The following is a 72089-nucleotide window of genomic DNA, read 5'->3' on the forward strand; positions in this document are numbered from 1 at the left end:
CAGGACCTTGAATGTTCTAGGTGAGTGCTCTATCACTGAGTCACAACCTCAGCCCTCAAATTTTTTTTAAACCTAATTATTTTCCTCAATATAAATACTCTCAGGTCCATAGCATATTTGAGAAATATTGCTATCCCTGAATATATGAATTTAATTCATTTCAGCAAAATTCTACCATATACATTTCCTCTATTTTAGAAGAGTAGATGGTGGCCAAGTGCTAGGAAATACTTCTTCAGGCCTTTGGTAAAACCACTATAGAATCAAGGAATCCCTGTAATGAATAGAGTATTTGAAAATAATTCAGGCCTAATTGTTATTGGTTATCTATTTTGGGCTTGTATTTATTTTATAATGTAGATATCCTCATTATATTTTTAGATTATTATTAGTGGTTATTAGAACATAATCATGGGCTGGGGTTGTGGCTCAGTGGCAGAGCTCCTGCCTTGCATGTGTGAGGCACTGGGTTTGATTCTGTATCCTACATATAAATAAACGAGTAAAGCAAAGGTCAATCAACAACTTTAAAAAGTCATAAATAAAACGCTTAGTCATATACCTATTAGTTTCATTCACTTGTACTATATTTATCCACATTAGTCATGTAAAAAAAGACTATTTCTTTAATTATGACAGCGTGAATATCAGGAGGAGTATTCCTCTTTAGTTGTGGAAATTTTGATTTTTACAATAACAGCCCAATTATTTAGGTAAAGTACATGTAAACATGTACTGTATATATTACTTTTTTTTTTGATTTAATGCTTCCTTATTTTTTCCATAAATTGCCGAATTTTAATATTGTTTTATTTTATTTTACTGTCATTTTTTAGAGCTGTAAACAATGTTGGAACCTGATTCACTAAATGCTGTCATATTTAAAAGGGCCCTTCCGGTTTTTATTCTGAAGCTATAATTTTTTATAGGACTGTATCATGGTATTTAGGCATTTCAGTACTGTTTTCAACATGAAATTATATTATTTTCGGTTTCTTGATGTAAAACATGAACTATACTAGCAACTATTCTCCTACAGTAGTTAGGGCAGAAGTAGTTCTTGATTAATATCAGTGGGGAATAGTCAGCCCATTTTATAGAAACTTTGGATGTAGACTGCCATCCACTTATTTAGAGCGAGTAATGTTTTATGCTGGAAAGTAAAAATTATTTATAGGATTGATTTAACAACCAATGTTACTTTTGAGAGAAAACAGATTAGATTTATTGAACTTGTAGAGTTTCTTTTTCAAGGCCCAACTTTTTCCTCATTTAAATTAATTGTGGGCTCAAGTATCATTGAAAGTCTTCACTGGCCATCAATTGTGATAAAGCTACTGTTTATATTTAAGAAGAAAGTTATATTACTGTATTTATTTTAGACTTAAATATATAATCTTCACAAAAAACTGAAGAACATATTTATACTTGAAAAAAAGCTTTAACCACTAATTCTTAATTAGGGTATTTTTAATAAATGTTCTTTCTTGTTCTCTATCAGGGAAGCATTGTTCAAAGTGTCACCTCTGGACTGGTGCAGTTTTGGAAATTATTACTTATTTGAAATGATATAGAAATTGAACATAAGAACTTCAAACATGTTATAGTAGTTTAGCTGAGTCATTTTATGCTTATTGAATCTAACAATAACAAAATTTTGAGTTATGTCTTTGTTTCTTTATTTCAGTGTCCTAATAATTTATTTGCATTTTACAAAACTCTCCCTGGGAACAAAACAAAGACTAGAACACTCCCCATATCAGCATCATGTGTATGAAATAAAGAAGATGTAAGAAAAAACAGGGACAGAGTGAACTTAAATTATGGTTTTCAACTCCTATAAGTTTTCTGAGAATTGTAATTTTTTTCTGTATTCAAAATCTCCTATTTCCATGACATGTTTAATTGTGTTTCCTGGCTTACTCTTAATATGCTCTAGTTATAACTTTTTTTAATGGAAAAAGTAGCAGATTTTTATTATCATTATCAATGCCAAACAAGACTTTAAATCAATTAAAATCTTTCATTAAGCATAAAATTACTTTCACATTTGCTACAATCACAGTAAATAGGTTCTTTGTATAAAGGGACAGTCTTTGGAATTTAAAATCTCCCCAACTGAAAGATTACATATTTAAAACTCTGTCTGTTGCTCATATAATAGTGGATTACTCAAATTAAATGTTATACTCTCTTAAATAAGATAAAATGGAAATAATTCACTCATAAGATTTATAAACCATCTTTATTTATAAAATACTATCCTCAGAATTATAATCTCATCAAGCTTCAATTGAAGCAAAATTATAATCACTTAAATAAAAGCACTTACATAAACTAAAAATGAGAACTATATTACTTTTGAAGGCAGATAAAAAATTATTGTCAAGTTTCCTGTTGTACTTCTGAATGTTCAGTAGCAGAATCTTTTGAAGGTGGAATCCACCCTGAAGGGAACTCACTTCTACTTTCAGAATGCAGGGGAGAGAGGAAATCCAGCTCTGGCTGTAGATAATGAAGAAAACATCATGGTCCCATTGAGAATGGACGGGGTGGTGGCCTTGGTTGGAAAATATTCTTGAGATGCTCCATACATGTTTTCTGAAGGAGGTGGAAGAAAAAAGGTCCTCTTCTCATGAACTTACTCCTTGGATCCATTGGAAACAATGGATGTTTGATATGAGGGAAAGGTAAGAAAGCAAAGCCAGAGTCAGTTGCTTGGATTCCAGCAGGGAGAGATGAATCAGTTTCATTGGAATCACCAAGATCAACTTGGTATCCTTTCTACTGGCTTTCATTTCTGAAGATGAGGCCCATTCAATTAATCCAAGGGCAGCATATTGGAACTTCTGACTTCTGCTTATCAAGATGGTCTACTACCATAATTAGAATAACATCCATCTTGCCTTTGTAGAGGAAGATGTGGCTGGTGGCAGGATCATTATCCTATGGGCCTGTTCCCATGGAGGTGCCAGGGGCCCAGCACCAGAAGGTGCTCTCTGAAGATCACTTCACAAATCACAGCTTGATTCTCTTTTTAAACTGCTGATAAGATGGTCCAGAGGATTCTCTGGGCCCTTTGGCCTCTTTCTCCTCCCAATGGCACCAAAGGTGAGAGTATGAGTGGACCCTTCTTTTCCGAATGAGAAGGTCTTATTTCACATGAAGTTTGACTCAATGGTGAGGAACTATTTGGGGAATTCTGCTGGCAAAGACTGAATATGAAACATCAAGCACAGAAGGATATTTTTCCACAAGTTTAAATTTGAAATCCATTTCAGTTTATTTTTGTCTATTGAGAGCATTTTGTTTCCTTAAATCATTGAGGTATCTTTCAGCATTCTGAGCTGCCAACACATTATCATGTGCTTTTTTTCTCATAGTAAATAAAGTGTGCCTGATAAGAACAAATGGTTCTCGCCCCGCTCGGTGCCGAGCGCCTGAAGGCGGTGTCCGACCGGGGACGCGGAGGGCGGCCGGGCAGGTGGGGCGCCGCCCGAAGGGCCGGGCGGAGAGCTGGGCTGCAGGCGCCGCCGCCGCGCTGCCCGCGCCGCCCCGCAGCCCGCCGCGGGAGGAGCGGGTGACCGCCGGCCCGCGGCGTGCGTCTGGCTGAGCGGGGCGGGCGCGCCGGGACCACCCAGCGATGCTGCCGCCGCCGGTGTAGCGAGCGCCCGAGCGCGCTGCGGAGAAAGAAATGAACACGCCCACGAATGCTAGATGCCTGTGAGCTCCCTCGGCGGCACTGGAAAGGCAGAGTGGAGGCCTCCGAGTACCGGCTCCTTGCCCTTGGTCTTGGCGCTGCCCCTGCTGCTCACGGTCCACCATGGAGACGCTGTCCCAGGATTCGCTGCTGGAATATCAGATCTGCTTCAACTACTACAGCCCCCGGCGGAGGCCCAAGCTGCTGGATTGCAAACACACCTGCTGTTCGGTGTGCCTCCAGCAGATGAGGACGAGCCAGAAGGACGTGAGGTGCCCCTGGTGCCGCAGCATCACCAAGCTGCCCCCTGGCTTCTCCGTGTCGCAGCTGCCCGATGACCCCGAGGTCCTGGCCGTCATCGCCATTCCGCACACCTCCGAGCACACCCCGGTCTTCATCAAACTTCCTAGCAATGGGTGCTACATGCTGCCCTTGCCCATCTCCAAGGAGCGCACACTGCTGCCCGGAGACATGGGCTGCCGCCTGCTCCCCGGGAGCCAGCAGAAGTCCGTCACGGTGGTGACCATCCCTGCGGAACAGCAGCCGCTGCAAGGCGGGGCTCCGCAGGAGGCAGTGGCCGAGGAGCCGGACAGGCGGGGCGTGGTGAAAAGCTCCACCTGGTCGGGCGTGTGCACTGTCATCCTGGTGGCCTGTGTCTTGGTCTTCCTCCTGGGCATCGTGCTCCACAACATGTCTTGTGTTTCTAAGCGCTTCACTGTGATATCCTGTGGCTGAGGCGGGGTGCAGGGAAGGCTCTTGTGGGTGTCAACTTAGGGGTTGAGTAGGTGTTGGTGACGGGATCCCAGCGAGAAGATGGGGGGCGACACTGACCATTTGGTGCTGAGCGCTGGCCTCTGGGTTGCCACTTGATTCACCTGAAGACAGATGCCAAGGGAGGAAGGTGAGGTCTCTACAAGATGCCAGGTGAATTGTTCTGAGTGTGGATGGCAACGGCTTTGAAGATGATTGCATGCATCCTCATAATCATGAACTAAATGGGCTGTGATTTATGAGTTTTCAAGATCATGTTATGAGATAGACATACTCTACTTAGACCTTAAACCGTACATGTGCATACCATGTGATCTCTAAATGCGGTAGATGAAAATAAAGATGCTGTGTATACAAGTAGAATTAAATCTTGAATCCATGTAAAAAATTCAGTGAAGACATACACTGCAGGCTTCTTTGCTCTTTTTTTTTTTTTTAATGGAACCCAGTCTTCATCTAGTTGCTAAGATTTATATATATATATATATATATATATATATATATATATATATATATATATATATATATATATACATTTTGAATGGAACCCCAAATCAAAATAAGTGAAATGGATAGTCGTTTTTGTTTTTGGAGAAAATATTTGAACAAGTGTCTCCAGTGTGTTGTGTTTTGTCATGTACCTTCATTTTTCTTCACTTGTGATTAGAGCTTGCTACATGTTTATTAAGCTGAAAGCCCGACAGGGAAGCAATAAACCAAGAAATAATGAGAAATGCCTAATCCCGCAGGAAACCTGTATGCCAGTTTTTCTCAAGCCATCTCACAAAATAAGAATTTAAAATGTAAATATTGTGTATTTGTGTGTATATGTGTGTGTGTGATTTGATTTACCTCAGGTTTTTGAGTCTTTTCAGAAGAACCCCAGGATTAAGACCTCGTGGGCATGAAGAAGTCAAGTATCTGAAACGGTGGGCACCTCGATCCTCCCAATGAGACGTCCCCTACGCGACACCCCAATACTCACCCCTCTGCTCTGTGTTTAAGTCCTGTATTTTTTAAGGCACAAATGGAGAGTAACAAAAGTTTGACTTTTCTCCTAGTTCTGGAGTATTATAAAAGCCACACTTGTTGTTAGCAATGGCAAAACTGATGGGCATTTCAAAAGGCAGTCCACAATTATTTTTTTGAAAGATGCTGTTCCTTGAGCATTAGACCTTTTTGAATTCCAGTTTCCTCTTGTTGGTGTAAGCAAGAAAATCTTCTGTGTTTCAAAATATGTTTTTTATTGAGAGAAATGGCAAGGTAGACTTACAATTCACATTCCTAATGTAAGTGTTCTTAAATGTGTAATGGTTTATAGATGTTCATAAAGAAAGAACTGCTGGATTAAATAATAAATTCTCATCTCTGGGTTTAAAAAAAAATTAAAATAAATAAAAAAAAAAGAACAAATGGGTCTCTTGAATTCTTCAAGATCTTTGGCTTGCTTTCTATAGATCTGCAGTGGTTTAGTCATATGGCTGATCTTTTCCTCCACTTTGGAATGTTTCTCCTCTTGCTCTACCTGGTAATTTTCTTCTCTTATTAATTTCCTTTGGAGTTTCATTACATTTTCTTGATATAGTTCCATCATGACTTTAAGTTTATGCTAAAGATTCTGATTTTTGACTTTCAAATTCTGTATTTTCTGCTTGCAAAGTGTGCTGTATGTATACACATGGATGTATAACCAATGTGATCCTGCAATCTGTACACGTGGAAAAATGACAATTTATACCCTATCTGAATCAAATGTATGATATGTCAAGATCATTGTAATGTCTTGAACAACTAATAAAAAATAAATAAAAATTTTAAAAAAGAGAATATAAAAAAGATGCTTGTTCTGTCTTAAGATTATTAATGTTCTATAAGGTCTTCCTTTGTTTTACCTACTTCAGATAATAAAGTAAAAATTTTATTTCTTTCTCTAAGCTTTTAAAAGAGGCATTTAACTTAGCAACATAAACCAGTTTTTAAAGCTCCTTTTGGCTGATCTTCTAAGTGAGCACCAATTTCTGATTCACTTTCCATTTCCAATTCCAAGTTACCACCATCTGTTAGCACTTCTCCAAGCAGAGGAACCCAATCTTTCATCTGCAGCAAGTGTTCATTCAGAGACTTAATGTGATTTTCTTTATTTTTTAAAACTTGTTCTGCATGTACTTTAGAGTGTTCATGTGCCATTTATTAAGGCAATTCAGGTTTTCTTTTCATACTTCAACTTCTTATAAAAGCTATTTTTGACTTTCCTGAAGTTGGGGATTTTTATTCAAAGAATTTTTTATTGCTACCGTAACTCCTTTATTTATTTGACATATTCTCAATGTTGTTTTACTTTCAGGTATTTGTGATTTGAGGAATTTTGATTTATCTACTAGAAACTTAATTTTTTATATATCCCACTATCAATTCATCCTGTTGAGAATGTTTAGTTTTCTCTTCTTGTAGCTCTTTTTCTAGAAAGAATATTTCATCCTCAGGTTTAGATACAGATCTATCCAGGTTTTTATATATTGCCACCAATTTTTCTGCTTTTATTGACTCTTTCTCCAAAATGGCATCCTTTAAAGATGACTTTAAGCCATATCCACAATATATAAAGAGCTCTTACAATTCAATAATAAAAGATAACATAATAAAAAAAGGCCAAGGATACAAACAGATATTTCTACAAAGATATACAAATAGCCAATAAAACACAAAAAATGCAGTCTCACTGGCCCTTGGCAAATGCAAATCAAGTGAGAGGCCACCACACACCCACCGGGACATCTACAGTGGACAGTAACAGATGTCAAGTGGCATATGGAAACACCAAGACCCTCAGACATTCCTGGTAGGAGTATGGCAATAAAGCCATCTTACTGGCAGTTCCTTGGAAGGTCAGAGGTGCTGTGTGACACAGCAGCTCTACCTCTCCACACAGATCCAAAAGAAAGAAACTGCAGTCCCTGCACATCTGTGGCAGCATCACTCCTACAGCCAAACCTCCCAACGGGCTGGGGCTGATGAGTGCACAGATCCATGAGCTGGTGAAGGCCCCATGCAGTGGGCGCTCCTCAGCCACGGGGGATTCAAGGGCCTGGAGGACAAGGGTGAATCCTGTCAGTCACACCCCACACAGCCACAGATGGCTAAGGGACAGAAAGCAGCCTCCCACTGCCTGAGGTCAGGGTGATGGATGGGACGCAGCAGCAGAGGGGCTGTGGATGGCTGACAGGGATGGGGGTTGCAGTGTTCTAAAACCGACTATGGTGGCAGCCTTGCGATTTTGTGGACACACTAAGCACTGCTTGAGTTTTCCAGGGTGTAGGAGCTGCATCTCATAGAGGGCTGTTCAAAGCCCCACCTGGGACTAGGCCACAGGCTCCCACTGGGACCAGGCCACACCACTGCCTATGTATGGCCTGGCGCCTATGGCCTGGAGCTAGCCTGGCACGGGAGGCACTGGGCTCCCTCCTTAGCCCCACACAGAAGAAAACGAGGAGGCCAAGTCCGCCATCCAGACTCACCACCTAAGACTTTTAAAAAAGACTGGATGCTGCAGAGGCCCACGCCTGTCATCTCAGCAGCTTGGGAGGCTGAGGCAGGAGGATCGTACCTGGAGGCCAGCCTCAGCAAAAGAAAGATGCTAAGTAAGCAGCTCAGTGAGTCTCTGTCTCTAAATGCATTGGGTGGGGGGTGGGCCTTGAAACCAGGTGCTGCTGGGGTGGACACTTGCTGGCTCTGGCCTGGGCAGGTCCCTGAGTCAGGACAGCCCCACGGGCTCTCAGCAAGTCAAGACGTCCCACTGCCCCTGAGGTCCCACGTGCAAAGCCAGGAGAAAAATCCCTCAGCCAACACTATACCTTCTTCCCCTGTCCCTCATGAGTTCTGGGGTCAGACATGGGTCTGCCGGGCAGGGAGCGGGAAGGTCCCCTTGGGAGCAGCCTGTTGGCAGCAGGTCAGAAGTCGCCGACAATGTGCTCATGTCCCAGATACTCTTCAGCCCCCGCCCCAACCCCATCTTGCCCAGAGCCCTGGGTCCTGGCCCAGTCCAGCATTGGTCACAGCCCAGCCTGCCTCTGGGCTGCACGCTCCCTGGACACCAGGTCACAGCCCCTGCTCCTGGGCTTGGGGGGCAGGGCCATGTCCCTCAGTGCTACTCAACCATGTCCCCGGGACTAGGCACCAGAGTCCTGTTCTGGAGACCACGGGGCTCCATCCCCACAGGCAGGTTCTCGGGCCAGAGCCACCTTCCCATGGAGCTTTCTCTGGGGCTCAGGGTGGACAGAGCAGCACCCTCTGAAGACACCTGCTGGCCAGGCCAGGGACCCTGGGAGGGGGCTGTGAGCAGGGCTCCCCAGCAGAGGGTGCCATGTATCCACGTGGAGCCCTTGGCCAGCCAGGCAGGACCCAGATAGGGGACCCAGTGAGGGGACCCATTGATAGGGACCCAGTGAGGAGATCCAGTATGGGGAACCAGCGAGGGGACTCCTACAGTATCAGGTGGTGGCTGAAGGGCCCCCGGCCCCCAATGCTACTCAGGGTGCCCTGAGCTCCCCCAGCAGCTGGCCAGACTGACACCAGCTGCCCCCAAGCTGCAGGAGGTAGTTTGACCCTGATCTTGTTCAGTCACGTCAGGGGACTTGGGGGGACCACACAACGCTGCCCATGAACCTGGGTCATTCACTCAGATCCCAAGGGCAAGGGAGCACCCAGTGGCAGGGACTCGTGGGTGGCCTAGTGGTGTGGTCCCCTAGCTCCTGAGATGGGGCTTCTCCATTGAGAGCAACTGAATTTCCCACTGTCTGTCACTCAGCAGCCAGTCTGGGCAAATGGGGGGGTCACTTCTGGCTCTAGCCGTCCTGAGACACTTGGACCACAGGGTTCTTTTCTAATTCCTGCCCCAGCATGCATTCTCGGGGACTCGTCCCCATAGCCCTCGGCTGCTGGGGTGGAAGAGGCCCTCCTGCCACCTTTGCTGAGAAGACCCAGGCCCAGCTCCTGTTGAACCAGGAAGACAGAAAACCCTGAGGGCGCCACCTGACCACTGAAGCTGCTGGCACGAGGGGAGGCGGGAGGCCTCCAGCGCAGGGGCCCAGGGAGGAATATCCCCCAGCTGTGGCACAGATAGCAGAGCCACTGTGCTAAAGATGTGTCCACGCCATTCTGCACAAGACCCCCTGTCCCCACAGCCTGGAGTAGCTATACTCAAAGGCAGGCTGAGGCCAGGCAGGGGCCAGAGGCCCCACTGTGTCTCCAGGAAGGTCTTACTGTCCTTACTGGTTTTGTTCCTGGAGAGACCTGCGTTCTCCTCAGTGTTTAGAGCAGCTCAACTCACAGTAGACAAGCTACAGAACCAGCCTAGGTTCCCCACAGCAGATGGACGGATAAAGAAACTGTGGTCCCTATACACAGTGGAATATTACTCAGCCATAAAGAAGAATGAAATGATGTCATTTGAAGGTCAATGGATGGAGCTGGAGAGGACTGTGCTGCTTAAGTAAGCCAATTCCAAAAAACAAAGGCTGAGTGTCCTCTCTGACATGCAGATGCTGACTCACAATAGGGGAGAAGAGAATAGAATTTAATTGGATGAGACAAAGGGAAGGGAGGGGAGGGACTGGGGGATGCAGGAAAATAAATGGATGTCACTTTCCCATGTTCACATAAGAACACAACCAGGGACACCCCACAGTAGGGCCAGTCACAGGAATGAAAATCATACCCTGTGTAGGTGACATGGCAGGATGCATGCTGCTGTCATGGGGAGCTAAGAAGAACCAATTCAGAGACAAATCTGTGTTCCCACCTATGCCAAGGGACAAGGTGCAATGTCATTCAGTGTCCTCATTGAAGATGAAACGGGCTCTGCTGGCCTCTGGATGCCAGTGTGAGGAACCTGACACTCAGGTCACCAGAGGGGCCCCACCTCCTCAGGCCTTTGCTCCCCACGGGAATGTCGAGCCTCAGAGGCCCATGGAGACCCTGCCCATCAGGGACATGGCAGCTGCGGCCTTCAGTCCCCCTGCTGTCTCCTCCCAGGGGCAACATGCACTCCCTTCATCCCATCCTGACTTGTGACATCATGGGAGGGGACAGACCCGGGCAGCAGGGACAGCTGGCAGCACCTACCTGATAACACAGTGGCCTCGATTGGAGGCAAAAATCACGATGGGGGCAATGGAAGATTCCAGAGCTCAGTGCAGGGAGTTGAAGCCCTCGATGTCCAGCATGTGCACCTCGTCCACAAACAGCATGCTGGGGACCCTCTCAGCCACGCCCTGGTCGATGCACTTGTTCACCACCTTGTTGACCTCGCCTTGGGCAGGGTCCCAGTCAGTGGGGGAAATGTCACCTGCTCTCTTCTCCACACCTAAATTCAATCAAGACCCAACCCTGCAGCCTGGTTCTCCTACTGGCTCTCTGACCCAAGGCTGGGTACTGGACCCATTCCAGGTTTGGTGTCATCATTTGTAAACAAGAATCATGCCAGTTGTGGTGGCACACGCCTATAACCCCAGCAGCCTGGGAGGTTGAGGCAGGAGAATCACAAATTGGAGGCCAGCCTCCACAACGTGGTAAGGCCCTGAGCAACTCAGTTGAGACCCTGTCTCTGAATAAAATACAGAATAGGGCTGGGGATGGGACTCAGGGTCAAGAGCCCATGAGTTGAATCCCTGAACCCTCATCTAAAAAAAAATAAAACAGGCATCATCGCCCCCAAATGCCACAAAACGCCTTTTGTGGAGCTGTGTGGGGCACAATGACCAGGAGCTGCCCCATCAAGCCCTGACCCTGATGCCAAGACACCTCATTTGGGAGCTCCAGGGAGATGTGTTTTCAAATGTGAATTCCCCTCTGCTGCACTCAGTCAAGGAGCTCTTTTGGGGGCCGTGCATGACAATGCTTAGGTTAATGAGCTTTCCATCAAGTGCAGTTAGAATCCTCTCCCCAGGAAACCTGAGCAAGGAGGGTCAGAGCAGGCCCAGCCTTGGCCCCAGAAACATCAGCCCTTACAGAACAGCAGGCCCACCTCAGGTCTCAGCCCTCACCTTCCAAACCAGCGTCCCCTGTCATCAGGATGGAGCTGTTCCCAAAGAACCGGTATCTGAGGCCTGTCCTCGCCCAGAGCCATGATGCATGGCTCTCAAAACCGAATTCAGAGACAGATCTGCTCTTGGCCACTCATGGAGGAGCTTAGGCTGCTGCAATGCCTCAAGGCAACAGTGGATTCATGTTGAACTTACATTTTCAGGGAGTAAAGTGGTAATGGTCCGGAGAAGGACACAAAATTAGGGAAGAGCCAGGCGCGATGGCACATGCCTGTCATTCCAGCAGCCAGAGAGGCTGAGGCAGGAGGATCACAAGTTGGAGGCCAGCCTCAGCAACCTAGCAAGGGCCTAAGCAACTCAGCCAGGCCCTGTCTCTAAATAAAAAATAAAAGTGCTGGGACGGGGCTCAGTGGTCGAGGGCCCCCGAGTTCAATCACCGGCATCAAAAAATAAATAAATAAATAAGTCCATAAAGGAGCAAGGGAGACCCACTCCCTGGTGTCAAATTCGGCACCTTTCTGGGACCTCAAGAGAAGCAGATGCTGACCTCTGTGGGGCCAGAGCACACAGTGTGGCCATGGCTTCTAAAGGGAATGAAGACCCAGAGCCACGCAGTGGGAGGCGCTCAGAGCCAGGAGCTTGTCAGAGAAGGGCTTCAACTTGGCTCCAGGCTTTGGCTTTGCCATGTGTCCTACCTGTGATCTCTGTCTTCTTTGGCTTCATCAACTGGCCCATCATGGACAGGACATCTTGTCCCCCTGTACCTGAGAGGACTTTCTAAGGCAGCTACCAAAGCTCATCCTCCTTCCTCCTGTGGGTCCCTGATGTCATTCAACTTGGAGGCCTGAGGTGGACAGGCCCAGCACACTCCCCTGGAAGGGATGAGGGGCTTCTGAACTCAGAGGGATCCCCTTGAGGTTTCCCCTGACCTGCAAGAATCAAGCAGAGTCGTGTGTGGTGGAACATGTCTTTAAAAATCCTGGCAATTTGGGAGGCTGAGATAGGAGTACCGCAATTTGGAGGCCAGCCTGAGAAACTTAGTGAGGTCCTGAGCAACTCAGCAAGACCCTGTCTCTAAATAAAATATAAAAAGGGCTGCGGATGGGGCTCCATGTGTAAACACCCTGGGGTTTAAGCTTCAGTACAAAACAAAACAAAAAAAACCTCCGGCCAAGAAGGAAGAAACTCCAATCTCAAGAGTCTCTGGCCTCTCCTGGGAAAAGCTCCAAGGGACTAAAAGAAAAACCAGATTCCCAGCAGAAAGCCCGTTCCTGGTGGGGAGGAGGAGGCCCCTTCAGGATGAAGAGCAAACCTGACTCTCTGTCCAGTGGGGCCCAGAGCAGCGCCAGCTGGGAGCTGGAGGATTTGGAGCTCTTGCTCTATAGAGGCCAGAGCCTCCGTGAGGCTGTCTGAAGCCCTGTGAAGGCTCCCGCCAGGAACCCCCAGCCCGGGGTGGAGAGCAGCCCCCAACAGGCTGGCAGGCGGCCAGGGGCAGACAACGCCCAGAGATCAGCGGTGACAGCATCTGGACATTGGGACAAAGGGGCCGAAGCTCATGTCGTGCTCATTGCTGAGCCTCTCAGAGGGCTTTCAGGAGGACAGCACGGCCCTGACAACTGGTTCCCAGGGCCTTGGGCATGTGCTGGCCCAGCAGAGCCTGTCCCTGGGGCCTGGTGTTGGCCACATCCAGGTCATGCAATATCCCATTCTGGATGACCTCCTTCTTCTTGTGCATGTCGCCCTTGGGCAGGGCATGTCCTCATCGGCCTCCAGGGCGAACTCCGTGGCCTCTGCCTTTGCCAGCAGAGCCATGGGGCACCGGGACCACACAGAGCTCAGTGACAGCCAGGTCTCCGCTGCCCACCGAGGGCCCCCAACAGCAACCTCTGCCTATTCCCCACAGCCGGGGGCCCCGCTTTGGCTCCCAGACCCGCCCGGGCCACACCTGAGACTTTCTGGAAGATTCTCTCCCTTTTCATTTCACTCCTGATAAAGGAGCATCCAGGGGACTCACTGGAGCCGGGGTCCCGGGCTTTTCTAGGTGGTGATTTATGGGTGACACGAGGCCTTAGGCTCATCCATGCACCAGAGAGGTGCAGCCACCATGGGACGCAGCAGCAGATAGAGGACGAGCCACCTGGTGCAGTCCCCAGGTTTAGGACTCAGGGAGGGACACCAGGGAGATAAAGGAAAATGGAAGATGCTGCCTGGTGCAGTGGGAAGGGACAAAGGCTATCTGGTCCCTGTCCCCGACAGGGTTTGCGTCTTGCACACTCTGCCTGCTTAAGTCATGAGGAGAGGAAGACAGAGAAATCCAAGGTGACTTAGGTAAAGGGACAGCTGCTGACCTTCCCCCACCCACCACCAATGAGCAAAGTGACACCCTAGTTACCCAGTTGTCCCCCTGGCAGACCCTCATGTGTAACACTGTCCCCGGGGAGCATACCTTCACAGCCCCGATGTTGGCCTCCATGTAGATGACGTCATTGGCCTCCACTCGCTCCTTCTGCAGACTTTAAAAAATGCTGGAGTTCAGCTAAAACCAAACCAAACCAGACAAAGGGGGACTCAGACCACCATGATGCATGTTCCAGTTCCTCCTGACCCCGAGGGAAGGCACCTTTCCGGAAGAGACCTGAGAGGCCAGGCACAGCAGTGCACACCTGTCATCCCAGGGGCTCGGAGGCTGAGGCAGGAGGATCGCCAAGTTGTAGGCCAGCCTCAGCAACTTAGCAATGGGAGACTCTCTCTCAAAACAATACAAATCAAAATAAAAAGGGCAGGCTTCTGGCTCCCTGCTTAAGCGCTACGGGTTCAGTTCACAGGACTAAACATTCATGGGAACGAGGTCCCTTGGAAGGTCATGACAATATTCTAGAATTAAGATGGAGAGTGTAAACAATGTCATGCATCAAAATCCTGTGTGCTACACAAACTTAAAATGGGTGGATCATGTTCACAACTGCACCCCAAGAGAGCTGCCAGAAGCTCAACAGGACCTGGCCTCTTTGGCCTCGTTGGGGCACTGGCAAACAGGAGCAGGATTGGGGAGTCCCTAGGCAAAAAATTCATAAGCCTCCTTCAAACTCAGACACTTCACAACTCCACACAACACACCTGAGGTCCTTCTGTCCCAGTATCTCATCCATGTGGAAAAACTGCCCAGAAGGACATGAGTTTTGGGGGGGCTGGGGGTACCAGGGATTGGGCTCAGGGGCCCTCAACCACCAAGCCCCATCCCCAGCCCTGTTTGGCATTTTATTTAGAGTCAGGGTCTCCCTGAGTTGCTTAGGGCCTTGCTTTGGCTGAGGCTGGCTTTGAACTTGCGATCCTCCTGCCTCAGCCTCCCAAGCTGCTGGGATCAGAGGTGGGTAGCACCTTTGTTTTGGAAGACAATTTTCCTCTTCTCTGTTAGGCTCATTTCTTTGAGAAGCTGGTCGAAGCAGAGTGATGGATGGCTCAAATTTCCACTGTGTTTCTGTGTCCTCTCTCCTACAGGGAAGAGGACAATTTTTCTCTTTTCACCTCAGGCACTTTTATTCGGTTGATTTTCCAGAAGAACTTTCTCAAGGTGTTATTCTTGAGAAGGGGCCACCTTCTCAGAACCTCATTAATCCAGGATGGACAGGATGTGATGAGGGATTAAAGAGATAAAGACAGGTTGTGGAGCCAAGCTCCTGAGATGAAGGCCCCATTAGGAAACAGAAAAATAGCCCTTGGAAGAAGTGACATTTTCATGATCTCCATAAAGCTGTGACCAAGAAACTACCTCAGAGGATCAAAGAATCATCAAGTTATAAAAGGGGGAAAGATGGAGAGATTCTATGGTGGATGGAGAGTGGTCTAGAGATGAGAAACTGAGCCCCAGAGAGCTCAGAGGACTCTCAGGGGTCACCCAGCACCAGAGGACTCACAATCACCCTGCCCCTCAGCCAGCACTGGACACAGGATGACTGTGGAGCCTCTTTCTGAGCCTGAAGACTTGATCTGGAAAACAGGGGAAATGAGATTCTTGGCACCTGCACACACGGGCACACAGCTGTGATGAGCCACAGGTAAAACACCTCCCCAAGCTCACAGCAGGGGACCTGGCCATGCAGCAGGGGAGGTACAGAGCTAGTGTGAGTCAGTCATAACACAGTGGATGAGTAAAAATATTATGAAAAAGAAAGAAAAAAGAAAACAAAATTATGTCCACTTAGACTTTTTGGGGAGGTGAGGGGGCAGTTTGGGGATTTGAACCCAGGGGTGACTTATACCTGAGCCACACCCCCAGCCCATTTTGTATTTTATTTAGAGACAGGCTCTCACTGAGTTGCTCAGGGCCTTGACTAAGTTGATGAGGCTGATCTCCACCTTGTGATCCTCCTGCCTCAGCCTCCTGAGGGGCTGGGATGACAGGCATGCTCCACTGTACCTGGCTGGCCAATGGTTGTCATTTGGGGGATGAGATGGCATTAACAATTTCTTGACTTAACCACACAACTCACAGAAGCAATGAAAAAAGAAAGACCTACCTTATGAAGGGACCTATGTCCTAGTCCTTACGAGGTGTCCCTTTATACTACACGGTGTTATCCTGAGTGTCCCATATGGCATCAACAGTGCAGAGGCCAAGGAAAGGGGGACACAGAGGTCACACCACCTGCCTGTGCCACAGTGCTGAGGACAGGGCTCAGGACAGACTCCCCTTGAGCTGTGTGGTGCCCTTGGCTGTCTTGAGCCCTATGATCACGTGGCTGATGGTCTTGCCATGGGGTTCTCGGTCTCACATGACGTCAGCTCCATCACCTTCCCCTCATAGACCTCCTTGGCCTCCTTTATCCACAGCCCTGGAAGGGATGGCCGATGGGTACATGGTGAGAAGTGGGACCATCCTTCTCTTCACATACATCTCCTCCTCACCAACAACCTTCTTACCTCAAACTGCCACAGCACAAGAACTGACAAGTCACCTTACAGTACAACCCAGTGACAACATCATGGGTGGAGAGCAACTCTTCTGGGAGCGGTGACACAGGCCTGTCATTCCAGCTCAGGAGGCCGAGGCAGGAGGATTGTAAGCTGGAGGCCAGCCTCAGCAACTCAGTGAGGCCCTGATCAACTCAGGGAAACCCTGTCTCCAAATAAATTCAAAACAGGGCTGGGAGGTGGCTCCGTGGTTAGGATCCCCGGGTTCAATCCCTGGTGCCCCTCCTCAAAAAAAAAAAAAAAAAAAAAAAAAAAAGGGTCGCTGCTCTCCCAACAAATGGGGAGGCCACAAAAGACTTCTGCTGGCAGGTGGCCATCAGGATCCCTGTGAGCTGATATGGAAATATCCCAAAGGCAGAGACACACAGCCACATGATCAGACACTCAGGCCACTTCCCTCGGTTCAAGGGGTGCTGGGAGCAACCACTAAATATGAAATCAAGTACTCTTTACTTATTAAGTTCCATAAGGTAATATATTTAAACATTATGTGTGTTTTCATAAATTGGTAAATGGAAAAATGTTTAATATTGCTTTGTGTCTGTGTCTTTGCTGAAATAAGGTTACTAAGTGTTAAGATTCTATCGTGTAGTTTATATACAAAAAGTAGAAAAATTTTCAGTTGGGTTTCAATTATAGTATTATAGTATCATAAAAACATGAAAGTCTTTCATCTTATTAAAGTGGAGTAATTTGTCTAAATCAGAAATTTTATAAGAGTTGTTTCAAAATGTGAATTTATAAAAAGGGTTAACGGTTAAAAAAGAGATAGAAAAAGATTCAAGTTGTGGAAATATATTTTAATATAAAAGGTTAAAGGAAAAAGAAATGTTTCTAGATGAGATAATCTCTGTGTGGTAATGTAAAAAGTTGTAAAATGCCGTTTAAAAAGATTTTGAGGAAACTAGACTTACTTTAAAAGCTTGAGAAAGGAAGAAAGAAGAAAAAGGTATTTGTACATGGCAGATTGAGACAAAGCTTCTCAATGGAGTTAAAAAAAAAAGCCTTTGGTTGATGGGCAGCCATGTAAACTAACATTGAAGCGATTTAAACAAAATCTAAGCCTCGTTTAAAAGAGTGAAGTTGTAGGTGGTGAAAAAGTACATTTAAAAGTACAGAATAGATGATAATTAAAAGGCTTTAAAAGGTTAAATTAAAGGTGGTTAAAATGCCTTCATGATGGAGGAAAGAAGCTTAGTTAATCTTAAAGGCATTGCTTAAAAAAAATGAGAAAATAATAGGATAAACGATAATTAGATAAAGAAGATTAAAAATTTAAAGTGAAAAACTTTAAAGACAGAAGTATAGAAAGTTAAAAAGAAAAAAAGATAAAGAAGATGTAGAAAGATAGAAAAGATGTAGGAAGACAAGAATTTTAAACCCACAAAATAGGAAGAAAAAAAAACTAGGAGGAAAATAAGCAACTAAGGGTAAAAATACAAACCTTAGGGGGAAAAAAAAACTAGAAGATAGAAATAAGATAAAAAATGGTTGAAAATATCAAGTAAGGTATTGCAGATAGAAAATGCAAAAAGCTAAGACAACTATTAGATACAGACATACTTATTAAAGCAAAAAGAGGGAATTGAAAAGGGGTATATATCCCCCATAGATAAACTTAAAATAACCCTTTTTACTCTAAACTTTTTAAATTTGGATTCATCAGGACTTAGTGCTGCAGAAAGACATATGTATCCAAAAAATGTACATAAGCCTAAAGTACTTTGGAAAGATATTCTAACAGGACAATGGAAAGGTCCTGACCCAGTGATTGTCTGGAGTCGGGGGTCTGTTTGTGTTTTTCCACAGGGAGAACAGCAGCCCATTTGGATTCCAGAGAGATTAACTAAAACAGTCTCTACAGATCGAAAAGAAGATGATTTGACTCAAATCCATAACAGCTGATATCCAGAACTCCAGCTTGGCCATTCTTACATCTGCAACAGTGATTAACCAGGATGCTTTTTTCAATAGCTATTTTATTATTGCATTTTCCACATCATAAGGTTCTATTTTTATTTTTTGAGCTCATACAAACCTAGGTTAATGTTTTTCTGATCAGTTTTATTTTTTGACTGTGGAGTTTTTAAACATTGCAATGGAGATTTCACCTAGGTAAAGCTACAAGGCCTTTACTATTTTCTTATGTGTTGTACGTTTGTGTACACTCTTGTGTTTTGTGTTGTATGTCTGTATGTGCGTATGTCCATATTTCTTATATGAGGAGCGCTCATGAAAAAATGGATCCGAATTATTATTATTTTTAATCACGTGATTTAAATGGTTTAATTTAAATTAGGTAAACAGCTGTTAAGGATTGTTTTTAAAGGTGGTTAACAGATCTGTTTGTTTACTAGTTTAAATTAGGTAAAAGGCTGTTAAGGATTGTTTTTAAAGTAGGTTAACAGATCTGTTTGTTTACTTTCACCTTTCCTTTTCATTATATTTAATAATTCTTTTCAGGATAATGTCTTTTTAGCATCATTGCCAGAATTCCCATCTCCATCCCAGTGCCGGTGAAGACAGCTTCTATGATAGCTATCACAGTAAGCTGTATAAACTGATGCATCAATGAATATAACTCAACAAGTAATGCTCAATCAAGGAGTCAACTTACTTTGGGAGGAAATGGATTTTGGGAGGAAATGGATATATTGATAGATTCCTCTGCTTTGAACTGCTTGCAGAACTTGCCTGGACTATGTAACTATCGTTTGGTGCAGCGAATTGTGGTAATGCTGGCATATCTTTGCTGATGGTGTCACTAGTGATGCAATTTTTATTTCCTTGCCAGCGCACCCCATGTTAATTGTGGTAGTGCTGACATATCTTTGCTGATGGTGTCACCAGTGATGCAATTTTTTCCCAAGGAGCCGTCAATTGGCTTGGTGTCATGGCATTTCTGTATCCTCCTCCCTTCTGCTAGTGATGGTCTAAAATTTGGGGGCCAATGGCTTATGCTGGACCGGTAGTCAGTGACGGGTATGATCCAATTACAGTGGTATCAACCTAAGACAGGAGGCTGATGCCTAAATGTCAGTTTTCCGATGACGGGTAAGAACCATATGTTGAATTGGACAACCTACCAGGCACGGTCCTTAAGCCACATTGCTTGTTGTTTAATTAATCAGAAGGGGGGAGATGCTGGGAGCCATTAGCCAAGTAGGTATGACAATTTCCTTGCCAGCGTACCCCATGTTGCTGACATGTTGCAGCGACATTGAATGTAGGTGACCTTGCTCAAGGACCAAGGCAGATTAGGGTGTTCCCGGTTTTAAGATAATCGTGTTTAGGGCGTTCCCAGTTTAGGTTCCAGGTTTAAGGTTTAAGATTATTCCTCCTGGGAATAGGGCGTATCCTGCTGCCTGAGTTCCCCTTGAGTTCTCACGGGATTTAGACAGCATTCTTTTGGAGGTAGAAGCCCAGTGGGTGTGGATTTGGGCAGAGAACGTGGATTTGGGCAGAGAACGTGGATTTCCCCAGAATGTGATGGTAGACGGCTGGTGTGAGTTCGGGAATAAAGAGTTGCTGTTTGAATCTACAAGCTGTGTGGTGGCTCGTGATTGTGTGCCCAGCCAGACTGCGGCATTTGTGCCCAGCCAGACTGCGGCATTTGTGCCCAGCCAGACTGTGGCAAAGGGGGGCATTATCTTATCACCCTGTCCCTTGCCTTCTCTTCTCCAGAAACCCAACCAGGACAAGGACACTCAAGACTGGAAGCTAAGGGCCAGCTCTCCTCTGCCTGTGATCCACCTGAGAGCCTATAAGTGGGGCTTGTGGAAAACATCCAACAGGGTAGCCACATTCTGTGTTTGATGAACCAAATTCACAGCTCCTGAACCCCAAAACAAGCTTCCCAAACAAAGCCCGAAGCAGCTGTGCACACCTCGAGTCCAAGTAGCTGCAGAGGCTGAGGCTGGAGGATCATGGGTTAGAGGCCAGCCTCCACAACACTGAGTCCCTGAGCAACTCAGGGAGACTCTGTCTCTAAATCAATGCAAAATAAGGCTGGGGACGGTGCTCAGGGGTCGACGGCCCCTGGGTTAAATCCCTGGTACAAAAAAAATAAATTTTCCAGACAACATGAAGGTATCAGAAAACTCTATCAAGCTTGGAAAATTCTGGGCTTTTAAGCCTACTTTGATTTTTTTAATAGAACCATTTCTATTTTGCAAAGAGGAAATTCCTCCAAATGGAATGCCTGCCCATACTCACTGTGAGGGGACAGTGACATTAAATTTCTCCAGGAGAGGAAGAAAGGCATCCCCAACTCTCAGCCACTCATATTTGTCTAGAAGTTTCTTGGTGGTGACAAGTAGACAGAGGAAGGCCCAGTGGACCATGGGCCCAGCTTTTGGCCAAGAGAGAGGCTGTGGGCGCTGTCTCTGGCCAAGACAGCACAAAGGACACAGGTTTCATCTGCTGGCTCAGGTTTCTAAGTCCCTGACAGGGACTTTATCACATCAAGGAAGTGGCACAGACGGGGACAGATGACCCTCTCTCCCTCTCTCTGCAGCTTTGCAGGAATTCAAAGATGTGGGAAAAGCAGGCTTCTGTCTGAGGGGACACCACAGCTTGCCCTTTATTCTGTGGTAGGATCTAGAAATTTCTCCTCACCTGCTGCCACCAAAAGCCCTGCTGTGTCCCCCACCACACCACTCCAGGGGCCACTCCCATCAAATGTGCCTGGTGACCTCTACTTTTTCAAATTTTAAAGCATTTCAGTTCCCACTGAGCCACTGAAATACAAGCAACTGTGTGAAGGCCAGTTTTATCAGGTTTTTGTCTCACAAAAATGGGGGTTTTAATTTTTTTTTTAAGTTGTAGATAGACATAATTTCTTTATTTTTTTAATTATTTTTATATGGTGCTGAGGATGCAACCCAGGGCATCACACATGCTAGGTGGGTGCTCTACCACTGAGCCCCTGACCCATCCCAGAAAAATGGTGTTTTTTAAATTTAAGTTCTTAAAATATTAATATCCAGGTATTTGAAAGGTAGTAATATCTTACTTGTCACATATTTTTCTTGGTTCCTTTTTGTACCAGGAATGGAATTCAGGGGCCCTGAACCCTGGAGCACCATCCCCAGCCCCTTTTATATTTTATTTAGAGACAAGGTCTCACTTAGTTGCTCAGGGTCTGGCTAAGTTTCTGAGGCTGGCCTCCAACTTGCTATCCTGCTGCCTCAGCCTTCTGAGCTGTTGGAATATGGTTCATATGTTTAACTTATGAGTTGAATAAAATCACTGGCACATGTTTAAATAAGGAAAAGTAATCCAGGCACCGTAGCACACATCTGTAGCCATAGTTACTCAGCATACTGAGGCAAGAGGATGGTTTGAACCCAGGAGTTCCAGGATTGCCTGGGAAACATAGTGAGATCCTGAAAAATAGGACATGAAAAGGGAAAATAAAAGAAGATATGAAGAAATAAAAAACAATAGAGAGAAAATTTTTAAACGTAAAACCCAGTTGTATACATGTATAATCCCAGCATCTCAGGAGGCTGAGGCAGGAGGATCGAGAGTTGGAGGCCAGCTTCGGAAACTTGGCGAGACACTGTCTCTAAATAAAATATTAAAAGGGCTGGGGAAAGGGCTCAGGGGTGAAGTGCCCCTGGGTTCAATTCCTGGTACCAAAAAATAAAAATAAAAAGCCTAAGTTCAATGTGACACAAAGCTTAGCTTCTAGACACAAGTTCAGAATTAGAACTCTTCAGTTCAGCATTAGTGTCACACAGGGGCTAGGGGTGGCTCAGCAGCCATGGTCTCAAAAGGAGAGAGAGAGAGAGAGAGAGAGAGAGAGAGAGAGAGAGAGAGAGAGAGAGAGCCTGCCCCATACTTGAGTGCTTACAGGGACCTGCTGGGGAAGATCAAAGGCAGAGCCAGTCCCACAAAGAGGAACCACAGGAAGATAGAGTGCCAGCCACGGGGGTACCAGGTGGCTGTGGGGGGTGAAACAGGGTCCCATGATGTCTCCCCACTTCCAAATGCTGCACCCTCCTACTGCGTTTTCTTTCCTTCAGCATTAAATCAAAAGTTCCCCAAGTAGACTGCTTAGTCTTTTTATTTATTTATTATTCGTTTGGGTACCAGGGATGGAATCCAGGGGCCTTCGACCACTGAGCCCTGTCCCCAGCCCTTTTTATATTTTATTTAGAGGCAGAGTCTTGCTGAGTTGCTCAGGGCCTCAGTAAGTTGCTGAGGCTGGCCTCCAAATTGTGTTCCTTTTACCTCATCCCCCTAAGCTGCTTGGATGGCTAGCTACTCTTGCCTGTCTTGTCAACAGCACCAAAAGAACATGAGCATTTTTAAGATGAAAGGATTCAAAGCACCGGAGAAGCAACAGCCATCTTTCACACTGATGTGATACTCACCAATAGCCCTGCGGAAGTTCTCCATCAGCACCTCTGTCTTCTTGATCTTCATGAAGTAAACTTTGCTCCCCACCAAGGAGCAGAAAGGCACCTTACTCCCCAGCTCCTGTGCAATCGCCAGAGAAAGGGCTGTCTACAGAGGCAAGAAAGGAAAGGTTTTCATTTTACAGTCTTGAAAACATAATTCAAACCCATCTATAAAAATATTTATTCAAGAGGCTGAACATGGTATTGCACACTTGTGATTCCTGAGACTCAGGAGGCTGAGGCAGAAGGATGGCAAGGTGGAGGCCAGCCTCAGCCACTTATCAATACCCTGGGCAACTCAGTGATACCCTGTCTCTAAATAAAATATATAAGTTTGGGGAATGGGGCTCAGGTGTTAAGTGCCCCTTGGTTCAATCCCTGGGACCAAAATAAATAAATAAATAAACAACACTAACAAATCAGGAAGGATTTATTACATGACCTTTATTTTATGTTAAAAGGCCAGAAAATAATGGATAATACATGAGGCCAAATCTGTAAGCGGTGGCTTGGTCTGCACAAGCTCCCCCTGACAGTGCCCTGTGGTCAATTATAAATTGATGCTCAGTAACATAACTTTGGTTGGCAGATGCTAAAGAGAACCTGGTGAAACAGACATGTCATCAAATACCAAGTTTTAGAAAGCATATGCTCTCAAGTGGGTCCAGGACTGGGAAATGCCATGGCCTCTGAGTGCCATTTCATCCTCCCTCATCTCTGAAATAAGAATGAGGTCAGACCCTAGGTGTGTAGGCCAAGCAGAGCCTCCTGAGATGCTGAGGGCCTCACTAAGTTGCTGAGGCTGGCCTCCAACATTAGATCCTCCTGCCTCAGCCTCCCAAGCTGCTGGAACAAGGCCAACTGAAGCTACTGCTTCAAAGATGGACCAGGGAAGGCTCCTCTTTTCAATGCCCGTTTGGTTTCAGCTCTGAGCAGCCGACATGGGGGATGATCAGCGAATGCTGTCAGGAAAAATCCACTAGCCCATGGGGCAGAGGTTGGTTCTAGTTCTGATCTTCTCCCTGTTTTCTAGGGTGGTCTTGAGCACACAATAGTGCTAATGCTGGACAGCCTCATCTGGCGAACTAAAATACTGTTTAGATTACAAGAAGCCAACAAGCTGCCCACAGGATGGTTTGATTGGGACCATGTAGTTTTATATGTGCCTTTAAACTTGGCTTTTGTGGGGGGGGATTGAACGCAGGGGCCCTCAACCCCTGAGCCCCATCCCCAGCCCTATTGTGTATTTTATTTAGAGACAGGGTCTCCCTGAGTTTCTGAGGGCCTCGCTTCTGCTGAGGCTGGCCTCAAACTCGCTATCCTCCTGCCTCAGCAACCCAAGCCAGCCACTGGGATTAAAGGCATGTTCCACAGTGCATAGCTCTTGCCATTTTTTGAACCCTAGGAACTTTCCTGTTAAAATCCAACTATTTGGTTTCTGTTGAGAAACCAGGTCTGGACACAGTGGCCCTCTTTTAGTGAAAGGGCACCACATCCTTGGGCTTGAGCAAGTCACTTTGCTTACCTCGCTGCCCGAATGCTTAGGCACCTGAGTTGGCAAGCCCAAAGCATGTGTTCTAATAGCAAAGGGAAAATGAACACAGAGGGATGCGATTCCAACACCATGAGGCCCAGGGGAGGCCACAGGTGGCAGTGCTCATCTGTTTTATTTTGATGTTCCTGGGAATGGAACCCAGAGCCTTGTATGTGCCAGGCAGCTGTTCCACCACTGAGCCTCAGGCCCAGCTTTTCTTATTTAGAGACAGGGTCTCACTGAGCTGCTGAGACTGGCATCCACGTTGAGATCATCCTGCATCATCCTCCCATGTTGCTGGGTTTACAGTTGTGAGCCACTGTGCCTGACTCTTCCCTGTTCTTTCACAGCCCCCAACTCCCCATTCTCAGTTTCCAGTGTCAAAGACAGTGCCCACTAGCCACTGAACAGCATCCCTGCCTCCTTCCACCTAATACTGAAGGGGTGACCATTACCCTTCCATTCAAATAGAAACAATACTTGGTTAAGAATGGCTCCTTTTCTGTCCAGCTTTCTCCAATTAAAAGCTCATGGAAGGGGCTGGGCTGGGGCTGGGGCTCAGTGGTGGAGCACCCGCCTAGCATGTGCAGGGCCCTGGGTTTCTTCCTCCGTGTGACATAATAATAAATAAATAAAACAAAGGTATTCTGTCCAACTACAACTAAAAAACTATATTATAAAAAAGAAACTCATGGAAGAAAGGCACATATACCTACCCTTTCCTATGGAGCTCTTTATATCTCACTGATCTTTCCATAGCCTGTCATCTTGAAAGTCTAACTTGTATTTTTTTAATATTTTAATATTATCAGGCCTCCCAGCTGATCAATCACTACCCACCAAGACACATCCCAGACCTTTATGTTGTTTATTTTTGAACAGGGTTGCATTATTCATATTTATTTTTAAATTTTTTTTTCTTCGAAACAAGTTTAATTTTGTTCCAGCCCTAAATTGGGGGAAGAACTTAAATCTTAAAAAATTCTCAAAAATCAAGCCATTATAAAGTTAAGCACCCCTCCCCTTAGCAATAAATATTGAACTGATATAGGTGACGGAACTAATATAACTGATTTAGGTGTAGATGGACACAACACAATGCTTTTATCTTTATGTGGTGCTGAGGATCAAACCCGGGCCCTGTCCATGCTCTGCGAGCCCTCTACCACTGAGCCACAATCCCAGCCTGCTAACTTGTATTTTATGGATTAAGAAACTGAGAGCTGGGTGTGGGGGTGCACTCCTGTCATCCCAGCAGCTTGGGAGGCTGAGGTGGGAGGATGGCTAGTTGGAGGCCAGGCTCAGCAACCTAGCAAGGCCCTGAGTAACTCAGCAAGACCCTGTCTCTAAAATAAATACAAAAATGGCTGGAGATGGGGCTCAGGGGTTAAGCACCTGAGTTTGATCCCTGGAAGCCCCCCCAAAAAAATAGGAGAGTCTTTTCTCTGTTTTTTGGGTACAGCCTTGCAGTGCAGGTTGTTTGGCAGCATCGCTGGCCACTAACACTGGAGTCCCCCCATCATGTTTTGAAAACCACAAGAGATGACTCTCCAGATAGTGGCAAAGATCTTCTGGAGGGCAAAACCAGCCCAGGTTGAAAATCACTTCAGAGCTAATCTCACCTAGCTGGACTTCCAGAAAGAGCACACAGAGAACAGGAACAGGCCACAGCTCAGGGGTTCAGAGCTGGCGACTGTCCACACCAACGACACCAAACAGTGAGTCTCAGAAAGCCCTGTGGACATTAAGAAAGGGAAATCAGGGGAGGGCGCCCTATCCAAAAGTACCTCCAAAACATCCAGAAAGGAAGGTTCCAACCCTGAAAATCAGACTTCTTAAGAGCAACACTGGAAGACAAAAAGTACCAAATAACACTGAGTAAAACAGCACTGAAGGAAACAGCTATCATGCTGGTGCTGTGGCGCAGGCCTGTCATCCCAGCAGCTCGGGAGGCTGAGGCAGGAGGATCAAGAGTTGGAGGCCAGCCTCAGCAAAAGCGAAGCCCTAAGCAACTAAGTGAGACCCTGTCTCTAAATAAAATGTAAAAAGGACTGAGGATGGGGCTCAGGAGTCGAGAGCTCCTGGGTTCAATTCTTGGGGTTCAATTCTTGGTAACACCACCCCAAAAAATGGAAGACGACTTGGACAAGCTAATGTTCCTGTAAGTGCACACTGTATGGCATTCCAGCCTCAAAAAATTTCCCCCAGACACAGGACTTCTTCATCCACCATCAGACACCACAAAACACACCCTGGCAACTCCATATGTACAACTTCAAAATTAGAATTCAAGCTTTTTTCACAGATGATTGTGTTTCTGCTTCTGAAAGGTCAAGTGGCCTGCCCCAGGCCTCCCAGCTGATCAATCAATACCCACCAAGATGTAGCCCAGACCTTTATGTTGTTTATTTTTGAACAGGGTCACATTAAGTCACTTACAGCCTGGTGAAACTGCTGAGGCTGGCCTCCAACATGTGATCCTCCTGTCTTAGCCTCCAGAGTCACTGAGATGACAGGCAGGGGCCACCACCCCTTGTAAGAGCCCACTTCTTTACATACAAGAGTGCAGGCTCCTACTCTCCTGTGCCAAGAGGCCCTTCCAGAGAACAAGCCATGCCCAGACCAGGAGCTCTGGGAAGCCTGAGGATCTGACCAATCCCCTTGCAGATCCCAACAAGCTCCACCATGTGTCCTCTTTTGTCCCCTGGAAAGCCCAAATTGGGGGGAATTATCAAACCCTCTGCCCAATTCCAGCATTTATAATCAGTCAGCAGTTTGAAGCTCAGACTCAACTGAGCCATTTTGTGCCATCAGGAGAATTCCTGTTTCTCTGCCCAGAAAACACTAGAAGCCCCTTGAAGATCAAAATTGTGTTTCTGTTATTTGTCAATCATGCACGTAGCCAAAATAGTGGTGGGCAAATTTCGCATTCAAAAAAATACTGGCTGACTCATTTTCCCCCTCCAAAAATGTGCCACAGAAGATTTTTAAATATTTTTTTAATTGTGCATGGACATAATATCTTTGTTTCAATTTTTTAATATTTATTTTTTAGTTGTAGTTGGACACAATACTTTTATTTCACTTATTTATTTTTATGTGGTGCTGAGGATCGAACCCAGGGTCCTGCACATGCGAGGCGAGCACTCTACCACTGAGCCACAGCCACAGCCCATCACAATTTTTTACGAGGCCCTGGACCAACAGAAATGGATTTTCAGCTGGGCGCGGTGGTGCATGCCTATAATCCTACCACTCAGGAGGCTGAGGCAGGAGGATCACGAGTTGGAGGCCAGCCTCAGCAACATAGCAATACCCCCAGCAACTTTAGCAAGACCCTGGCTCTAAATAAAATACAAACATGGGAAGTGACTCAGTGTTGATTGCCCCCAAGTTCAATAACTGGTTAAAAAAAAAAAAAAAGAAGAGAAAAAAAAAGGAAAAGAGATACATTTCCCAAGCAAAGGAGACTTGAAAGAGTTCAAGGACCATCCCAGAGACCAGACCCCTCTTAGGACTTTCCCCTCCCTCTGACCAGGATGATTTTCATTCTAGAAGTATGAGTTGAGATCAGATTCCTTTCTTAAACACACATGTGACCCACGTCGCTAAACAAAGACTAGTTAAGATGCATATTCCAACTAGCTTCAACGTGAGAATCGTCCTCTTGGGCAGCAGAAATCAACGAGAACACAAGCACCTTTCCAGTTCCCAGGGGTCCGGCCCACAGCAAGGCTCTTCCTGCCATTTTCCTGCTTTCAATTAATTCTTCTATGATGTCACATGCCTGCAGCACAGAGGGGAGAAATGGTCACTATTACTGTGTTTCAGTGGGGAAAAAAATGCAGTCCCTGGTCCAAACAATTTACAGACTTGTCCAACCAACCCTGAGAGCCAGCACCCTCCAGGCACAGCTCTGGGTGCCCAGACAGTGGAGGTGAGAGAGGAAAGTCTGCTGGGCACAGTGGCCCACACCTGTGATCCCAGGGACTCGGGAGGCTGAGGCAGGAGGATCTCAGTTCAAAACCAGCCTCAGACAAAGTGAGGCCCTGAGCAACTCAGAGAGACCCTGTCTCTAAATAAAATGCAAAATAGGGCTGGGGAGGGGCTCAGGGGTTTAGGGCTCCCCCCGCCCTCCAAAAAAGACATAGACAAGAAACCAGAGGCTTTTCTTTGGCCCTTTCTGTTACTAGGAGACTCCAAGGCCACAGTCACAAGCTCATATAAATTGCAGGTTTCTGTAGCTGCTCAGCCTCCAGGGAGACCATGGGCCATGACTCTAGGGTCCAGCAGCTTAGAGGTGGTGGAGTGCAAACCTCCAGCTGTCATTACTAAACTCGGTGGCCTATAGATAGGCCATTTTTTTCTGCAAATAATAATAAAATAATAATAATAATAATAATAATAATAATAATAATAATAATAAATACCATAACTGAAGGGACTTGGTACAGTTGCCACTTAACAAAAGTAGAACTTACTGGTAAAAGGATGGTTAGGGTTAGGGCACGATGGTGCAGGCCTGTCATCCCAGGGCACCTGGAGGCTGAGGCAGGAGGACTGTAAGGTGGAGGCCAGCGTCAGCAGCTCAGCCAGATCCTGTCTCGGAATAAACACAAAAGGGGCCACAGTGTGGTTCTGTGGGCAGCGCCCCCGGGGTCAACGCCGGGCACCAAAGTGACACTGAGTCGGGGCGAATGCCGGGAAGGTCCCCACGCCCCCCAGCCCCGCCCGCCATCCCTCTCATGCATTCTCCTGGCCCAGGAGCCCCGAGGCCGCCTGCTTGACCAGGGCACTCTCGTTGAGGCCCAGCCCCTTCCCGTGGCTGTGCGAGGCGATGCGCGGCATCTTCGTGGTGCTCTCCACCTCCTCGATCTTCAAAGTGCCAGCCAGAGCCCAACCAGTGCAGGAGCCACTACCCTGCACCCGCCCAGGGGTTACCAAGGGCCATTACAAGGGCGGCTGGCAAGAGCCCGCCTCTGTCGGTGCCCCATTGGAGGATATTGGAACACCGCCACTCTCCATTGGCTCAGGCATGTGCTCATCGCAGCTGCCGGTAGAGCTCCGCCCACACACTTCCCGCTGTGGCTCTGGGTTGACTTCCCTGGCAACAGGTTCTTCCAGCTAGCTCTGAGGGTGTGATTGCAGGAGGGAGCCAAGAGTTTTGCTGCCTGGCTGAGGAGCTGAGCCCAGGGGGTGGGTGGCCCCGAGGAGCGTTATTCTGGGTGTTTATTTGGTACCAAGGATTAAAACCAGGGGCTCTAAGTCACTGAGCCCCAGCTCCAGCCCATTTTGTATTTTATTTAGAGACAGGGTCTCATTAAGAATCTTAGAGACTTGCTAAGTTGCTGAGGCTGGCCTCCAACTAGCGATCCTCCTGCCTGAGCCTCCAAAGCCGCTGGTATTAGAGGTGTGCGCCACCATGCCTGGCACCTACTCAGAATCTTAATAAATGAGTGAGAATTTATCAGAAGCAAATGGCATTGCACCATTTTGCAGATGAATAAAATGCATCCAGAGAAATACAGAACTTCCAGGGATAAGTGAGTTCACAGGAGGGTGAAGACACGCCCGAGATCCAGCCCAGCTGTGGGGGCTCCTGACTCCCATGTGATTTCTTTGTCCTCTCTAGTCTGACTTTAAAATCTAATTATTTTATTCTAATCATTGACATCATTATTCAGTCAATGTTTGCCTCTATCCCTATACTGCTTTACATTATGAAGGTGGAGAACACATATTTACCATTTTAATTTTAATTTTGGAACGTGGTACACAGTCTACAAACAAGCTTCTAGATAAGACTTCTGATGAATTCAAAGAAGGTTCTAGAAGATATCCCCCTGCACACGCACACACAGTGTTGAATCCATGCTCTTTAGTTTTATACTATGGATTGAACCCAGAGGCACTTCACCACTGAGCCCCATCCCCACTCTTTTTTTATGTTTTATTTACAGTCAAGGTCTCACTGAGTTTCTTAGGGACTCAGTTGCTGAGGCTGGCCTCCAGCTTGCAATCCTCCTGCCTCAGCCTCCCAAGTCACCGGGATGACAGGAATATGCCATTGTGCCTGGCTTCAATTATATTTTTATCCACTAATAGGTACTAAAATGCCAGATCAATGCAATGAAACATACACCAATAATCCTATGGAGAACTACCTTCCAGAACCGTGCACTGGACAAACCATCTATCCCGTCTCTCAGCTTCTCACTCCCATCAAGTTTCACCTTAAGTCATTCCACCTCTCTTCTCTCCAGCCCAAGACTGAGGCCCTCAGTCACTTGGTTCCCAAGTCTTTTGCTCCCTGCCTGCCTTGACCTCTGTCCCATCTTATCTTTGAACCCCCAAGCCTGGGATCAAGCCTGCCTTTCCTTCTGTACTGCTGCTCAGGAGGAGAAAGTCACCCAGGGTTCCCCAGGAGCCCTTGTGTCATCATAGCCTCCGACCTCAGCTGAACACTCACAGCTGTGCAAGTGATGATCTAATATTGTATTAGTTAGAATGTTAGTATAACTGCATTAATGGAGAGATTCAAAACAATGGTGGGTAAAGCAAAATAGAAGTTATTTTTCTCAGTTGGGCATATTGCCGCATGCTTGTAATCACAGGGCTCAGGAGGCTGAGGCAGGAGGATGTCCAGTTGGAGGCCAGCCTCAGTAACATAGTGAGACCTAGTCTCAAAATAAAACATTAAAAGGGCTGGAGATGGAAATCAGTAGTTAAGCACCCCTGGGTTCAAGCTCCAGTACAAAAAAAAAAAATTATGGCTATCTGCAAGGGATTTCCAAGAAAGAAAAGCCTGCTAGAATTACAGGTCTGCTAGGCTTAAAAATCTGTGCCACTGCACATGGCAATTATAACACTTTAAAGGCATTTTCTGACCTCAATTTCATCTGCTTTATGTGGATCAAGATTTAGAAGAGGCAACTTCTTCTGCCCTGCTCAGAGAAGTGGTTGGGAAACTCAGAGTAAACTGTAAAAAACCAACATCATAAATGCAAGAAAGATTACAAGTTGATGATTTTTAAAACAAAGAAGACTTGCTCAAATAAATAGACATTTTCCCTCAGTCATCATGTAGCTGGAGGAGGGGAAGCCAAAGAGCTGCCATTCTCCCAAATGATGCATCTTGAGAATGTGTCTCTGAACATGGAGCAAGTGAGGCTGCTGCTCTGAATTTCCAAGAAGAGGCAAGTGTATCATCCAGAGCGATCTGGTGAATGCAAGAGTCCAGTCAGCAACAAAAACAAACCTGTAAAACTGTAGAGCCCGGCGCAGGGGCACACATCTGTAATCCCAGTGGCTCAGGAGGCGGAGGCAGGTGGATTGCGAGTTCAAAGTCAGCCTCAGCAAAAGCGAGGTGCTAAGCTACTCAGTGAGACCCTGACTCTAAATAAAATACAAAATAAAGCTGGGGATGTGACACAGTGGTTGAGTGCCTCTGAGTTCAATCCCTGGTATACACCCCCTACCCCCAACAAAATCCTATGTTAGAGTTCCTTTTGAGGCCTCTAAATTAGATCCTGAAGAGTTCCCAGAGTCTTTTATGAGAATCTTTGAAAGCCAGGCACAGTGGCACATGCCTGTAATCCCAGTTATCAGGGCAGCTGAGACAAAAGGGGCATAAATTCAAGACCAGCCTGGGCAACTTAGGGAGATACTGTCTCAAAATAAAACACAAAGGCAAGGGATGGAGCTCAGTTGTAGAGCATCTTTGTATTCAAGTCCCAATTACCAGTTTAAAAAAAAAGATGCTTTGCAGTAAGTGACCCAGTGACCTACACATTTCTACTTGTATGTGCACACACATATGCACACTTACCTTAAATGACACCTGTCACATGTATGTATGCAATCTGAAATTTGCACCTTTTGCTTGCTGGTTAATTACTTGAAAGTCTCACTCTCTGTGGGGAGAACTTGCATCAGCCCCTGAGAATCAGTCATTTTGGGGAGGAAGATTTATAACTTCCTTGGTTCACTTGTTTATTCAACATTTATTTATTGATTGTGTGCCTACTGTGTGCCAAGATTGAGGGTACAACAATGCAGAAGGATTACAACTCTTCCCTGCTGGAGCTTGTTTGCTAGATGATAAAAAAAACCTTATTTTTTTTTTTCTTGAGGATTTTGTTGGGGGGATGGATACCAGGGGTTAAACTCAGGGGCTCTCCAACACTGAGCCACATCCCCAGCCCTGTTTTGTATTTCATTTAGAGATAGGGTCCCACTGAGTCACTTAGTGCCTCACTTTTGCTGAGGCTGGCTTTGAACTTGCAATCCTCCTGCCTCAGCCTTCCTAGCCCCTGGGATTAGAGGCGTGTGCCATCGCACCCAACTAAGGCTAACTATTTTTTAAAAATATATATTTTTTAGTTGTAGTTGAACACAATACCTTTATTTTATTTATTTATTCTTATGTGATTCTGAGGATCAAACCCAGGGCTTCACACATGCTAGTCGAGCATTCTATGGCTACAACCCCAGCCCCTGAGGGGTGGGGGTGATTGTGGCTTAGCGGTATTAAAAGTTAGCCCTAAGGCTAACTTTTAATAGAAGATCATGAGAATAATAGTTTAAACAGTTTAGAACAAATCCTGAGAAGAAAAAAGATAGTACAAATGAAGCCAGAAAAATAAGGGTCAAAAGTGGTTTGGCTAACATGCTGAAGGAGAGAAGGAAGGAGTCAAGGAAAAGGATAGAATGTATAGTATGTGCAAAGGGCCTGAGGTGAGAGAAAGCTGGGTGGTTGCAGTGAAAAGTTGTCACAGCTCCCGCAAAGAACCAAAGGAGGCATTATAACCAATCCCATCCCCTTTCCAATCCATCTTCCTCATTGCCTCACTGGAGAACCTCAAGCAAAGGGCTGTCTGTGTTTATAGATTCTCATCTGCAAAATGGGAGTATTGATAGCACAGATCTCATGAGATTGTCCTGAGAATTTCATGTCAGTAAGCACTGCCTGTCTGGCCTAGAATGAGGCCATGAGACAGCTGTTACCAGGCCTCACTTCCTTCTCTTCCTTTCCCATCTCTCACCTTCACCACTGTCAAGGTCAATGCCATTTTAGAGAGAACCAACCACATAACTCTAAATTCCCTCCTTTCATTCAGACACTCCCCCATCTCATGTTCCTTTGAGACAGACTTGTGTTTGCTTTGTAGAAGAATACTGCTTTAGGTCTACAAAGGAGACAGTATGCTTTCTGTGCACTTGTGCTTGAGATTGAACCCAGGGCCTCAGAATTGTGCATTTTTGTTGCATTTAATGATACATCTATCTGTGGAATCCATGTTTCCCTGGACATCCTGTCAAGGGGGCAGTAAGGAAGCAATGGCCATGTACTCTCCTTGAATCTGTCAGGTAGCCAGGTGCAACACATGCAACCACCCACTAGTATAGGTCTGGCTGCTTCTTTCCCAGTGTGCCAGTGTCTGGGCAGATTGAAGGCTCCTTCCCCAGGAACCTAGTCTTTAGGTTGTATTGTTGTTGTGAAAAACCAGCCTCTATCTCAGAGCAAAGCCTGTCCAAGGAAGGGATATGACCTTTGTCCTTGGAAAAACCCACAGAGCACTCCTAGGCACATTCCCACCCTGCTAAGTTGTTTATCTACAGGAGAGATCTGCTGCACCAGGTGTCCCTGACTCAGTCAGGCTAGGTGGGGACCCATAGCAGCCCCCTAGCAGCCACCAATCAGCATGAGACAGGGAAATACCTGGGATGCCAGTGGTTTATGGTGGTTGATAACAAGTTGGGAAACCATGTAGTTCAGCACATATACCCCTCTTGGCTTAAACCAATCAGATCAAATGAATACCCCTTTTGTACTGACCAATCACCCCTACCCAACTTGTTCCCTCCAGTGAATGTGCTAATCATGTTTTAGAGTTGTTATTTGATTTTCCTGCGGTGTGTGATGATTTGCTAAAAGAGGCTATGATGTATGTGAAGTCCTTGCCCTTTCCAAAAAATGTATAAAAATGCTGCAAACCCTGGGCTCAGGGCCTCTCAGCATCACCAGTTGCTGTGTGTGCACGAGGAGGACCGAGCTAGCTCACAATAAACACCTCTTTGCTGCTTACATCGATCTTGGGTCTCTGGTGGTCTTTGGGGGTCCTGAATTCGAGCATAACAGTTCATGAAACCTCCCATGCAGGCTGTTTGGGACTGAAAGAGGGCCTACCTGTGTCATGGAAAGGGAGATAGAACTGTAAGGGTCCCGCAAAACGTCGGAGAAAGAGACCACCAAAGTGACCACTCATGCAATTGGCAGAAGGGGGATTTATTGAGCCAGCATGCTGGGGCTCCGTGCCCACTCAAGAAGGGAAAGCAGCCCAGAGCCCCGAGCAGGGGCTGAGCACTGCTTAAGTACACTTTTTGGGGAGGGCGGAGGGCTTTGTATACATCAGAACAAATCATCATGAGGCGTGGGAAAATTGAACAACAACTCCTAAACATGATTAGTTCATTCATTGGCGGGAACAGGTCAGGCTGGAGTGATAGGTCATTCCTAAGGAGGGGGTTACATTTAAACTGATTGGTCCAGGCCCTGCAATGCCTATGTGCGACCACACAGAGCCCTAAACAACCAAATAGTCAGGGGAAATATTTACTGGGTGGTTCTAAGCATTGTCTTAACAGCTACAGAAATTTCGGGTTTTTCAGGTAGCATAGAAACCTAACAATACCTCCTTTACATTTTAACTCAGACCTTGCAACTTAGAAACTTTTACAACACCCGGTCTTTTACCCTTTAACTTTTACGCTTTAACTTCAATTTCTTTTACCCTTACAGAACCTGCTCCTATCTTTTGGTGGTCAGAAGAGAAACAGGAAAGAAGGTGGGTCCATTGGCAGCATCTAAAGCCTGTACCCCAACATTTCTGTCCAAGGCCTGGTGGCCTTGCAATGACTCTGATCTGCCAGTTGAAGCTGGCTGGACAGCCCTACCTGTCTAGAATTCTTCCTGGCCCATCCTGCCATGAAATAAGAAATTCTGCACTCAAAGAGGGGGCTGGGGCAGGCAGGATGTCCTTGGAGGTCCTTAACAGCTCTGGAAGTCTTCACACAGGGTCTCTGGAAAAATGAGAGGTGATGTTCCTGCAGAAGAACCATTAGAAACTTCTGTGTGATGGTGACACATACCATTTCTTCTTCCATAATCATCCATGCTATAGCCCTGGCTCAGGTCAGACAGCCTGCCATGCATGCACTTTATTTTAAAATACCTCTTGCTTTATCTATATCTATATCTGTATCTATGTATCAATCTCTCTCTATATCTATCTACCTACCTATCTACCTATCTATCTATATATCTATATATCCATACATCTATATATCTATACATCATATCTATCTATATCTATATATCTGTATATCTATATATCATCTATCTATCCCTGTGAATTCCTGAACTCCCAGTCAGAAGAAAGCACTCAATTCTGTCTTTGAGTATGCTGATGGTGATGTGATTTCTCAGACAGAACCCTCTGAGCTCTGCAGCAGAAACAAGCCCCCTCCTGATGTAATTTAAAAGAATAGCCTCCCAATTTTCTCATCTCTTTGCTGGATACACCTTATCCAAGGACAGGATAAGCCAATGTTTGGTTAAATAGTTCAGAGGTTAATTCTCAACAGATGTGAGAACTTTTTTTCTTACATTCATCCACTCTTAGAGGGAATCTGGTCAGCTCTTCTTGCTGGATTCACAAGGCTACCTTTGGCCCACATGTTCCCCACTCTTCAGGCCTTCACACCTACATTCAATCACTGAAAGATAACAGAACAAACGACAGGAACCCTGACAGAAATGCAGGAAAGCTAAAAGAAAACCTTAGCTATAAAAAGGAGAAGAAGACCCTTCCACGGATACCACCTCTTGGGTCTCCTTCTTCCTCTGAGACGTCTTTTCTGCTGTCCTTTAATAAACTTCTACTTTCCACTCTGACCTTGCCTCAGCGTGCTTCTCTGGTGTTATACTTCAACATTGGGGAACCAAGGACTCGTCACTGGTAAACAACAACAACACTGGTGTCCGAAGAAGTGAGGATTTCTGTCCTTTTTTGTATTCTAGGCTTCCTTTGTTCTCATGCCTTTTCTTCTTATTTTTCTCTTTTCTGAATCCTTGACTAGGCCTAGAAATAGGCCAAGAAATTCTTGTTGGGGTGGCCCAAAGGTGGAACACAGGTGGGCTGAAGGAGGAAGAGCAATACAGAGAGCGAAAGACAAATGAACCACCTTAAAGCTTCCTGTAAAGAGGGGGAATTCTTGGGACAGATTACCTTGGTTACAGGTGGAGGGGTGAGGTTCTTGACAGGGGTCAAAGAAGAACTCTGAGAGAGTTAAAATTCTTCCCTTATTGGACAGTCTCCAAATGGTTGGAATCATTCAAAATCGGTCTTCTTGATTTTGCCTGACTCAAGTTATCTATCTGTACTGACTGCCTGTCTAATTCTGGCTTCATGAAAACATTTGCTTTTCAATTTTCAGTATTTTCCCTATAATTTAACATTGCAAAAAACAAAGAAAAAGGAACCATTAAATCATCAAGGAAAACAATTAATGGAATGCACTTGGGCCCCTTCCCTTCAGTCTCTGGACACTCTCTCAGCATTCCTGCTTTTTTTTTCTGCCAGGGTCACAGGAAGCACCTGGGGTAACTGTGTTAAGATGATGAGAGTCACGGCCTCAAGAAAGAGTGCTTTGTAAAGTGATCCTGAATAAATAGTGAAGGAGAGAGCAGAGTTCAAAACTAGGATCTCCTAAGCCCTCAGGCACAGAATAGGCTCAGTATTCATTTCTAGTTTTTTTTTTTTTTTTTTTTTTTTTTAATCTTCATACAGATTTCCAGATTTGTATTAATTTGCAGATCCACTGAAAGACCCAAGCAACCTCATTCTTCTTGGGACCTCATTTTGCTCTGAAACTTAACCTTTGACCTACTATAGTCCTAAAGTCAGGAAAATACCACAGAAAAGCTCTGTGGAAACAGTTCTAAAAAAGCCGCAGATGATGATCGCTGAAGATAGGCCAAGATATTGTAATATCTGAAATTCCAGATGCTCCCATCTAGGTGTGGTGGCCAATATCTAAACTAGAAGCCCTGCAGCTGGGCTCCTGCCCCCCTTGCCACACCCTCATGGTTTAAACCAATCATTTTACTTGCATCAAACCCTTGAACTAAGAATCCTTTCCATATTCTTAATCCGCTAATCCTGTTTTAGAATTGTTGTTGGATTTTCCGCGGTGTGTGGTGATTTGCTAAGAGATGCTGTGATGGATGTGGGGTGCCTGCCTTCCCCAAAGAGTGTATAAACTGCTGCAGGCCCTGGGCTGGGGCCTCTCAGCGCCCCCAGTTGCTGTGCATGGAGGACTGACCTAGCTTGCAATAAACACCTCTTTGCTGCTCACCTTGATCTGGGTCTCTGGGGGTCTTTTGGGGGCCGCAAATTAAACATGACAGCACCTGGGTTTTAATCCTTCCAGGTCACGATGGTTGGTGGAGAGGATTCCAGGAAGGGCATATGGATAAAAGGTCCTGATCCTGGGCTAGGGCTCAGTGACCCAGACCAGTCCGCTATCCCTGGGGTGAGGGCGGCGGAGTGCAGAGAGGAGGGAAGACTCGCTAGTACTGGCGGTGGTGGGGCCAACACGTGAGCTGCAGGCAGCAGCAGTGTTCGGTGGGGGCTGAGGAGGTTAAGGGGGGGTATTTGAGGAGGTTGAGAGCGGCAGAGACCAAGGCCGCAAGGGGAGTGGGTGGGGTGGGTGGCCCGCATCTTCGGAGACAGCCCAACAGGCCCGAGGCTACAGCAGCACTGCTCAGCGCTGCCCAGTCCCTGCCATTTGGGGACCCAGCACAGGGCAAGGCGCCAGGTGCCGTGGGCCAGTCCCCCTGGCCATTCAATCCTTGCACTCGGGTGCAACCCTGGGGCCCGCCTCAGTTTCCCAGGGTGGCGGGGTTGGCACTGCTGGCCATGGCACTACCACTTTGCTGTGTACCAGGCATTTAACTTGTGTGTTTCCATGCTCAGGGTGCACAGAGAGGTGCAGCGCCCTGCCCAAAGTCACACTGCTGGGATGTGGTGGGATGAGCTTCCAATACCCATGCAGGCCTGCGCCCTTCCTGGCCTCTGGTCCTTCTCCCAGCGGTGCTCACAACTGGTTCCCTCAGGTCCTGGTGGGGCTGCTGAGGGTGTTCTGGGACTTGCTCTGAAATTGGATGCAGCAGAGTGTGTGAGTTCCTTGGGACAGGCTTTTTCCATGCCTTTGTCCAATTACTGGAAGGTCTTCCTGTTAGGTGCCCTCTGAATCTGGCTGCAACCAAATAAAACTGTTTCCCCATCTTCAGTGCTATCTTAGGTGCCTTGCCTTGTCCATCACTACAAAAGTATACTTCTATACACTTAAACATTGTTTATGTTTTCATGAAACGGTAAACAGATGAGATTAATTGTGTACTTCAAATAACAAAATATCACTTATTAAAATGGAATAATTTGCCTAAGTTCAGAAATTTACAAGGATTGTTTTAAAGTGTGAATAAAGAAGGAGTTAACAGATGGGAAAGAGAAATTAGAAGGTTCTAAGTATGGATTTAGTAGAAGGAAAATTTGTTTTGGGATAAGAGAGTGTATGTGATTAAGTAAATAAGAGGGTTTAAACAAGTGATAAAGAAGGTCTGTTTATGTTGGCTATATAGGATTCAGTAAGTCATAAAGAAGGTCTGTGTAAGTTGATTATATATGTAAGGTTTTTGAGCAAGTAATCTTGAAGGAATTAAGCATTATACAACTGTGGTTAAACCACAACTGCTATTTTGCAATACTGTAGTATGTTATTTCTTTAAGAGCTAAACTTGATTAACATAAAATCAACTATAGTAATTGTGGTAGTATTACTATTTTTTTGTATATTAAAAAAAAAAAAAAACATTATATCAAGCTGGTGTTCTCCAAACTAAAGTTGCATGGTAATATTAGACTTTTAAGAATAACATATTGGAGATTTATTTATATCATTTAATTTTCTATAACTGGACCTGTTATCAATAATATAAATATGAAGTCCTATACACTGGGTAGAATTCAAATGTAACATCATATTTTGTTAGCTAGTATTCATGTAACATCAAACAACAATATATGTAAACTTTATAAAATGATATTTAAGAAACAAAGATCAACTTCAATACTAGAACACTTTACCTAAGATTTATAAAGAGCCTTGCCTTCCCTGAGATAATGTTCTGCCTACCATCTTACTATATATCAGAATGACTCCAAAGTAGGGTTACTTGATCTTTAAGATCAAGAATTAAAGTTAAATTAAAAAGGCCAAGAAAACCAATATTTGACTCTTGCCCTCTGAGTCAGTCTGAATCTAGGGAACAGGGAACTTCTCTAAAGAGCTTTGCAACTCTGGACCACATAATCTCCTGATCAGGGAGATTAATGAGACCACTGGAGAATGAAAACCCAATCAGTGAACTTGCTGTGAATAGGAGGGTCATTTGAGACAGGAGATGCCCCTGATTCTTCCAAGGAAAGCCACATGGTCAAGCAAGATCTGGACCCATCATTGTGCAGATAGTACTAGCAGAACTAAGAGGCTGCTTTCAAGTTCTCCCACAAGTGATCCCTATGGGAACTCAGCTGACTCTTAATGATAGAAACAAAGTCAATTTTGACCAGCTTCATCTTAAACACCTACCAAAAACAGTTAAGCTAAAACACAGTCATTCCTGGGAGTAATGAAGGACAGGAACAGCTAGAAAAGAGGAGACAGCAACTAGGCCAACAGAACTCCAGGGGTGGTGTTCAGTCAAGTGTGGCCTTGGCTCCTCCCCCTCACAGGACCCCTATTAGTCCTCTTTATGTTTCTCCTAATATAACTCTGTATGTTAAATTGCCTACAGAAGTTCCTGCAAGATCAGATACACAAATTCACCAACCAGCCGGGCAATCAACTACTTCTTTAAGACTACCAGCCCCTGATGCCCAAGACAGAGACCTATGACTCATGACCAACTCTTCTAGTGAAAAACCAGCCTATACCTTAGAGCAAAGCCTGTCCAAGTAAGGGACATGACCATTGTCCTTGGAAAGACCCACAGAGCACTCCTAAGCACATTCCCAACCTGCTAAGTGGTTTATCTACAAATAACAGGAGAGATCTGCTGCACCAGGTGTCCCTGACTCAGTCAGGCTAGGTGGAAACCCATAGTAACCCCCTAGCAGCCACCAATCAGCATGAGACAGGGAAATACCTGGGATGCCAGATGACCCTCCCAGTAATTACATGTTGGGAAACCATGTAATTCGCATGAAAAACCGTCTTGGCTTAAACCAATCAGTTCAAATGAATATTTGTAACCAATCACTTCTACCCAACTTGTTCCCACCAGTGAATGTGCTAATCATGTTTTAAAGTTGTTATTTGATTTTCCTGCAGTGTCTGATGATTTGCTAAGAGATGCTATGATGTATGTGGGGGTCTCTGCCTTCTCCAAAGAATGTATAAAACTGCTGCAAATCCTGGGCTCGGGGCCTCTCAGCATCACCAGTTGCTGTGTGTGTGCAGAGGACCGAGCTAGCTCATAATAAACTCCTCTTTTCTGCTTACATTTATCTTGGGTCTCTGGTGGTCTTTTGGGGGTCCCGAATTCAAGCATAACACTAGCTCTAGAGACTCTTTCCCACCTAACACCCTTCATAACCTCTTTTCCAGATATTACAACCTCTCTTTCACTTCCTAGAAATGAGATCTGCTCTCTGGCAGGCCCACTCTACTTGGTCTGTCTGCTCTACAGCATCCCCACCATGAAGCATCAAACCTAAACTCCCCACACATCAGATGAGGAGCCACCAGTCAGATGAACACTGGCAGATCAACTTCACTCACATGCCTAGGCACAAAAAGCTTCACTACCTACTTACTTTGGTTGATACATTCTCAGGTTGGATAGAAGATTTCCCTACATCCAGGGAAACTGCTGACACTGTCACCTCAATCCTCATCAAGCAGACCATTCCCATGTGAAGACTTCCCACCTCCTCCCAGTCAGACAAAGGTCCAGCCCCCACTTCTCAGGAAACAAGCAGACCAGTGCCTTCCTGCAACATTCATCACCTCAGTCCCAGCACAACCACAAACTGAATTGGACCCTCTTCAACTCAGTCTTACTTCAGGAACTACATTCTCAGTTGTTGCAACCTTGCTGGATGGGATCCCATACAGTCATATTTACTACCCCAATGGTGACCAAGCTTTTAGACATTCTCCCTGGTACCATGTCTCCCACCTGAAAAAGGCACCTGTTCCAAATATCCAGTCCTGGACTTCCACCACGCCCACTAAACTCAAAATTTCTCACCAATCCTGTTCTTCTTTTACTAATCATTAAATTTCTTTCAAGTTTCTATCCCAACCACAGATGGTGCTTTAACATCCAAGCGACATGGCACAAGGATTACACCACCCACTCTCAGTTTATGGGTCAATTGCCCTTCCACTGGCTGAAATTGGGCTGTCACCCTTAACATTACTGGATTCAACAAAGCTACCTCTGATACTTCCTAGAGTCCCTACGACAGGACCAATGGCTGATACCAAGGATCTCCTCTGCCCAGGACTGATTTGATGCCATCGATCACTTGTGGTTTCAAGGAACTTTTATGGACTTTACCCCTGCCAAAATAACTGTTTATAGCCACTGGGTGTTATTTCTGGCTGCTTGGTGTTCCCAGACCTGTCCCTGAACATTCCTCCACTTTCCCCCCTAGGTCCTACGCTGCCCACCATTAAGCAGGATGTAGCCAGAGGATTTTATGATTTCCCCATATCACTTAGAAAAACAAATGGGAGGAATGTTAGGTTCAGGACAGGCTGAACCCAGTTGTATGTAGGACAGGCTGAACGGATGTTAGCTGCAGGATAACACATGACCCCCCCCATTCTTTATCACCTGTTTACATCAAGTCTGAGCACTCGACCCCCACCCATCTGGTGCAACAGAAACCCACATCTGACCCCTGCCCCATATGCCTGAAGGCAGAAGAGGATACCCTTAGCAACTACTGTGTAATCCAATCATTGTCCACCAACAAGGCAGCTTGCAGACCCAGAGACCCCATTAGAATTTGGCTTTAAAAACTCCCTCCTGCTGGTGCCTCCATCTCTTGTTCTCTCTTTCTCAATCTCTTGCTTCACTCTCCATTGCTCTCTCTTTCTTCACTCTCTCTTTCTCTCTCCTCCTCTTTTGCACTGCTGCAATAAAGATCTCTTGGTCACTCCTAGTGTTGTGGTCACTTTCCTTTCACTTCCACCCCTAAACTATCATTTGGCCCTGTGTGAGAGAGCAGAGGTGGGCTTAGAGTGATCTTTGTACTCCAGAAGTGGTGTCACTCACCCAAGGAAAGTGAAATACTGGAGCCCAAGCCTTGCCTCAGGCAAAGGAACGCTTAGATAACCCTTGAAGCATGGGATTCCAGTCTGGAACAGTTGGTTTTCAATCACAGAACCAAGGCTCCTCTCCTTGGTATTGAATGTTTATCAAGCCCACTTTGCTACTGAGCAGTGAGGTTTGTACACAACAGAACCTGCCTACACACATAAGTGAAAGTGGGTGTGATACTTGCACTTACATGTAGAAGAGAAATAAAGGGAGAACAATATATGACATGCATTGCAGTCTCACTTATAACCAGAAACTTCAGCTGTAGTGAAAGACAGCATGTGCTCCAGTGCTTGCACCTGCTGCTAGTGAAGACTTTTGAGTTGGTTAAAAAAAGAAAGAAAGAAAAAGTACTAGGATCTAGTTCAAACAAGAATATCCAAGAGGGAGATGAAGATGGAAACTAGTGTTGGGACACTTAGTGTTGGGACAACCTTATTTAAACTAATAAAAAGTAGAGGCTAGATTGAACTAGGGATGACATGCCAAGGTCAATTACAGGCTGCCTCAGTCTACCCACAGGTTGTACTATGACCCTTCCATGGATCCCTTCAGTTGCCAGTAATAACAAGTAAAATATTAGCAAGATTGTAATTTTTAGATTCATTGGGATGTTATTTATGTGCCATCTCATACTGTTAGCATATATACTAGTCTATGTTTACTCACTATAATTTTAAATTTATGTTGAGTTAATGTGTAGTGTGAAAAAATGAGCACTAATTTTCATAAAGTTTCCTTATTCTCCTGAAGCACCCCTTACTTTGTCTTACATAATTAGAGGCAAGGGGTAGAGTTTCCTATAAAAAAAAACTTTTAAATATTGTGTCTTAAAATAATTGTCATTTAAAGTGGGCTTGATTAAACCATTTTAAGATCAAAATTCTTGTGACCAGATGAATCTTGATGATACAGATCCATCCCACCCAAGCATTGTGTGAAGCCTAGATCTTGGCACCCAAACACTAAATTGGTGTCCCTCAATATATTTGATAACTAAAAATTTTCCTTAAGGACTGTTCTGCCTCTTTGAGAATACTATTGAGAACATATCCATTATCTACTTTATTTTAACAAGAAAGTGATGACAAACAACTTCTTTCTGGGAAAATTATTTTTTCTGATGTGTCTGACATATAAAAAAGGCTATGATCTTGTTTAGTGACACCTTTGTCAATTATTCTAGAATCTTGGAAGGCAAGGTTATGTTTGTCTGTGTTTAATGGGAATTCACATTAGAAATGTTGACATCTAAACACTAATATCATTTTAGCAGTTTGATGTGAGAACAGAGTTGGGAAGTGACAGCCGTGTGTACGATAGTAGTTCTGAGTTGAGTAGAATATACATTCATGTCATCACTTTGGCGGGGTGGGTTACTTACTAGGGGTTGAACCCAGAGCCACTCTACCACTGAGTTCCAGCCCTTTCTCCCCTTCTTGAAATGGCAGTCTGAAACTTGGGATCTTCCTGCTTCAGCCTCCCAAATTCTTGGGATTAACAAAAAAGCAGCACCATGCCTAGCTGTAATCACTTTTAAAATAACCCTTTCTACTTACTGGTGTTCATATTAGCAAATTTGGAAAATGCAAATAGATGTACATACACCAGATCTCATGGTATGACTCATTACAAATTATCTTTTCATTTGAAACACTGCTAGTTATGATAGAGAAAAATTAAAATAGCATTTAGCTCAAGCTAGCTACAATGTAACAAAAATTTCTTCAACTTGTTTAACTTTAAAAAGGATGTTTATTTTGACTTTTTAAAAATCTTGTAAAGTGTTTGTTGCTTATTAGTATTGAAAGGTGCTGTGGAAACATGTAAGTAAAGACTTCTCAGAAGAGAATATATTTTCAATTGTGTAGAGATGTATTGAATCTCTTTGACCTGAGAAGCCAGCCAAATTGAAAATAATTACTTTTTTTTTATTTTGAGCAAGTAAAATTTCCCAGAGTAAAAGAGGTCAGTACTGTTAAAAACACTGTTAAAAATCATTACTTTTTTTTCATATTCACATATTCCTATGTAAACTAAATAAATAACGAGTTACAAAGATATTGAAAATGTTCCAGTTTCTAAGCATGGAGGAAATGTCATCAAATGGACAAAACATGCATGCCTTTTTGGAGTTTTACATTTGAGAGACATAAGAGTTAATTGGAAGAAAAACAAATAATTTACCATACAATTCTGTGGTTTATAATTAAGGCATTTCATTGATTTTTTTAAGATGCACATCTGAGATGGATGAAATCTTAAAATTGGCATGTTGTAACCACATGGAAATTTTTCTTTTGAGTTGAACATAGAATAAGAATGTTCTAAGTGTCTTAAAGGTGATGGCATCTCAGAGAGAATGAAACAGGAAATATATAAATATGTCAGCACATTGGTTAATTTTTAGCATCCAAAACTATTCAAAGGTGACTTGTAAAAAAAGTTACAGATTTCTATATCCTTCTTTTTTTTGGAGGGGGGTGAGTACCAGGGATTGAAATCAGGAGCACTCAGCCACAGAGCCACATCCCCAGCCCTATTTTATATTTTATTTAGAGACAGGGTCTCACTGAGTTGCTTAGTGCCTCACCATCCCTGAGGCTGGCTTTGAATTTGAGAGAGTCTTGTCTCAGCCTCCAGAGCTGCTGATATTACAGGCATGTGCCACCACATTTCACTTCTAAATCTTTCTGTCTAAACTAGAATCTTTTTTTTTTTTTTTTGCAAAGGTCAAGAATGTTTTATTGTGGCTTGGGTGGGGAGGGGAGCTCTGCCCTACCCTGCATCCTGAGCAATTGTTGCGAGCCCAGAGGTGGCAAGAGGGAGGGGGCCAGGCCTGGAGGCTGAATCCAGCTAGCCAACCAGGGCCCTGCCCATTGGCTGCCGGGTGGGGCGATAACCATGGCGACGGCCATTGCTAAGGGCCAGAGCCAATCAGGGCATCACCCGGGCTGTTTCAAAAATCTCCCTGCAGCGCTTGGGGGAGGGGAGGCCAGAGCTGTGCATGGGGGAGGTGAGGTCAGAGCGGCGCGTGGGGGAGGGGAGGGGAGGTCGTGGCCCAGCAGGGAAGGTCCCCCTCCACGTTGTCGCGTGTGGGGCCTGGGCGCTCACTTGCAGCCCTTGGGCACCTTGGGGACACTGGGCTTGTCTGCCTTCTTCAACTTCTTGCTCCCAGCCGCTGCCTTCTTGGCCTTGCTGCTGCTGCTGCTGCTGCTGCCCTTGTCCTCTGTGGCAGCGGCCTTCCGGGGTGCGTGCTTGTTGGCTGTGGCACCCTTGGTGGGTCAGGGGTGCTGCCTGCTTCTTGGGTTTGTGCACCGTTAGCTGGCCGTCAGCTTTTGGCAATTGAGCTTGAAGGAGCCGGTGGCGCCTGTGCCCTTGACCTGCAGTAGCAAGTCACTCTGCACCAGCGTGCACCAAGTACTTGAGGTAGGTGCAGCTGTTCTGCTGGTTGAACCCCGCCACCTTCCTGGCCTCTGCATAGATGCCCACCAGCGACAAGCTTCTGCTTGCTCAGCCTGCGCACGTCTCCACCACTAGCTGGCTGACCGGCTGGTTCTTCTTGCCGCTGCTTTTATGCTTGGGGCCACCACGGCCCTTGTCGCTGCCCCCCACACACACCTCGCAGCCCTCCCCATGGCCCCCTTGGCGCCCAGGAGCTGCAGGGCCTTCTCCAGCTCCACCAACGTGGTGGCCAGCGGGTTGGTGGCAGGCAGTGCCAGGAAGAGGAAATTGGGGCGGGGGGCGCTCAAGGCGCGGGTCCTGGGGCTGGGCGGCAGGGCTGGGGACAGATGGACGAGCCCCATCGGGGAGCCAGGGTGGTTGTCTGGGGCAGCTCTGGGGCTCAGGGAGGGCTCAAGCTCGGTCCGAATCTCGCGGCTGCTGTGGCGCCGCTGCTCCAAAGCTGCCCGCCTTCTGGATGTGTGTGATGCGCTCTGCTAAGCTACAATGTTTTATTCAGAAGATTCCTGTACAGATCTTTCTCCTTGTGTAAAACAAATGGAAGACCAGTGTTCATCAACATGAGGACAATTTTTTGAAAAGGGTTTGAGGGAAACAAACTTCTTGGTGCTTTTCCATGAAAGCACATGGTGGGCAGTTAATGCATTTGAGGTTAAGTTGTTCACACAACACAGGCAGAATTTATGGAATATGGATTATTTTTGTTTCTTAGCCCAATTTCTGAAAGTTTGTAGGTCCACTTATAAGTTTTTTCAAGTGAGACATCCTTAAGTTGAATTTCAATGATTCATAGTTGTTATTGTTTTTATAAGAATGTATTTGAAAACATTTATTTTCTGTGTACAGTTTATGTAGGAAACTAGCTCCATGATATCTCTTGGCTAGGAAGCCTGTATAAGGACTTTTTCCATCTGATACTGAGGACAGGTTTCATGGGAAACTCAACCATATGAAGGTTACATACCTTTTTCCCCCAGGAGGACTTCAGCTTTGCTTATCCAAGTGTGGTCCTATGTCCTGGAGCTTGTTTGAAATGCAGACTGGTGGCGTATCTGAACCTGTGGGAAGAACCAGACAAGATATGTGACTCTCAGACTTGAGGGTATTACCAGGATTGCTGGACTAGTACAAAGTTTCTGATTCAGTAGTCTGGGTGGGAGCCTGAGAATTTTAATTTTAACAAGTTATCACATGCTGCTGATGTTGCTGGTACAGGGACCATACTTGGAGAACCATTATATTAGAGTGTCCTCATTGTACATTTTTCTCCCCTTTCCAAATTTCTTACTCATTTAAATAGCTTTTTAAAAACAGATTTTCATATTCTTTAACTTGATTGAAGGGGGAAAAAGCATTTTTTTTTTTAATGACCACACCAAGATTGCTTTTCAGCATCTAATTTCAGAGCAAAAAATCTCTTTAAACCTTAGTTTTAAATCTTATCTATGGGTGTCTCTTTCTCTTCTTTCTGTAATATTCTTTTTAATGTTTAAAAATTCTTTTAATGTAGATAACATGTTCTTATGGTTCTAAAGTTAAAATGACACAGGCATGCTTGGGAAAATGTGATTTCCAACTGCTTTGCCCCCCCCCCCTTCACCCCTCTTTTTTAGATAACTACCTTTAATTTATTTCCCATAGATGTCAATTGTTTCCTTTTATAGTAGGAGAAATGCCAGTGTACTATATTCTTTTTATATAAAATGTGGTATACTATTTAAGTAATTCTATCCTATTGTTTTTTCTTTATATGCTCTTTAGATTTTTTCCTATTAGTATTTATTTAGAATGAATATAATATTTGTTTATAGAAAACACTTAAAAAAAAAACAGCTGTGTTTAAACAGTGTCTATTAAGTGCCTTGTTTACTTATCCAGCCCCCCCCCCCCCCCCCCGTAGTGTTTGGGTTGTTTCTAGGTTTATCACAGACCATACTATGGTGAACCAGCTTGTATACATATCATTTTATACATGTGCAAGTACATCTGTGGGATACATTCCTAGAAGTGGGATCACCGTGCCAGTGGGCATTGCATTTATAATTTAGTTAAATGCTTCCTTTCTTAGGTGTTGCACCATTTTAAACTCCCACAAGTACAGTTGCTCCTCATTATTCATAGAGGATTGATTTGAGGAACCCTTGGTGGACGCTGAAATACAAGGATGCTTAAGTCTTTTATATAAAAAGCATAGTATTTGCATATAACCTATGCACTTTCTCCACATACTTTTAAATCATCTTTAGATTTCTTAGAAGATTAATACAATATAAATGCCATATAAATAGTTGTTACACTGTATTGTTTAGGGACTAGTGACAACAAAAAAGTTGGTATGTGTTCAGTATGACAATATTTTTAAAAAATATTTTCACCTATGTTTGTTGAATTCAGTCTGAATACCACAGATACGAGAGGGCAGATCTCAGTGTATGAGAGAGTTCCTATTTTTTCTGGGGCCTTTCCAATGTACTGTGTACAACCCTTGAATTTGTTAACAGTTTGATAGATGAGAATTATCAATATAGAGTAATTTAATGTGGATTTCTATCATTTTTAATAAGGCTCTGCATATTATGCTTAAAAACGAATTGTATTTTTTTTCTTGTGAACTCTCTGTTAATGTTTTTTTTTTTTTTTTTCACATTTCTGTTTTGGGTTGCTTTTTTCCCATTATCAATTTCTAGAAATTTGTAAATTGGAGAGATTAGCCCTGTGTGATATCAATTCTAGTTTTCCCCAGATTTTCACTTATTTTTATTTACCTTCACATATTTTGATATACAAAAGTCTTACATTTTTTAAAAATTTTACAGTTTATATTAATCATTATGGTATCTTGATATTTTTTAAAAATATTTCTTTATTTCTATGTGGTGCTGAGGATCAAACCCAATGCCTCACAAGTGCTAGGCAAGCACTCTACCACTGAGCTAAAGCCCCAGCCCAGGTATCTGGAGTTTAAGTCACTGAAAGGCCTCCAAGATTTTTAGAATTTGCCCATGGTTTCTTTTAGTACTTTTATGGTATCACATTTACATTTAAATGTTCAAATTAGGATTTATTCTGGTGTTCAGAATGATGCATAGGTTCAACTTTATCTTTTTATGTGTGCCTGTTATTTTCACCTGTTGCTTTTAGAGCCCTTCTTTGAATCTCTTATGGTGTTGTTAAATTTTGGAGGTATTGGGGTGTCTCTGGGGTTTGTATTCTATTAGTCTTTTTCTTCATATACCAGTATCACATTATTGATTTTATAAAAGTTTTAATATCTTTTAAAACTAGTTTCCCCTTTTTGCTTTTCATATTCCTGGGAATTCTTGCTTGCTTATTTTCCCATGTACTTTTGAACTGTTTTCTCTAGTTCCAGGAAAACAAAAATCTAAAGGAAATAAACATCAGATTAAATGTATACATTTAAAATCTATTTAACTTCCCCAAACTTTTTTTTCAGGTTCTTAATAAAGGTGCTATGAAAGAATGTAAGACAGGAAAATAATTAAATATTTTTACTGTGGTGTTTTATGATTTTACATTTTAAAAATTATTATTATTATTATTATTATTATTATTATTATTATTATTATTATTTTAGTCTGCTTCCTTAATGTGTAAAAGGGATATTGTTTTAGGAGTGTTTGAGTTCATACAACCTCTGGGTAGTAAGGTGAATGCCAATAATGTGGGCTGTTTGAATAATGATGTTTGTCTTTGCCTATCTCTATGACTCTAATATTTTAATTTCTATTATTTTGTCATTTTAAAATGTGGTTCTGAGAAGGAGATTCTGTATTACATTTACTTGCAACATTCAATGAATTCTTTCCTCTTAAATAGGAAGATGAAAAGATTTGAAGTAATTTTGGTGATATAGAGGCACTTCTTTCTCTTAAAAGTTTGTTGTGATTTTTTATTATAATAATTAGAAAAATTTTTACCCATATAAAACAACATAATGACAAAAGTAAACCCTCAACTCCTGCACAAAGAAATGGCCACAATTAACTCACTTTTGGAAACTTATTGATGGATATGAAAGTATATATAAGATTTTAAATACACATCAGTCTCTCTCTATATATGAAGCTATGTGGTAATTTTTATAGTGTTCTATATATATCTCTATTTATGAGTTGAACCTGATGTGCATAATCATGGGTGATCATTTTACTGGCTGCCTAGTTTTTTTTTTTAATTATTTTTAGTTGTCAATAGATCTTTATATATGCAGTGTTGAGAATCAAACCCTGTTCTTCACACATGCCAGGCAAGTGCTCTACCATTGAGCTACAACCCAGCCCTGCCTGCCTAGTTTTCTATTATTTAGAGGCATCATACTTTATCTAGCTACTCCTTTCATAACCATTTAGATTGTTACTTGTTTTTCTTTCTTGTTAATAGTGGTATATTGATTATAGTATACTTATTCACTTATCTTCTTAGAGGTATAACTGCCAGGTCAAAGATTATATACATTTTAAATATTGATAAATATAGCTAAGCTGTTATCTGTAAAAACTGTCCCCTTCAATGCCCATGAGAATCCTATTTTCAAAACGCTTGCTCACACCAAGTTTTGTTAATCTTTTTAATCTTTGCTAATTCAATAGGGAAAAAAGTACATTTTTGAGATAACATGTGTTTTATTGGTACTGGGGATCAAACCCAGGGGTACTTCACTAGTAAATTAGATCCCCAGCACATTTTATTTTATTTATTTATTTATTTATTTTGAGACAGGGCCTCGCTAAGTTGCTGAGGCTATCCTTGAACTTGTGATCCTCCTGCCTCAGTCTCCTGATTTTCTGGGATTATAGGTGTGTTCCACTGTAAACTATTAAGGAAACCTTGTGTTATTCAAAGATTTCTTTCATTCAACATTTTTATTAACAAAAGAATTCTCTTCCTTAAGAACATACTAGTGATTCTTACATGTCAGATATTCTTAGGCATTTAATGTGATGAAAATATTTAAATATATTGAGTATTTTTTAGGTCATTTGCCTTGATTTTAACTCATTGTTAATATTTGAAAACTTGAGGGTTGGGGATGTGGCTCAAGTGGTAGTACACTAGCCTGGACTGTATGAGGCACTGGGTTCAATCCTCAGCACCACATAAAAATAAAATAAAAGGATTGTGTCCACCGTGAAAAAAAAAAAAAAAAAAAAACTAAAAAGCAAATATTAAAAGCAATATTTGAAAACTTGATCAACCAGCTATAATTGTTTTGAACACAGAATGTTTTCTTCTGCAAAGAGTAGTACTTTTGTGTTTTATTCACCTGAAGGAAAGCCTAAAGTAACTTTCAAAATAAATTTCTTAACAATTTCCAAACATGGATACCAATGGCTGAATAGCATAAAGAATATTATTTCCGTAATTGGGTGATAATATAGTTTTTATGAGTTATGTAAACTATATGATTGTCCAATCATGTGTAAAACTATGTGTATCTCTTCTGTCCAAAGATTTTATCACTTCCTGATGAAATATGATTTTTAATTTTATGTTTGCTTTAGATTTTATTTCAATCAAATAAGAGTAACATATAAAGATGGCCTCACATGAAGCAGATTCACAACTTTATCATTGACCGACTGTTTATTCTTTGAACTGTCTTCTATATATAAAGTACATCTAGATTGCCTTTCCTGAGAGTGCTTTTCTTTTCACTTCAGTTAACATTGTTTACTGAATAACCCAAGGCTGGGACAATATGGACCAACTGGCGATTTATTCACCAGTTTTCATTCAGCACTGAATACCTACCTAAATGCTAGGCATCCACAGACATCAAAATCATTATTTACTTCTTTGTTTAATTTTTTGGTACTGGGAATTGAATCTAGAGGCACTTTACCACTGAAACACATCCACAGCCCTTTTGTTTATTTTTTAAAAATTTTTAGACAGGATCTTGCTAAGTTGCTTAGGGCCTCACTAAGTTCCTAAGACTGGCCTTGAATGTAGGATCCTTCTGCCTCAGCCTCAACCTCCCAAAGGTTGATTCATATTATCATTATTATTTAAAGATGCAAAAGAGAATAGTATACATTTTAATTTAGAGAAGACTAACATGGTTTCTTTTAAATTTCGATGTGCATAACTGTATGGCACTTGCTGCCATAACATTCAATGGTTACTTTATTTCAAATTTTGATGTGGACTATATTTTATTTAATTTTTATAATCACATGTGTCCTGTATTTTAAATATTTTTTTAAAGGGCAGAGTAAGTATTTAAACTGAGTATGCTGCTGGTTCCTGTTTAAGATCTGTTTATGTTTCTCAGTATAGACATGGCAATATTTCATAAAATATGTTGTTTAAAAATAATGATAAAGTAAATGCCCCCCAAAATAAAGTAAATATAATTGTATGGTTCACATTTTTTTTAAAATAAAAGCAGAAAATTAGATTGCCAGACTTTGAGTAGAATTAATAAATTTTTGTCTGAGTCTTGCCTGTGAAGCTTTTCTGACTCCTAAACCAGTTTTTCACAGCCAAAGTAAATAGAAATGGAACAATTAAAGATTTAATAGATTTAAGAAGTATTTTAGTCTCTATTTTATTTACTTTATTCTAATATTTCTATTAGAGTACAGGATTCTAAAGAATACATGTAACTTGTTTTAATTATTATTTTTGCAGAAGTCATTTGCATGTGAAATTTTTAAAATCAATTAAATAATACTCTATCCAGTTTTATTTGCACTTTATTTTGCCTAACAATTGTTTCTTTTTTAATATTTATTTTTTAGTTGTATGATTTATATGTGGTGCTGAGTATTTAACCCAGGGCCCTGATGTGCGAGGCAAGCACTCTACTGCTTAGCCATAACCTCAGCCCCTAGCAAATATTTCTTAATACATAGTCTGAAATTAAATCAAGGCAGACTTGAAATTACTGAGTCTTCATTATTGGGCCAAATTAATGAGGTTTTCCTGGACTTTTCCTTCTGGTATCTTATTGTGGCTAATGATGTAATCTTATTTGTTTTCTAAAATATTGAAGTTTTAGGTTTTTGAAACTTTTCTGTGAAAGTACAGGGATTTGTTTATACAGTACCTTTCATTTTACTTATGAGTTAATTTCTTTAATTTTGTGCCCTAAAACCTACTAAAAATATTCCTGGAAAGTGAGGGATTAAACAGAATTTGTAATAAAAATGAAGACCTTTTTCTTTATTTCTCCTGTTAGCTGCATTTGTTAAAATTTTTATACTACATTTAAATAAATATTAAGACTTTATTACAGGGCTGGGATTATGGGTCAGTGTAGAGCACCTGCCTGGCATGTGTGAGGCACTGGGTTTGATCATCACCACCACAATAAATAAATAAACAAACAAACAGACAGACAAATAAATAAATAAAGCAATTATGTCCATCAACAACTACCCCCCCAAAGACTTTATTACATATTAAATGGGTGGGATTTTCTGTATTTGAAACAGTTTCTTTCTATATTAGGCATAAAGTTTAATTTAGACTGGCAGAGTAAGTGATCATTTGTTTGGAAAGAGGGGTAGACAATCTTTGGTTAGTTTCATTCTGTAACCTTCCAGCTAATTGTTGAATTGCATGCTTTTTTTGTTCTTTGCTCTGTCTACTTTGGATTTGGTTTTATGGTTGGTTGAAATAGAGATTTATTGGTAGGAACATAGATTATTTTCCCATTTTAACAGATTGTGTGTTTTTCTGACAGCTTATTCTGTCACAGGCAGAGTGATTCAACCAGACCCTTGTGCAGAGGTGTTAGTATATGATTTGGGCAGCCATTTTCAAAAATAACAGCTTTATTGATATATAATTCACATTACCATCAAGGTCACTCATTAAAAGTGCAATTCACTGAGTTTTAGTATATTCACACAGTTGTGTGCCTATCCAGCTATCTAATATGGAAAGACATTTGTCATACCCAAAGAAGACCCATGCCCTTTAGCAGTCAGTCTCCACTCAATCTTGCTCCATGTAGGCATGAATCTTCTTTCTCTCTTTGTGGATTTACTTGTTCTGGACATGATATATAAATGTAATCATTCAATATATGGCCCTTTGTATTTGTTTTTTTTAATCCTGTTTTTTAGGTAGCACATATTAGAACTTCATTCCTTTTATTGCTACATAGTGTTCTGTTATATAGATACACTGTAGTTTGTTTATCCATTTATCAGTTGATGGATATTTGGGTGACATTCACTTTGTGGTTCTTATGATCATGCTGCTGTGAATATTTGTGTTTTTGAGTTGACTTCTGTTTTCTTTTGGGTAGATACTTAGGATTGAAATTTATGGGCCATAAGTCACTCTGCCAGACTGTTTTATAAGGTGACTCAACCACTTTATATTCCAATCAGCAATGTTTGAAGATTTCATTTCTCCATATCTTTGCCAACATTGTGACATGGTGTTTTTCCATATTAGTCATCCTAATGGGTATGAAGTGGCATTGCATTGTGGTTTTTATTTGCCTTTCCCTGATAAATAATGATATTCAATAACTTTGTGTACTTGTTAGCCATTGTTTATCTTTGTTAGGCAAATTCCTGTTCAGATTCTTTACCCATTTTAAAAACTGAGCTGTCCTTTTCTTGTTTAGTTTTAATAGTTCTTCTGTATTCTGGATATACACAAATGTTCACTTATCAGATATATGAAGTATATATTTTTTTCTTATTCTATAGTCTTTTCATTCTTATAAGGCCAATAGGTTTTTTGTTCAAGTCCAATTTACCAGTTTTTTGACTGCTTATGCAGTTTTCTCTGAAATTTTTCCATAAGTTAAAAAAAAAAAAAAAAAAAAAAAAACAGACCTTATTTCTCAACATCTTCCATTAATTTTTCTTCCTACACAAACAATGATTATTTAGTTAACTACACAATGGGTTACAGATATTAAAAATATTTTTTTGTTTTCAAATATTTTCATCACATTTAATGAAAGAAACCCAAGTTTTCTAACTTGATATCCAGTGCACTTTTTAAAAATCTGCTTAGCTCAGAATGCACACATTATTCTGTAAATATTTACAGGTGTCTAATGTATTCTGAGGACTTGACTGGGCTTGGAGATCCAGGGATGCTTGGAACATGGTCCTGTCCTTAAGGAACCAGAGGTCATGTGCCATGCTACAGATTTCTACAGAGGGTAGTGGCACCAGTGGAGAAAGAGGGGCACTGTCTGGGTGAGAAAGCCTCTCAGGGAGTCGGTGCTGGTGCTCTGTCTGCAGAGATTCATTGGTGATCAGAATCTTTTCTTATAGCCTATGATTCTTCCTTTTAGACATTTGCTGCTGCTGTGTGTTATGTACATTGGCACCAGTTATTTGTAACAGCAATATTTAGGGATATTGATGTAATGAATTGTAGACATCAATGTGATGACTTTGATACCTAGAAGCAAGCCAGAAGAAAGCCACATTTCTTTGATTTCTTCAGGTTTTCAAGAATGGGAACTTCCTACTTACTAATTAATTCAGTGTGGTGTGTGTGTGTGTATCTGAGCTCCAGACCAAACCCAAGCAATTTTGGGTAGTCAGAGCTAAAATGTGAGTCAAGGAGGAACAGCTGTTTGACTGGAGGGAAGATTGTATATAGATATTTGGGTGAGACCTGTTAAGGAATTTATATCTTTCTTTAATAATGGAAAGCCATTGATGAGTTTGGTTGTGTGTGGGGAACATGGTCCCTCCTGTTATCTGTTCCACAGAAGCTGTTTGTGTGGACTAGAGACAGGAGACTTGTGGGGCTGTGGGACTAGTCCACATGAGAGCCAATGAGGACCTGAGCTAGGGCACTGCTGATAGATGTGGACACACAGATTGGAAATGTTTAGAAGGTGCAAGTCAGAATGCTTGGCTGCAATCAACCATCATAAGTTAAAAGGAGGATTATTGAAGAAAGAAGACTTCTGAAGAAAGTTTCAAAGGAATGAAATTCCACAGAAGCCAGCATTATTTTAGGCCCTTAGGGGCTAAGGGACAGAGCAGGGGCCATACTCAGGCCCTCACACAAGAGGGAGAAAAGAGGGTCTCCTTCCACCTGTGCTTTTTAAAATCCCAAGAGCACTCTTTTTTTTAATTTATATATTTTTTTTAGTTGTTGATGAACTTTATTTTGTTTATATTTATGTGGTACTGAGAATCAAACCTGGTGCCTCACACATGCTAGGCCATTGCTTACCACTGAGCCACAACCCCAGCCCCCAAGAGCACTCTTAGCCTTGGGTTTTGTGACCCTGCTCAGGCAGAAGTTTTGCTGGGAGCTCTGCACCCTTATCACTAGCATTCCCAAAAGCGGGGAAGGATTGTGGAGCAGAGCCATCTATTCCTCTTTGGTTATTCAAGTTGGCTTGGACAGATGTTAAGATCTGAAGGGGAAGGTTAGGAATGCCTCAGAAGTTTGTGGCCTGGGTAGACCATGATGACAGCATTTCTGTGCAAGAACAAGGTTCACAAGTGAGTAGACTAGAATGCAGGAAGTAAACAGAGTTCACTTTTAGACCAGCTTAGTTTGTGATGTGCCTGTCAAGATGTTATGTTTCTGTGACAATTCACTTGACTTCATTCACTAATAGAAGCCTCTCTAGGGTTTGGTTATTTTTTTTGCTATGACTTTCCAGAGACTAGCATGGATTTTCAGAGGTACCTTTATTAGCTCTTAGATAAAGTAATTAAAATTTATTTTATACAGTGCAGCTTATTCTGTTTTTATGTTTTCTTTTTCTTTTTTTTTTTTTTGTACCACGAATTGAGCTCAGGGTGCTCAATCACTGAGCCACATCCCCAACTATTTTTTTTTTCTTTTTTCTTGAGACAGAGTTCTGTTAAGTTGCTTAAAGCCTCACTAAATTGCTAAGGCTGGGTTTGAACTTGCAATCCTCCTACTTCATGTTTACAAGCCACTGGGATTATAAGTGTGTGTCACCAACCTGGCTGAGCAATCTTTCTTAATGGACAAAGAACAGTAGATGCTGTTTAACTGTTCTTGCTCCTATGTTAGTGAAGTCTGAATTGAAATTTCTTTCTGCATCTCAAAGAGTACAATATACTGTACAGCAACTCTAAAAGGGTGGAAGTTATATGGTTTCTGAGAACTTCTTTTCTGGATGTAAATCCATGAAACATCAGTGTGTGTAGCAGTTAAATAGGAATTTTGGTCAGAGAACAGTGGAAGGCTGGCCTGGAACTACACTGTTACTCCAACAGCATCATTCAAACACTAGCATTTTGGGCTGGGGTTGTAGCTTGCTTCACATGTGTGAGGCCTTGGGTTTGATACTCAGTTCCACAGACAACTCATTGTTCTGTTTTCATTAATGAAATACAAAGTCATTTTTGGAGGAATGAAGGATAAATTACTCATTTATATATCTTATGTGTTATAACATGACACAAATCATTTGCTTATGTGATAAACACTGCTACATATAAGATCAGAATTGTTTTGAATATTTAAAGTCACTTTATACATGGTCAGTATTGAAAATAGCATTGCAGGTAAGGCCATTTCATAGATGTCATTTTACTTAAGAGATCTTGATCTTTCCTAGCTTTGCAAGATATGACAATGAAGGCTAGCTGAATGCTAATACTTGGAAGATAAATTGTTGCCCACACCAGCTCTGCCACTATGTTGTTTCTCCTCCATGCCAAGGCATATGGTCAGATTAAGGTGAATTCGAGAAAAATAAATTTGCTGAGATTAAATGGGAGGTACTCATGGTGGGATGAATCCATATTCTCTGGCAGGTGTGGTCCTATTTGGGGCCCTCTTGATAAAATATTCAAGATATACTCTGTGCTGTTAGTAATGGGAAGTAGCTCAGTGACCTTGGACAAGTATATTAAGGTCAGTGACACTCTACCTGTCTATAATATTCTCCATTATAGCATTGTTGTGATGATGAGCAGAGCTGCTTCATATCAACTGGTAAGCACAGTGCCAAGAACATTTCAAATTACAAGTAGATCTTACTCCACACAACAGTGTTTTCTTCAAAGTAAAATGCAAAAGGAGGGCAGTAACTGACATCAGAGGTATCAGAAGTAACCACAAATTGGCTCTTAGCTTCAATGGAACTCAAGCTGTAGCAGGTGTAATTTCACAATTTTAATTAAAATCAGTATCAGAGGTGAGATGTAAATTTTCATAATTTTAACTATAAGCAGTTAAATTTCTGTGCTTTTTTCACAAATTTACCTAAATCAAGCCATTTTCATTTGTAAAACTCCAAAAATCAACAAATAGAAGATGAAATAACTGAATACTATGGTTGGTTTCATCTTTTGTTTAGTGGACACTGCTTATCAGTGAAGATGAGAATACTTGGATATTGTGCTTGCAGAGCTCATGGTCTAGGTTCCATGGTTACTGAACACTCAGGATTAGTAGTGTTTAATGTAGATATGAATTTGGGTATGATGTGTTTGGAACACGGGCAGAGTAATCATGTCAGTCAAAATTCACTAAAAGCTTATGGTTTAGCAAAATTACCTTTTAGAACACAAAACATGACATTTCTGAAGAACCTGAAAAAATTAGAAGAAGAGTAACTTTCTAAGGGAATTTGAAGCACATGCCATCCAGTTATCACTGACAAGTGATTTTTATATATTTTGGTGTACATGGCATGAGTTTGTTGGGTTCTTTAAAAAAAAATATTCACTAGTTCTAATCAGTTATACATGAGAGTAGTTATACATTGTACACAAATGTAGCAGGTGTTGGGTTCTTTTAGAGAAACAACCTTAAAGGGTAGTATCATTGCAAGGGAAAAAGATAGTGGATGGTTTTCAAAGGGACATCCTTACTAAGCTGTAAAATGTCTTGAATATTGTGGCAGAGCTATAGATGGTTATATTTATGATGAATAATTAAGGTTGTATCTTCTATAAGATATAGTAATTTCTATTCTTGGTCCAGTTAGCTGAGTTCAGTAATGAAGAATATGCTGTTAGAGTGTTATATTTAATACCCACTATTAGAATATTTACTTAAAATTTCCAGTTTGTTATTGGTATCTTAAAAAAATCATTTGGGGTCAGTCTTCACATTCTTTTATATTTCTAAGCCAGAATGACCTCTTAGAGCTGGTAGACTCAATACTTGCTGTGTGTGGAATAATTTTTAATCTTTTTTCTGAGTTCACTTAAGATATGAGATATACTTGTCATTTTGGAATTCTAAACTGTTAGGATACAGTTCTCCAGTCTTGTTATCGTTGAAATTTAATATTTTAACCTTTAATTAGAAGAGTCACTGTTCTATGCTGTGGTATGTTTCCATTGCTATTTTTTCATCATGTGATTTAAGTGTTGCTAAACTTTACAAATTATTCCAAAAGAAGACATGGAATAACTTTGTAATTTGGTGCTGTCTATTCTGCATGAAATCCAGCACTTTCAACAGTGCTATGTGCAGTAAATATTTATTTGAATTAGAGATTTGCTTTAGGGCAGCTTGCAAAAGTAATGTTTTCAGTATTCAGTGACTGAGCCTTCAGTTTAGCTAAACATTCAGACTTCATTTGAAGCCAGTAAACAGACAACTGTGCAATCCAGGGAGACCAATTTCTTCACTTTTATATCCACTAGTAATTTTCTTTTACAGTCATGTTTACATAGAGTAAAGGTCAAAGGAAAAGGTGTATTTGGAGCAGTTACATGAGTAAGTTTGCTACAGTGAAAGATTTTCTGTATGCTGATGAGTAACAAGAGGCAGGAATCCATTAGGCAGCTCTTTGGTCAGTCATATTTCTTAGAATGCTGCTGCTCTTTTTTTTTTTTTTGCATTCAAAGCAAGCTGTGGTTAGGTGCTGAGCAACTTGTTGAGGCAGCTTGTCTTCCCGGCCTCCTCATGATGCACCTGTGGTACTCACTATGCATCCTGCTGACTGACAAGGCATTCTGCCAGCCCCAGCCTCATGTGCTCCTGGTAGTTGCAGGCTCTGCAGGTGACTGGGAAGGTGAGGAAGGATGGCCATGCCTGATGCAGGCACTCTATGCTTGTGGACTGCCTTTGTTTCACTAGGCTGCTCTTTCAGAGCACAGGTTCAAGGATGAAATTGTTGAGGATTTTAAGATGGTGAGCACAGCACAGCAGAACAACTGGAGGCCCTTCTGGGCATGGGACCTTTGGTACTCGTGAGGCTGGCACTGTCTGCCCAGAGTCAGAAGAAGGAATGCTGTTGGTATTTCATGAAAATGTGGCCTTGGACAAAGTTCACTTGGACTGGAGGAAGGCTCTGTTTGGGAACTCAGTGGTCAAAGACCTGCTGAGAGGATCACAAGCCCAGTGCTCTTGCCTGAATTTACCTGGAAAAGATGAAGGAGGCATCTTTGAGGTTCCATGTATTGTGGATAAGAAGTGTGACTATCAATCTGGATTTGGTCCCTAAGCAGTGCTACGTGTGGGAGGAGGGGCCTGACCTCTTGGACTCGTGTTCCATTTCTTTCTGGAGAGAACAAATCTGACTTCACAGCTGCTGCTGAGATCAGGCAGTGGTGGGTGGGAACTGGTGCTTTGTGGTCCTGTGCTTAGGTCGTTAAGCAGTCCAGTTAAGTCCACTCACCACCAGTGGTATCCTGGCTGACCACATGCTTGAGACCCAGGGCCTCAATGCTGAGGAGCCTTGGACCAACTCCATGTGGCAAAACTGCACTCAACTTCACATGAGGATCTGTGTCTCACTGGCACACCTAGGCAGTCATATCCAGCTTTGAACATCTGAACACACAAGGTAATTTTCATGGAAAAACTGCCCTGCCAGTGTTAACTGCATCATCCTGGCTGATGGATCCTCTTCTCATTTTAAGTTTGAGGAGATTGAGGCATGGACACTAAAACAAAATGCAGAGGCCGTGTGAAAAGACAGCTGTGATTTGAGCCATGAATGCTATGGAGTCCACTCTCTTTCTCCTGTGTTACCCTGTTGCCATGTCCCTCCTTGGTTTTGGGAAAGCCTACTTATTGCAGAGTGTATAAGAGGGTGGAGTGCCATATGGCAGTCTCACAAAGCATTTCATATGATGTCTCTTTCTGCAGAATTGGGTGGTGGGGGGCAAAGCCACCTTCCTAATAGCCAGGGAAAGGATGCACTTCATGCTCACTTGGCAGGGGCCTCTGCCCACTGGAGGCCAAAGAGAAATGGAGGACAGAAACTTAAAAGACAAAGTGATCTTTTCCAAACCAAGACCCATTCAGGGGATTCTCCAGGCAGCACCTTTGAGGAGCACCTCTGTTTTGTACAGTGAGGCTAATTCTGTGTTTGGTCCACAGACATCTGATGTCCCATTATTCTTTATCCTGACCATCACTTTGACTCACTACTGGGCATTTCCTCCAAGACAGCTACCTGTGGGGCAATAACTCATCTCCATGAGAAAATATGAGACACCAAAAAGACCAAAGCAAAAACTAGTTAAGAAACTACAAATAATATGTAAAATCGATGGCCCTTGTTAGCTTTAACAAACTGATGGATTTCTTTCCCCATGAAACAATGAAAGTTAATGTGGATTACCTAGTAAGTTTTGAAATAGAGATGACAGTCATTATTCCAGGATATCAGGTTAAAAACATTCTTAGGAAACATGCAACCTTGTTAATTATGTTTTTCTTCAAACTGGAGTGTATTACAGAATGAAGTTTACTGCCTGACACTAAATTTGTTACTGCTCTACTCTTCACAATCTCACATTTGTATTTTACCCATAATGTGCATTTATCTTCCTCAGGCTGATTGATTTTTGAGTGAGAAAGATACTTGCCTCAGTGGGCACAGTAGGTCACTCTCAGGCTTTATCATGATGTGCTCACCAGGCCCTCATGTGCTCACACATGAACTTCACACCCATCTTTCCTGGATGTACAAAACCACATCATCACTAGATTCTTAGCCATGAAAATTTCTTGTGCCACCTTTGCTTATGAACTTGATGGAAGGGGCTGACTTTATGAATTGTTGTCTCTCAGAGTTTCTGGTGATGCTGATGATGGCAATGATGATGATGACAATAAATGTGATGGTGATGATGGTGATGATAATGATGGTGGTGATGATAGTAGTGGTGGTGGTGGTGATTATGGTGGTGGTGATGATGATGACGGCAGTGGCAATAATGATGACAATGATTATGATGGTGAAAACAGCAATGGTTATGCCAATGATAGTGACATAATGTTGATGGGAATGATGTCATGAAGAGGATGATGACCATGTGACAATGATGAATGTTAGCAGCTGACATGAATTAGATTATTTTATCTTTCCCATTGGGCAGAGTCCAGCCTAGATTCTGTTGCCCTCAGACTTGGTCATGTGATCTGTTTCACCAGTGAAAGAGAGTGGACAGTGGATTCTTTGGGAGGCATGATGAGATTCCACTTACACATTACGGTTTCTGTTGGAAACATGGCCTCACATCTCAGCTCTTCAGAAACAAGTTTAGGTGGAGAAAGGGACTGTGAAATTGGGTGGTGTGTGCTGAGTTCCTGTGGCAGATGTTGATTCAGGATTTGTCTGAGCAAACATTTATTGAGCATCTCTGTTCTAGGCATTGGGGATAGAATGTAATTGGAGCTTATAATTTTGAGAGGGGAGAGAGAAAAAAATATAGGGTAGATCAGGAAAGGTAAAGGCAATGGGCACAATGTGGGGGGCACAGAGATTGTCTGTTGGAGACAGGGATGAGAGGGGGAACCTCCAGACTGTTGAAAAGCTCATGTCCAAGCAAAATCCAGAGGGAGTGAGTGGGTAGTCCATATGATAAGTGGGGACGGGAAAGTTCTAGAGAGAGAAGTGGAATGACAAGGGCCCTGGGGATAACATAGAAAGCTAACCAAGGGGGACAGTCCTGGATGAGGAGGCCAGGAACTCCAGGCAGGGCCTCCATGGGATTACCAGGTCCAGAGACCCTGCCACCCTGGACAGCACTTATCCATATTCAAGAGTCCAAGAAGATGATCAAAATGTCAATCCACAGGGAGCCCTTAAAATTCAGCTAATCCCACTCCACTGTGCATACATAAGTTGCCCCTAGTACCCCAGATTGCTATGTCCTATTCTGTGGGTGCAGCCCCGTGTGTCCCTGCTGGGCACCTTCTCTCCCTTGAGGCTCTAACTCACATGTCCCAAATGTCCCTGTGGTGTGTCATGTCTTATCATCCAAGGACCCTGGAATCTTGCAAAATAACTGCCAGCATTCGAGCAGGCCTTTGTCACCCTGCTTAGCAGATCTCTTCCTTGTTCTGATTTTCAATTTTTCCTGTTCTTGAGTGGCATCAGATAACTCCGTGGTTGCTCCATGTGTTTGCTCCTAAATTACATCTTCACTAAAGACAGAATACCATTAGTTCAAAAGCTCATGAATGCCAAATCCAAACTTATTTACCCCTAATTATTTTAAAAATATAGATGAAAGTAGAAAAATTCTCACCATTCACATCCCACCTGCTTTGGGCACCTAGCATCTAATGTCCAATTAAAAGAGGGTGTGGTTAAGAGACCCCAAGGTGATACCACCCTTCAGATTTTTATAACCCCTGCCATACTTCTAGCTATATTACCTGGGCAAATAATTTCCAGAGACACCTTCTCTGACTCTCTTTTTCCCCATGAGTTCACTTGAAATTCTCAACTTTTGCATGATGGCTCTTTGTCATAATTCCCTGGACAGTTTCATGCTGTGAAGGGTGTTATTTTTTTTCTTTTTCTTTTCTTTTCTCTTTCTTTCTTTCTTTCTTTCTTTCTTTCTTTCTTTCTTTCTTTCTTTCTTTCTTTCTTTCTTTCTTAACTAGGAATTGAACTCAAGGGCATGCTTAACCTTTAAGCCACATCCCCAGGTTTTTTTTTTTTTTTTTACTTGTTTGTTTGTTTTTTTTTTAACATGGTCCCTCTAGGTTGCTTACAACTTTAAGTTGCTGAGTCTTGTTTTAAATATGTGATTCTCCTGCCTCATTCACCAAAGCTGCTACAATTACAGGCTTGAACCACCATACACAGTGAAACATAGATTTTTTTTTTTTTTTGCCAATGAGACCCTCTCCCATAATTGTATTTTTATGCCTTATAAGCATCCAAAACCCCCAAATTTCTTACAATAGTCAATTTCAACTCCATCACACCAGAAGCAATCACTATTTTTATATTTTCTCAACTGATTATAGTCTGCGTTAGAATTTTATATAAAACACAAGAGTTTATGTATTTTTATTTAAATAAACTTTAGTTATCTTGTTTTATTATTAATTCATAGTACATCTAACAGTAAGGCATTGAAGGACTTTACTAAATGCTATTCAATGCATAGGTAAATTGGCCAGAGTGTATTTAATTTTCTATTTGTAGACTCCAAACTACAAATATTATGTATTATGAATAAAATGTTACTAAATGCTACTTTTGTGATGTGTGTCTTCACTTCTCTTGGGTAAAACTTCAGAGTGGAGGTTTCGGGACTCACATTTGGTGTCTATGTTCAATTTCAGAAACAAAAATGGAAAATACAAGTTTGTTTTTCAAAATGTTGGGTCCATTATATATACTCAGAAATATCACAGAGGATTTCCAGTTCCTCTGCAATCTTGCCCACATGAGGGGCTATTAGCCTTTTGTATTTTAACCACTCTAATAAATATGTAACAATATGTCATTCAGATTTTAATTTACATTTATCTTAAGACTGGTTTCTTTTTTGTTCTTACTGATATTTTGTACATCTTCTTTTAAGAACCATTTTCTAATCTTTTGCACACCTCTAGGAAATGGGTTATGCCTCTTTATCATTGAGTTTTAAAAATGTTTTTATATATCATTTACCAGAACTTTGCAAAATATTTGTTTTGTAACATATTGTCTGTAGGTGAGTAAAACAACGTATGACTGTGAGCTATATATTTCCAGTTCAAAATTCAAAATGTATCTTACTTTTTTGATAATTTTATTGTTTTACCATACAAAACTTCACTTATTTTAGGAAAACAAAAGCAATCACATGAACAAGCAGCTGTAGTCTTATAGAGGTCTGCCTTAAACATTTCACAAGTGCTTCATGCCAAACTCTGCTGGAATATCTAATTGAATCTCGACATTGACCATTTGAAGAAATCAAATTTAACATAATTTCCCTATCAAAGTAAATGTAAGCCTTAATGTTAAAACTAGATAGAAAATATACAACAAATGTTGGTAACATGAACTGTGCTAAAGAACTTTTAAAGAGAAAAAAAAAAAAAAACAATTTTATATTTACTCTTGTATTGGAAATTGTTTTCAATTATTAATCTTTTCACCTGGTGTGGTCACCATTGGTATGAATATTTCAATGACATAATATAAAAAAAATATTTAAAAGGCCTGGGATTTTAAACCAATCTTTTGACTCTGAACAGTATTAATCATGAACGCAGCCTAATTCCAGTATATGATTGGGAGACATCTTGTCAAAAAGCTATAAAAAGTTTATTTTTATTTTCTGTAAGAAAACTAAAATTTCTCTTTGGCCTGACAATATTTTGATGTTTTAAACTTGTTTGGAATTTCTACCTGTGCTTTGAATTCACCTATGCCTGGCTATCCCTGACCGGATAACAACCCTCTCTAAAACCTTACTGGTGCCTCATAAATCCTGGCTCCCACTGACCAAATAACAACTCTCTCAAAATCTCAGTGGCAGCTCATAAATTCTAATGTTTGGAGTTGAAATTATTCCCTACCTTGAAATGTTGAGACATGTAGATCCTTAACCTGCTATCTGCCTTTGTTTTATGCTTGTCAAAATCTTGTTATCTGTATAGTACCAGAGACACCGACCTTCTTTGTAACATTTTGTGCTGTAAAAACTTTTTCCTGAAGATCAGGGGGTGATCTCTAGCATGGAGTTTTGTAAGAGAGAGTTCTGTCCAGGTTTTGTGTACACAATACAATCTTGATTTAATTTGATTTCAAATCGGAGTTGGTAGTCTTTTCTTTGTGTTCTGTTTCAACATTAACCTTTTTTTTTAACTTCACTGTAAATAAAACCAAAGAACAAAACAAAACTCCTGTAAATGAACCAGGTGCATAATAATAGCCATTCTTTACTGAAAGCACCATATTGATTATAGAAATGATATAAGCTTAAAAATTAAAAGATAGCTCAAATATCAAGGAAGTTTAGAAGTTAGAATTTTTTTTTTTCTTTCAGAATATAGGTGGTAAAATAGGTAGATGGAACATGTGCTGGGAGAAATCAAAAGTCTTTGTAGAGGAGGCAGCAGAGATTTGAGTCTTTCTCAGGTCTATGTTTTGTACAGAAGAGAAAATGTGAAGCATAACTATATCAAGTAATGTGCAAAAAATCACAAAAATATTTATTATAAAAAATCATATCTACAGAAATGGTTCAAAAGAAGCAGTTTTTTTGTCAGGAATAAACATTTGGACATGAATGGAAGTTTTGGTACTATTTTTAAGTAGTTTTACTCATAGAGAGTAATCGTTATACCTTTTCTCCATTTTACTGGTTGGAATTAATTACAATTTATATATCTGCTAAAAAAGGTACTGAACACAGAAAAATATTAGTTGCTCATGTTTAAATCACCTACATTATTTGATCCTTCCCTTTTTAAACCAAAAATATGCATAAAACCATCTCTTAATAAATATCTCTATCTCTGTATATTAGCAGCAACTCAGTCATAAAATATACTATGATAACTTGTCTCTTCATGTACTTATAGATTATGAATTTGCTGCTTAGCATTTAGATATAATTTTCTATGGTGTTCTCTACTTATTTATGTCTCTATGCCAAGTTTTATACCAAGCTCTTAGTATGTGCCTTAATTACTCTGTGTAGCAATGTAGGATCCATGTCTTATTTGTGATACTTTGTTCCCAGAACTGTGTCTAAAGGGAAATATGTACAAGAAGATTATCCAGGCAAAAAATATCTATCTAACATTATATTTTATTTTATACTTATTTATATATTTATGTATACATATTATTTTTTATTATTTAAAAATACATTTTGTTCTGAAACTACAGTGATACTAGTGTATTTTAGCTTGAATTATTTGTGAGAAACAATCAAACTAAAAAAGACATTTCTCTTTGTTGGCTGGTGTTTTTTTTTTTTTTTTCAACTGCAGGAGCCTAGTGAAGAATGGCAGATATAGATGTGTAATTCTCTAGTTTGAGGCAGACCCATCAAATTAGATGATGTTTTGCTTCTGCTTTCTATCTTGATCATTAGAAACATACCTTTATATTCACATGGAATGTTTTTGGAATTCTGTTCTCTTAGTTCTTCTAAAAAAATAAATAAAAGTGAAAAAGAATGCAGGAAAGATAAATAATTTCAAACAATTCATTTTTTAAATATTTTTTCAAATTACCAAAAATTCTGAAAATTTAGAAAAGTTAAAAGCTTTAGAAATAGCCTAAGGCAATTTTCTCTTTTGCTCAGGACAGTAGACTATATCTCCAACTCATTCCTCTCTAGAATTGTACTGTGTGCAAATATGAAAAAAAAAAATGTGCTAAGATGCCCCACATGGTTTATAAGTTTTAAAATCCTCACAGGGGATCAAATGTGCCATTTTCCTACTTTACAAATTACAAAATCTGAACTTTGTATACTTAGCAAACATTTACAAAACTGTAATTCAAAATGACCTAAAGAATAAAAAAAAAAAAAAAATGAAGAACTGACCCACTGAACATTAATCATAGGGACTTATAATATTGAAGCCATTATATTAAATGTCTTTTTATCATTGTCACAATTTTCCATGTTTATATCATCAATATATTAATCAAAATTTTTACCCACTTAATAACAAATACCTTCATTTCTATTTTAATTGTTTTTTAAGAAAAAATTAGTAGTAATTCATATTAATAACTTAGTGTTAATACTTATTAAAGTATGAAATATATACTTTAAAAGCTATGGCTATCACAAGTGAAAAATCCAGTCTAAATTCCTCTTAAGATTGGGATCCATCTCATCACACAGCCATGAAAAGTTAATTTCTGCTTCATTATAAATTACTGTGATATCTAAACTTGCTTGAAATGCCTGCCAGTGCCTTGAATTCACCCATGCCTGGTTTTCCCTGATGAGATAACAACCCTCCCTGAAAATTTAGTGATGACTCATAAATTCTGGCTTTCCCTGACCAAATGACAACCCTCTCTGAAGCCTTAGTGGTGCCTCATGATTTCTGATGTTGTGATCTAATTTTACTCCCTAAGTGATGAACAATTTTAAACCATTAACCTTGTACCTGCCTTTGTATTATGCTTGTAAAAATCAGGGTTGTTTTCCCTGATAACAACCCTCCCTGAAACTTTAGTGATGACTCATAAAGGGCTATCTGGTCTCAGATTCAATATACATGATTTGAAGCCCCTTCCAGTCAAGAGCATTTTGTGGGAACTGTCCAATCCTGTGTGTCATCAGGGAGGAGGAGAGTGGGATTTTACTGTTACTTCTTATCTCCTAAGTCCTCCATTTTTGCCATTTGGCTGGCTTTTCCTGACCAATAATAACCCTCTCTGAAACCTTAGTTGTGTCTCATAAATTCTGATGTTGTGATCTAAACTTATCCCCTAAGTGCTGAACCATTTAGACCATTAACCTACTCTTTGCCTTTGTATTGTTTGTCAAAATCCTGTAATCCTTTTAAGTTCTCAAGACACCCCCCCTTTTGCAACTTTTTGTGGTGTAAAACTGCAGTCCAAAAGAGCTGGAGTGCTGTCTTCTATTCACATGGGTTTCAGGAGAAACTGTTATCCTCAAATTTGGGACCCCCAAAAGACCACCAGAGACCAAGATTGATGTAAGCAGCAAAGATGCATTTATTGTTGTTATGCTTGAATTCTGGACCCCTAAAAGACCACCAGAGACCAAGATCGATGTAAACAGCAAAGAGGTGTTTATTGCAAGCTAGCTCGGTCCTCCATGCGTGCACACACAACAACTGGTGACGCTGAGAGGCCCCGAGCCCAGGGTTTGCAGCAGTTTTATAGTCTTTGGAGAAGGCAGGGACTTCACATACATCATAGCATCTCTAAGCAAATCATCACACACTGCAGGAAAATCAAATAACAACTCTAAATCATGATTAGCACATTCATTGGCGGGAACAATTTGGGTAAGGGTGATTGGTCAGTACAAAAGGGGTATTCATTTGAACTGATTGGCTTAAGGCAAGAGGGGAGTATGTGCTGAACTACATGGTTTCTCAACACCATAAACTACTGGGAGGGTCATCTGGCATCCCAGGTATTTCCCTGTCTCATGTTGATTGGTGGCTGTTAGGGGGTTTCTATGGATCACCACCTAGCCTGAGTCAGGGAAAGCTGGTGCAGCAGATCTCTCCTGTTATTTGTAGATAAACCATTTAGCAGGGTGGGAATGTGCCTAGGAGTGCTCTGTGGGTCTTTCCAAGGACAAAGGTCATGTCCCTTCCTTGGACAGGCTTTGCTCTGAGATAGAGGCTGGTTTTTCATTGTGAGCTAGCTCAGTCCTCCACGTACACATCAACTGGTGATGCTGAGAGGCCCTGAGCACAGGGTTTGAAGTAGTTTTATACACTCTCTGGGGAAGCCAGGGACCCCACATACATCATAGCATCTCTTAGCAAATCATCACACACAGTGGGAAAATCATAAAATGAGTCTAAAACATGATTAGCACATTTACTGGCGGGAACAAGTTGGGTAAGGGTGATTGGTTAGTAGAAGAGGGGGATTCATTTGAACTGATTGTTTAGGCCATGAGGGATGTACCTGCTGAACTATGTGGTCTTCTAACATGTTTTCAACCACCTTAAACTACTGGGAGGGTCATCTGACATCCCAGGTACTTTCCGTATCTCATGCTGATTGGTGGTTGCTAGGGGGTTGCTATGGGTCCTCAGCTAGCCTGACTGAGTCAAGGAGACCTGGCTCAGCAGATCTCTCCTGTTATTTGTAGATAAACAACTCAGCAGGGTGGGTATATGCCTAGGAGTGTTCTGTGGGTCTTTCCAAGGACAAGGGTCATGCCCCCTTCCTTGGACAGGCTTTTCTCTGAGATAGAGGCTGGTTTCTCACCTTGTATCTTATGTTTTTTATGTATTTTTCTAGCTGTAGCTGGAAACAATACTTTTATTTCACTTATTTATTTTTATGTGGTGCTGAGGATCGAACCCAGGGTCTTGCACATGCGAGGTGAGTGCTCTACCCCTGAGCCAAAATCCCAGCATCTTATGTGTTGTTTTTATTGGGCATTTTTTACTTTAGAGGGTTTCTTTCCAGTTCAAAGTTCAATCTGTCACCTAAAAAGAACAGAGATCAAAAGAATTTAAATAAAATTTGATAGTGATTGTCATTGTTTTATATTAATTCCTGAATAATATACAAGCATATATAATTCATAAACTGAAATAAATTTATATGTAAGTTTAAATTAAAATAATCTGTTGGTTGAGCTAGGATCTCACTTCTGGAAAAACAAACAAACAAACAAACAAAAAAAAAAACAACTTGCCTTAAAATAACAGCAGCCTGAGGCTCTGGGTTATATTTCCAAGATTAAAAAAAAAAAAAAAAAGCAGGGCTAAACAACCTGAGATTCTCACCCTTATTCATGTCTAGATTGGATAATATTCCCTGTCACTCAAAAAAAGGGCTCACTGGTCTCAGATTCAATGTGCATGATCCAAGCCCCTTCTAATCAAGAGCATTTTGTGGGAATTGTCCAATCCTGTGCGTTATCAGGGAGGAGGAGGGTGGTCTTTCACTGTTACTTCTTTTCTTCTAAGTCCTCTTTTTTTTCCATTTGGCTGGAATTTAATCTCATACTTCAGAGTCGCAGGTTGCTCTGCTGTGCAGAAACTGAGGATCCCAAGCAGGCTCAACTCCGGAGAACCAAGAAATGGTGAGTGTGCATTGGCCTAGTGAGGGAGGCTGGGGGAGAAAGACTATTTATTGGAACCACAAGACTGGCTGTGGTGAAAACAGGTGCTAGCAGATTGGGACTCTGGGCAGTCTCTGCAGGCTTTACTTCTCCACTGGGCCACTATGTCCTCAGTCCTACTGGCCAACCAGGTGGGGAATATGTCAGTGGAAGAGACTCTTTGCTGTCTTCCTTATGCTTAAAGGGCATCCTCAGTATCTGCCTAAAATACTATGTGTCGGGTGTGTTCCTGCAGCCCAGTGTCTTACCAGATGCTGGAGATTGACAGGTGGAATAATTATCAAAATCAAATCTCCACAGGCCATTTTCTTGAAGGAAAGGACCTGTTGTTTGGGAGCACCTAAATTCTTCTTGAGCCAGCTAATTTTTATTTTGACTTTCTTTTATTTTTACATTTATTATTATTATTATTATTATTATTATTATTATTATTATTATTATTTAGGTAGTTAGTGTTATTAGGTAAATAAGGTCTAATATCAAGTAAAATGAAGAATGAACATTATATTAGAATGGAGTTCAGGAAAAGGGGAATTGAAAATGTCCCCAAGGCCCAGAGCCTGTCCCAAGGAAATGTTAATGAAGCAGCTCCCAGCAAACAGGGAGATGATAATCCAAAAGCCTTTCCTGCCCAGATTACTGCTTCAGCCCACCTGTCCCCCAGCCCTTGGGCCTTCCCATGTACATTCCATCACTGCAAGATAACAGATCAAAGGACAGAAATGTGGGAAAGATGAAGGAAGAACTTAGTTATAAAACAGATAAGATCTTGCCCTTCC

At 42.2% G+C, this 72089-nt stretch overlaps 1 protein-coding gene and 1 pseudogene across 1 annotated transcript; one reads left to right on the plus strand and one right to left on the minus strand.

Annotated features, from left to right (window-relative positions):
* Positions 1–3517: 3517 nt before the first annotated feature.
* LOC139707155 (E3 ubiquitin-protein ligase RNF152-like) lies at positions 3518–4911 on the plus strand. The gene has a single exon (XM_071617203.1). The coding sequence runs from the start codon at positions 3824–3826 to the stop codon at positions 4433–4435; it is 612 nt and encodes a 203-aa protein (XP_071473304.1). The 5' UTR covers positions 3518–3823; the 3' UTR covers positions 4436–4911.
* A 5644-nt stretch (positions 4912–10555) lies between these two features.
* On the minus strand, positions 10556–38207 carry LOC139707032 (ruvB-like 1; annotated as a pseudogene).
* Between the last annotated feature and the right edge of the window lie 33882 nt (positions 38208–72089).

The sequence above is a fragment of the Marmota flaviventris genome, chromosome 9, assembly GCF_047511675.1.
Source record: "Marmota flaviventris isolate mMarFla1 chromosome 9, mMarFla1.hap1, whole genome shotgun sequence".
Taxonomy (NCBI): domain Eukaryota; kingdom Metazoa; phylum Chordata; class Mammalia; order Rodentia; family Sciuridae; genus Marmota; species Marmota flaviventris.

What these genes read in the sequence shown, in the direction of transcription:
- LOC139707155 (XM_071617203.1), top strand. Translation starts at nt 3,824, where the DNA reads ATGGAGACGCTGTCCCAGGATTCGCTGCTGGAATATCAGATCTGCTTC.